The 72,089-nt window shown below is 39.3% G+C and overlaps 3 protein-coding genes, 1 long non-coding RNA gene and 1 other non-coding gene across 5 annotated transcripts in view; 3 read left to right on the top strand and 2 right to left on the bottom strand.

The window, feature by feature from the left end:
• The window catches only part of LOC140231764 (uncharacterized), an 18,983-nt gene extending 16,477 nt beyond the window's left edge, over positions 1 to 2,506 (bottom strand). Inside the window, exon 1 of the mRNA XM_072311915.1 lies at positions 1,882 to 2,506. Coding sequence (XP_072168016.1) covers positions 1,882 to 2,506 — 625 coding nt within the window. The remainder of the gene's footprint in view (positions 1 to 1,881) is intronic.
• A 10,948-nt stretch (positions 2,507 to 13,454) lies between these two features.
• Positions 13,455 to 13,528, top strand: Trnat-agu (transfer RNA threonine (anticodon AGU)). The gene has a single exon. It is a non-coding gene; the product is annotated as a tRNA-Thr (tRNA).
• Positions 13,529 to 23,010: 9,482 nt separating this feature from the next.
• On the bottom strand, positions 23,011 to 35,216 carry LOC140232292 (uncharacterized). Its single transcript, XM_072312420.1, is given in 8 exon segments — positions 23,011 to 23,297; positions 24,935 to 25,436; positions 26,963 to 27,237; positions 29,784 to 30,068; positions 31,161 to 31,493; positions 32,597 to 32,869; positions 33,780 to 33,998; positions 35,105 to 35,216. Coding segments are annotated over 8 exon segments (2,286 nt in total).
• A 23,283-nt stretch (positions 35,217 to 58,499) lies between these two features.
• LOC140231644 (uncharacterized) lies at positions 58,500 to 66,402 on the top strand. Its single transcript, XM_072311794.1, has 4 exons — positions 58,500 to 58,730; positions 58,794 to 58,943; positions 59,620 to 59,920; positions 66,176 to 66,402. The coding sequence occupies exons 1-4, from the start codon at positions 58,500 to 58,502 to the stop codon at positions 66,400 to 66,402; spliced, it is 909 nt and encodes a 302-aa protein (XP_072167895.1).
• A 1,149-nt stretch (positions 66,403 to 67,551) lies between these two features.
• On the top strand, positions 67,552 to 70,942 carry LOC140231874 (uncharacterized). Its single transcript, XR_011901458.1, has 3 exons — positions 67,552 to 67,698; positions 70,030 to 70,127; positions 70,567 to 70,942. It is a non-coding gene; the product is annotated as an uncharacterized lncRNA (long non-coding RNA).
• The last annotated feature ends 1,147 nt before the right edge of the window (positions 70,943 to 72,089 follow it).

Raw genomic sequence — 72,089 nt, 5'->3', positions numbered from 1 at the left:
TACATTGAACCATAATTCAATCAGCATTTTGTTCCATTATCCTAAATACATGTAGCTTCAAATCGATTCTTTGCTTCAGTCTGTCAGCAGTCCACTGTACACCTAAATTTCAGTTATGTTCGCATATACAGATAGCATTCTTTATTGTATTAAGAAAGATTGTATTTCATTTTTGTTAAATATTTTTAATACAATGAATTGAATTTAATTGAATTGTGAAAAAAAAATAACAGGTATATTCTGAATGTGGCTGGTACAACGTTATTGATTGTATATCAGTCTAACTGGTATACGAGCTTTCAAGGTATGTGATAAGAAAAACCCGTTTTGTCTGCTCAGTGGTCATTACTGAAAATTGGTTCCAGTAACATAGTAATGACATAAAATTAAGTAATGTACGATTAATACTTCAGCGTTTGACGACATCTATTACAGGACAATCCTATATATGACTACAATTCTTTTTACAAAAAATACATAAATTGCAAAACAAAACAAACTGATAAAAACAATTGAGGATTTAGATGATAGATTATCTTGGAGCCAACATGTTCATCAAACAACCATAGAGATCTTACACATGACAATTTTCATAAAATGTTGCGACACATTCTCATCTGTCATTTAAATTATTACATCATAATACGGGGATTTACTTCCGATAAAAATATTGATCGAACACACAAATTACAAATAGGAAATACCAGGAATAAGTCGTACAACTAATACATCATTAATACCCCCAGTTAACCACTGTATTTAGAAACATCAATATTACCTACTTGTGATTATGATTTAAAGGGAAGATAAACCCCAAGAGCAATGTGGATTGAGTGAAAGCAGCAACATTAGTAGAACACATCAGTGAAAGTTTGAGGAAAATCGGACAATCGATGCAAAAGTTATGAATTTTTAACGTTTTGGTTGTGGAACCGCTGGATGAGGAGACTACTAGAGGTTATGACGTATGAGTGGACTACAATACCAAGAAAACATAAAGAAAATTCTACAAAAATCCATTTTTCATAAAAATTACAAATTCCATCAACTTGATATTGATATATGTTAAGGGTAGCAATTATTCCCCCTGCTTTCTGAAAGAGGTTGGTCCATTGCTCTTTCATAATTCTAGAAAAGTGAATTTTTGTTGAATTTCCTTTATATTTTCTTTGTATTGTTGTCCACTAATACGTCATATCCTGCAGTAGTCTCCTCATCCAGCGGTTCCAACACCAAAACTTTAAAAATTCATAACTTTTGCATCGATTGTCCGATTTTCCTCAAACTTTCACTGATGCGTTCTACTACTGATGCTGCTTTCACTCAATCCACATTGCTCATTGGGTTTACCTTCCCTTTAAGATGCAGTGCTGTTTATGATTGAATTGAATAACAACCTATACTTAGCGATGCATTCGACGATTATTCTACTGTTAAATATAGCACAAGAAACACCCTTAACCATATCTCACTTACTAGCACATCTTGCAGGATATCATCTATATTTTACAGAGACAAAGTTTGTAAAATGTTTAAAAAATCTTTAAAAATTGGCATGACATTGACAAAAATAACACCTTTTTGATGCAAGACCGAATTTCCCCCTTTCCTCTTCTTTTTCAGTTATTATGAATTGAAATAATGATTCATTTTCGTGCAATGTCTACCATTTCTGCTTGTTTAATGTTTCGAAAATCATGATTTAATGCATTGTATTACATAAGATAATAGTACTTTGGTAGCGATCATTATCAACAGGATGTTAACATTATTTTGTGCTTATCATGATTCCACCTCTCTATATTATCATATTTGATATCAGGATTTTTATGCAAACTGGACATAAGTGATTGAATTGAATCCCTCATACGCTTTATTTACCTTTAGCAGGGCCTTCATCTGAGCAGTCAGTGGTAGTTACAAAGTTGGCCCTAATCATAGAGTCAGGTCCAGTCTGGATATCCGAGGAGGCAACCTCAGTCGAGGAGTTATTCTCAAAAGAGGAGTTAGCCCCAGTCGAGATGTTAGCCTCTGCCAAGGTGCTATTCCCAGTCGGGGAGTTAGCAACAGCTGAGGAGTCACCTTCAGTCGGGGAGTTAGCAACAGTTGAGGAGTCGCCTTCAGTCGGGGAGTTAGCAACAGCTGAGGAGTCACCTTCAGTCGGGGAGTTAGCAACAGTTGAGGAGTCGCCTTCAGTCGGGGAGTTAGCAACAGTTGAGGAGTCGCCTTCAGTCGGGGAGTTAGCAACAGTTGAGGAGTCGCCTTCAGTCGGGGAGTTAGCAACAGCTGAGGAGTCGCCTTCAGTCGGGGAGTGAGCAACAGCTGAGGAGTCACCTTCAGTCGGGGAGTTAGCAACAGCTGAGGAGTCACCTTCAGTCGGGGAGTTAGCAGCAGCTGAGGAGTCACCTTCAGTCGGGGAACTAGCAACACCTGAGATGGTAACTCCTGTCGAGGAGTTAATAGCCTCTGTCGAGGAGATGGGACGGCTGTCCTCCCGATTCGCCATTTTAGAAGCCTGGGTCTCGCTGCATGACACCATGTACAATATTGCTAAATCTACTTATCGAGTGAGAAAAATATCAGTTCTGTACATATCACTAAATATTATAAATATCTTGTATCTCTTAAACCCGTCGCACACTATGATCCGACAGGTCGTACGACCTTACGACCGGAAGTGTGACTTCACGAGTCTTGCCAGTTTCCAGTCGTAAGACTGGGTCGTAGCGCCAGTCGTAGAGATTTGACATGTTGAATTTCCACCACCGGTCGTGGATTTCAGCCATCAGCCAATCAGAAATGTCCTGAAGCCAGAACAGTCGTAAGCCTACTCGATCGTAAGCTCAGGTCGTATAGTATGCGTTGGCAGGTCGTACGACTGGGTCTTTTCTAGTCGTGGGTCGTATAGTGTGCGGCGGGCTCTAGGCTTCTGCATTAAGGAGAAATGTCTTTCAGTGCTGAACCGTTCTACGACGTAAAGTCGACGTAGATTCAAACAAAGACAACAATTCAAACAAATTCATCATAGAAGTTTATGCAAGGGGGGGTCGGGAGGGTCGTACGACCCCCCCCCCCCAAATTTTCAAAAGGTCCACTTTTTGTAAAAGACATTTTTGTTTTTTTGAGGGCTTTTTACTCTATATAGGCCTACAACAGGGAAAAAAAAGTGACCGGTGTTCCAGCAAATTGTCAAAAACCTCGTAAATTTCGTAACTTAGTTTTAATATGCCATAATTTACCTTATTTCTAAGCCGCACTGCCATGCTGAAAAAGTCACTTTTGTATGCTCCAAATAGCCCCATTTTAAGATATAAAATTCAGAAACTCCCTACCGTGGGAGGGGGGACACCCCCCTCCCACACCCTCCCCCCGCTCGGTCGCTCCGCTCCCTCGCAAAGGTAAAGGTCCAAAAATTTTTATTACGACCCCCCAGAAAAAATCCTGGATACACCCCTGAGTTTAAAAGGGCATTGTACCGGTTTTTTTAATTTTTTTTTTTTTAATATGTTCTTCTTTTAATTCTAAAAGACCCAGCGGTGCAAACAGAATCAAAATTTCATAACGATTAAGTCCGTAATTTAATGTTAAAAATGGAACTTTCTAGGTGAGAATTATGCTAATGAGCTGACGAGCCCGGATGTTATGATGTCACAGGTGCTCTCACTATTACTGACTACAAGCGCTCGCATACGCGTGCGTTAATTCGTATTGAGTAGCAGACGACGCTTAGGCCTAATTTAGCTAGCAGGCGGCGCTTGTGTACTGTTCTATCCATGTAGATATCTCAAATTTCACTACACCAAATCGCACCAAAATTACAGGATATACTTCAAAGCATATTTCAAAGTATTCTCTTATATTTGAACGAAATCAGTAATCGAGAAGTATCAATATTGACGTCAACTTTCAAGTCGTCACTAAAAAAAAAAAAAAACTCACTCTTCGCGAGAGATCTTGGCGAACGCAAGATGCACAATCTAGAACTGAAGTTAGCCGACTAGTACTGTGCGAACGGGGAATTTACGCGAGAACTAAACTCAAAAGTGTAATGATTTTTGCGACTTGTGTGATATAGGAACTACATTTTTTCATTCAACTTACCACAAATAATTTGTAAATTTATTTATTGCCCCCGATTACTTGAAAGATTTGTCTCATGATATTAAATGGCTAACTTCAGTCTGTGCGTGCGCAGCCGGTAGGTAGGGCCTGGCCGCAATCACTCATGTTAGTCGTAAAGCAGATTATTTTTAGCGACGCCGACAGGAAAGTCGACATCTACACTTACGCTTCCCGACATGTGATTTGTTTCCAATTAACGTGAGCTATTGGATATGAATCATAAAGTATTTCCTGTGAGTTTGGTGCCATTTGGCAAGGTGAATTTTGAGATATCTACATGGATACGGAAGTACGCTAGCACTATACCTACACCAGCGCTGGGATCGCGAAGCGGCGACACTGTGTTAGAATCTACGTGGTCAGGCCACTCTTCCGAGATATGGGTCCTAGTAGGCCTACTGAAACACTGTTAGATCTAACATTAGTCCTTGGTGTAAATTACACCACTATGAGATTTATCTCGACTACAAAATATCGGAAATCCATAAAGCAGATACCCTACCTGAAAAATTCAGCACAGGAACAACAGTGCCTGCAGGACAAGGGTCCACATCTAGATCTGGGGGGTGTTTCACAAAGATTTAAGTTTGACTTAACTCATGCGTAAATCCCCAAACCCTGCGTAAATCCCAAAGTCCTGCGTAAATTTACGCTGGACTTTAAATCCTGTTTCACAAAGCTTAAGTCATGCGTAAGTCCCACCAAGTCCTGCGTAACTCTACGCATGGCCTGAAGCCATGCGTAAAGTCAGACTTAAATTCCAAAATGGGAAGTTCAAAAGCATAATCAACTCCTAATATTCATTAATTTCTTCCACTTTATCTTATCCTGAGTGAGATGGCAGTATTTTTAACAAACTAGAGAATCACTAGTTTTGTTGAGGGTCTACTCCTACACTATTCACTGAACAATGGTCCAAATTAAAAATAGTCATAAAAATAGATCCCTACCTAATTAGAAAAACCCAACAAATTAGTTAGACCTATACTTGTTAGAAATATCATACCTCTTGTGTACAGGACGGGGCTGTGTCTATCTACACTAACTGGTTAGACCGATAAATTTGTCTCTTGTTTGGTAGCCTAATTGTATCTGTACAGTCTGAAATACGGTCGACTGCATTAGCGACCGTATAAATACAATTAACAAGAGGCTACCCAACAAGAGGCAGATTTATTGGTCTACAGTACCTCTACACAAGCGCGCCGGAACACTTCCGGTTTTGGGGGGGCAAAATCTCACCGGGGGCACATTGTGACGATGTGAGATCCTCGGCGCGGGAGCGAAGCGAGTGAGCGGGGGGGGGGGGGGGGGGGGGTGGGGAGGGGGGTGGAAAGGGGGATACCCCCCCCCCCCCACACACACACACACACTGTAGGGAGCTGTTGTAAAACGGGGTACAAAGTCGCGTTTATAGACCATAGAAAGGGGATGGCTAGTAACCGATCAGTGGGAATCAGTGGGAATGCTGAGGGATGATTGTTCCAATCCTTGTGGGATTCATTTAAGAGTACATTATATATCTACTGTTGTGTGAAAATTATTTGCTTCAGAACGGTCTCATATTCAAGAAATGTGCAGATTAATGCCCCGTCACTGACCAGGGACGCTTACCTGGAAGCATTAAACTGCACATTACTTGAATATGAGACCGTTCTGAAGCAAATAATTTTCACACAACAATAGATATATAATGTACTCTTAAATGAATCCCACCAGGATTGGAACAATCATCCCTCAGCATTCCCACTGATTCCCACTGATCAGTTACTAGCCATCCCCTTTAAAAGCAAATTTCTAAGGAATTAAACAAAGTGAAATATAATCAGTGCAAAGGACTATGATTATTACATACGGGAGTACATAATAATGTGATGCTGTGACATCCTCGGCGAGGGAGCGAAGCGACCGAGCGGGGGGAGGGTGTGGGAGGGGGGATCCCACGGTAGGGACTTTTTGTAAAAACAGACTATAAAAGTCGCGTTTATAGAGAATTTAAAGCAAATTTCTAGGGAATTAACATATTGAAAAAATCAGTTGGAAGGACTATGATCATAACGAACGGGAGTACATTAATAATGTGATGGTGCGAGATCCTCGGCGAGGGAGCGAAGCGAGCGAGTGGGGGGGGGGGGAGGGTGTGGGAGGGGGATACCCCCTCCCACGGTAGGGACTTTTTGTAAAAACAGAGTATAAAAGTTGCGTTTATAGAACATTTAAAAGCAAATTTCTAGGGATTTAACATATTGAAAAAAATCAGTTGGAAGGACCATGATCTTAACATACGGAGGTATATTATGTGATGGTGTGAGATCCTCGTCGAGGGAGCGAAGCGACCGAGCGGGGGAGGGTGTGGGAGGGGGATACCCCCTCCCAGGGTAGGGACTTTTTGTAAATACAGACTATAAAAGTTGCTTTTATAGAGCATTTTAAATTAAATTTCTGAGTAAAAGAATAGTAAAAGAAATCACTGCGAAGGACTATGATAATAACTTTTGAAAACTTTTCATTTTACTTTAAGTACGGGCAGAACGAGCGAGCCACTTTCACTTTGCAATTTATCTGAAATGTATTCATTAAAAGCTTAAACGTGATCGCATCGTTCGAACAATAAAACATATTCTTATACTGCTAGAAAGCAAAGAAGAAAATGAAAAATGTAAGGTTTACTAAAGGTATGTTTCAGTGGGCACACTCGAGGACACGAGGCTACCATCTATACACTAAATTTACTCATAAGTTACTATTAGTGTATAGATACAATAATGTATGTTGTTAGTGTTCGCCCCGTACGGGGCGAACATTTTTGCATTTTCAGTTATAAAATTACAACATTTAGACAAGAAATATGCCTTTATTGTTCATTTTGGTCTTTAAATCAGAGATTAATTATTTGTTACAGGGGGCACTTTGGGGGGGCAAAAACTCGTTTTGCCCCCCCAACATTTTGTTTGGGGGGGGGGGGGCAAGTGCCACCCCTGCCCCCCCGCTTCCGGCGCCCTTGCCTCTACACATGACTGCCAATGAAATTAGCCAAGTTCCATTTCTACGGTACCAGTAACATCTTAATGAATGCTTTTTTTTTTTTCCTGGAAGCAAAAAACAAAACAAAATAAGACATAACAACCCCCCCCCCCCAGCATTTTGTGTCAGTTAGAGGAAACGGTTAGCCAATAGACAGTCACCTTTGCCTCGCATCAAAGGCTACAGACACAGTATTAAACGTATACACGGAAAACGTTAGAGGTCTAGTAGTTTCTATGCCTAAACTTGATTGATGCAGTTCTCAAACACATTCCAAAATCCGAAAATGCATAAAGTCATCAATTACTTTCCAATTCAACTCAGGGCCCAGCAATTGGACTTTAAAATTCGACCAATTGATAGCCATAGCCATGATTTATTATGGTTCTAACTAACCTTATACATGCAGTCTATGGCAATCATGCACTTTGTTTTCTTCAAAATCATGAAGATGTGGCACTGTGCCCCTATCTTGATTAATATCACAGTGCACAGACTCTACACTATTACTGTTAGGCATAGCCATGTTTAATTGATAGTCATACTAATACTAGAACTTTTATGTATACATAACTATACACAACCCAGTTATTCGCACATCGTATTAACAGCGTCTGGTCGGGCTAATGTAGACATTGTCTAATGTCGTAATTACATGATATAATGAGCAGACTCTACAAATTTCAATACAAGTATCGGTACAACACACACAGAGTTCATAATATTCAGTCCCTTCCTAACCTTCGATGAATCATCTCTTGCTCAAATTACATTTAATTTCAAGGACCTACCTAATGACTAACACTCGACAGATTAAGCTACACTCACTTCTGTAGTTACGACCAACCCTAGCTAGCTGGAAAAGAAAACTTCTCTTCGTGTGCAAGAAGAGGCTAGCCAGAATCCTCTTCTACCAAGGTCCACAGTTACCAATTGTGCAATGTGAATGGTTGTACAGAATTTAGAATGCAGAGATCATATCATCAGTGCCAGCTAGCTGCTGCGAGCTGCGCGAGCAACCCCATTCATCCTAACTTTCACACAGTCCAATACATGTGGGACTGGATTAAAGAGGCCTCATGCACAAAACATCTGTTACATCAAAATAATCATCAAACGAGCGGTATTCATGTACAAAAGAGAAATAATATGAGTCAGTAAATGAGCACTGTGAATAACGAATGATACAGTAATGTCATATGAATCGTAGTTGCAGAAAATCAAAGCAATTTCCCTTCCAGAAATTACTCAAAAATCATCAGCAGACAACAAATGGCTAATTTGCATATTTTTGGCTCGTACATTATTATTCAAATCGAATAAGTCAGTCTTAGCCTAAGATTGACTTTGTGAAACAGACTTAAAAAGTCGCACTTAGACTAAGATTGACTAGCGCTAAGTCTGACTTACTAAGTGCGACCTTTGTGAAACAGGCCCCTGGAGTCTGGACTTTCGTCTGGACTTTCTTCAAGTTCTGGCAGCAGGGGTATGTATACTATAACGTTACGCTTTGCCTTATTAGCGCTGGGGCCTGTTTCACAAAGGTCGCACTTCGTAAGTCATACTTAGCGCTAGTCAATCTTAGTCTAAGTGCGACTTTTTAAGTCTGTTTCACAAAGTCAACCTTAGGCTAAGACTGACTTATTCGATTTGAATAATAATGTACGAGCCAAAAATATGCAAATTAGCCATTTGTTGTCTGCTGATGATTTTTGAGTAATTTCTGGAAGGGAAATTGCTTTGATTTTCTGCAACTACGATTCATATGACATTACTGTATCATTCGTTATTCACAGTGCTCATTTACTGACTCATATTATTTCTCTTTTGTACATGAATAGCCGCTCGTTTGATGATTATTTTGATATAAGAGATGTTTTGTGCATGAGGCCTCTTTAATCCAGTCCCACATGTTTATATTGGACTGTGTGAAAGTTAGGATGAATGGGGTTGCTCGCGCAGCTCGCAGCAGCTAGCTGGCACTGAGATCTCTGCATTCTGTACAACCATTCACATTGCACAATTGGTGACTGTGGACCTTGGTAGAAGAGGATTCTGGCTAGCCTCTCCTCTTGTTGTACACGAAGAGAAGTTTTCTTTTCCAACTAGCTAGGGTTGGTCGTAACTACAAGAAGTGAGTGTAGGCCTATATAGCCTAATCTGTTAGTCATTAGGTAACAGTTAGGTCCTTGAAATTATGTAATTTTAGTAAGAGATGATTCATCGAAGGTTAGGAAGGGACTGAATATTATGAACTCTGTGTGTTATTGTGTGTTGTACCGGTACTTCTGTATTGTAATTTGTAGACTCTGCTCATTACTGTAATATCATGTCATTAGACAATGTCTACATTAGCCCGACCAGACGCTGTTACTACGCTGTGCGAATAACTAGGGCTCTAGGCTGTGTATAGTTATGTCTACATATAAACTCTTATCAGTTCTAGAATAGTATTAGTATGACTATCAATTATTGAATTAAACATGGCATGCCTAACAGTTAGTGTAGAGTCTGTGCACTGTGTTATTAATCAAGATAGGGGCACAGTGCCACATCTTCATGATTTTGAAGAAAACAAAGTGCATGATTGCCCTAGACTGCATGTATTAAACTTATAAAGGTTAGTTAGAACCATAATAAATCATGGCTAATGGCTATCAATTGGTCGAATTTTAAAGTCCAATCGCTGGGCCCTGAGTTGAATTGGGAAGTAATTGATGAATATTTATGTGTTTTCAGATTTTGGAATGTGTTTGAGAACTGCATCAATCAAGATTAGGCATAGAAACTACTAGACCTCTAAGTCTAATGTTTTCCGTGTATACGTTACTGTAGCCTTTGATGCGAGGCACTGCGAGGCAGAGGTGACTGTCTATTGGCTAACCGTTTCCTCTAACTGACACAAAATGCTGGGGGGGGGGTTGTTATGTCTTATTTTGTTTTGTTTTTTGCTTCCAGGAAAAAAAAAGAAGCATTCATTAAGATGTAACGTTAACTGGTGTACCGTAGAAATGGAAACTTGGCTAATTTCATTGGCAGTCATGTGTAGAGGTACAAATGTAGACCAATAATCTGCCTCTTGTCGGGTAGCCTCTTGTTAACTGTATTTATGCAGTCGCGAATGCAGTCGACCATATTACAGACTGTACAGATACAATTAGGCTACCGAACAAGAGACAAATTTATCGGTCTAACCAGTTAGTGTAGATAGACACAGCCCCGTCCTGTACACAAGAGTTATAATATTTCTAACAAGTATAGGTCTAACTAATTTGTTAGGTTTTTCTAATTTGTTGTGAATGCATGATATTTATAATGGATAGGCATGCATTAATATTCATGGGTAAGCAGCTAAGAAGATAACACAGGCAAGAAAGGATTGGTAGAAATATAATTAATTTCCAAAGTCCAGATACATGTAGATTATATAGCTCTTTATGAGCTAAAATTTTGGTTTAACTTGACAGTTCAAACTATCAGTACATTTGTAGGTAGGGATCTATTTTTCTGACTATTTTGAATTTGGACCATTGTTCAGTGAATAGGGTAGGAGTAGACCCTCTACGAAACTAGTGATTCTCTAGTTTGTTAAAAATACTGGCATCTCACTCAGGATAAGATAAAGTGGAAGAAATTAATGAATATTAGGAGTTGATTATGCTTTTGAACTTCCAATTTTGGAATTTAAGTCTGACTTTACGCATGGCTTCAGGCCATGCGTAGAGTTACGCAGGACTTGGTGGGACTTACGCATGACTTAAGCTTTGTGAAACAGGATTCAAAGTCCTGCGTAAATTTACGCAGGACTTAGGGATTTACGCAGGGTTTGGGGATTTACGCATGAGTTAAGTCAAACTTAAATCTTTGTGAAACACCCCCCTGTGCACATAGGGCCTACAGCTGCAATGTCGACGGTCAGTGAGTGTAGGGCCTACTCATCAAAACTTGGACTGCCACGTAGAACCTTAACTCCTTGACTGCTCAGTAGTCCTAGTCCTAGTTCTAGTATTTCAGAGTCTATGTGTACTGGGTACAGTTTTCATCTTACTAAGCGTAAATCGTGCGTGCCGTTGAAGAGAGTCTATCTACATTTGGATTTAGGCCTAGATTCACTCAGCCCTCATCTACGTTAGATAGTTTGAACTGGCGAACCATCGCTCGACATGATCATCAATGCGTAACGTTACTTACACACAGTCTTCTATGGGCAGCACGTTCGGATAACGATGCCAATTTCATTTTACATATCTGGAATTTCCCCACAAGTTTTATCGAAATAAAAAGCTGTTGAAGAGATTGCTTTTAAAGATTAATAGATATTGTTTAACATGTTTATTACAGCTCCATATTGCAATTATACTAAATAACAACTTTTGCAGTACTTCGTGTGAGATTTCATCAGTAAATTGACATCATGTAGTTCGTCTTGCCTATTAAAGTCGGAGTTGTTCACCAAGAGCACCCATGACGTAGGCTAAATTGTGTGGATCGTTCCACCATGTTTTTCAAAAATTCATTACAGGCTTATCCTGGGTTATAGAATCCTCTCTTTCCAGTAGTAGGCATCAAAAAATGTAGATTAGAAATATCAGACAATTAGAAAATGTCAGTACAGTTTTCTTTTAAAGGAATTCGATTAAAGAAAAAAGAGGATAATTATAATAAGACGGTCTTGAACTGTAATCTTAAAAACAGTATTCACAAAAGAGTGACAAGGGCAGCAATATACCTGATATTAGATGCCTCTACAGATCTTCAACGAGCTTGAAAACAAATCCTGTCTAAATTTTCTTTTGGTGGAAAATTCAGCAAAGAAAATTGGATTCTATCGGGACTCTTTTCTTTTGTGAACTTAGTCAAAGAAGAATTACAGTCATATTTTGCATTCTATAGTGTTCTTGGATTCACCAGTAATCACCTTTTTAAAGTGAAATTACTGAGCGTATTCGATAAAACTCTCATATTTCTTATAGGTTATACAAAAGGAAAACACCTATGACGCCATGATGTCATCATCTGATGACTGGATGACTGTTAAGGAAATCTACAGAAGTCACAGTTTCATAATATGATTATTTCTCATGCATAATTGACTTACTCATTTGTATATCATTTTTTAAAATTGAAAAACATAAATTTTTAATTTGTTTTTATTCGAAAATTCATAAAGTGAAAATTTCTATTATGTATTAAATTCGCATTTTGTTTATTTTGATGAAACTGTAGCTGATTTGGAATTTGCTTAGCACGCATATTGTAAATTATTATACAGTTGAACCTCTATTATCCGGCCTCCCTTTATCCGGATCTCTCTATTATCCGGACGCAATCTCGCCGTGATTTTTTAAATCTTTTTTTTAATAATTACGGGAGGAAAGGGGGATTCCCAACGGATACATTTCTTAATAATTATTTAGGTAAATCATCCCAAGAATTTATAAAAGAAAATGATTTCATTCTTGCAAACACGAACCTCTATTTTGGGGTCTGTTACTGTGTGTAACAATGAAAAGGTTGCAGTATACACATTACTACATGTGGTACTACAATGGGCTACATCAGTACATGTGTATGTATATATGTAGACTCTACATGTATAAAGCATTGAGTCTCCCGTATCCGGCCAAATCCCTTATCCGGACGAGCCCCGGTCCCGACTTGTCCGGATACGAGAGGTTCAACTGTATATATTATTTGTATCTCAGGACCTTGATGAAAATCATTACATTTGCTGATCATGTAATCCTGAATAAAGATGTTTTGATAAATAAATAAATAAATGAATGAATAAATAAATAAATAAATAAATAAATAAATAAATAAATAAACATCACCTGAAGAGGGATTCACAGTGAAGGACATCTACCAAGCATAGTGTTAGTGCATCAATATTATCGTGATGTTAAAACATCAAGTACACTGTATAGTTCGAAAGCTTCGGCCTCTCTCTTCGGGTTGAATGTTACATTGAACGGTGTGAAGCTCAACAGACCCTCTTGTATAACTGGTGTCTTCGGAGGGGTTTCGTGAAGCCAGACCTGTGGGGTGTCAGCGCAACACATTAAATTCCTCGAAAAGGCAGGCTGAAGCTTCGGACTATAAGGTAGGAGGCCTCATGTTTTGGTGTCGTCTCCGGGGCGGGTCAAGGAATTCTCTATAAAGGGGGGGGGGGGGGGATTCTTGTTCCACTTTCGGGTTTCATTGGCTGATCCATGCATAAAGACAAAAACCAAAAGCAAAACACACACTATAGCTTCTGACCACACGAGCAAAGAGAGTTAAGGGTTTGGGACGAACACCGATCTAGGGCTTTCAATAGCTCAGTCGGTAGAGCACCGGTCTAGTAATCCGGAGGTCTCGGGTTCGAATCCCGATGAAAACCCATTTTCTTTGCTCAAAGTTTTCGCTATTTATTATTACAATTGTTTCTGGTCAGTTTTTCCTTCCTTGTTTCAATATATATATATATATATATATATATATATATATATATATATATATAATGTTACATCATATTGCCGAAAACAAATTGAAGCATAACTATAAAAATGTCCAACTCGTGTCTCCAACAATGTCCACCAATATAAACCAATTAACCAATTTGAGTGTTCATGGATGAAGGGATTAAAACTGCTCATGGATTAAGACAGGTAATACTGGGTAATTTCAGTAAACTTCTCTACATTACTATACTATCACAATATGATTTAGATGAGCACATGTCTTGTCCATCGATTGTTAGTGTTCAAAACTTATCCATGATAATTATGTAGAGGAAACAGTGTAATCTTGCAATCAACCGCATCTGTAGTCTTGAAGGGTTCATTGCTGGCACACTTGTATCGTACCAACTCAAAGATATCCGGTAGAGCTGGTTTCACTGTATATACAGCAAGTTCAAACTGTGCCATTGACGAAACCCTGAAATCTTTCAGTCAAAAAAAAAAAAAAAAAAAAAAAGAAAGAAAGAAGAAGGGTAAAACCATCAATTGTTATCAATTTCTCACCTTTTATAAGAAGGAAATACATAAGAATTTCCGTTTTGGCGGCCATTTTGGCAGCCATCTTGAATATCTCGAGGTGCATCATCCAGATTCGGATTCAGCACCCTCGAATTAGGGTAAAACCATCAAAAAACCGTATTGGGTGGACGGTAAAACAAGGTTAGGCCTAAAAAGTGGCGTTGGTACCCAGACTATGATTCTCACGAATGTAAGCCCACTGTAAATACGGTGCATTATATGTTTTGTTGCAAAAAGCATGCGGATGCCAAGCTGGCCTTTTCTGTGTTCGCAGGACATTTCGCCACGTGTATACCACTGTACGTAGGCCGTATAGTAGGACTTCCGTCATACGCTACGCTGTCTGTGGTAGGCCAAAAGAGGTTCTATCATGAACCTCTTTGAGTAGGCCCTAATTGGTAGTAGCTTTATACTGAATATATGCTACCAAAGCCCGTGAACGACATCCGATTCCATAAATTCCGTCTTTCTAAGAATCTGGAACAGCTACTAGCATGTGATGTGCATGATTGACCTCCTGGGGGGGGGGGGGGTGTGATCGAGTGATCTCACAATCTTCATTCAACGTCCAGACAGGGTAATTTTATCATCACAGCTTATCACGTGATAACAACACAAGTGCAGCCTTCCTTCAGCTTTACGTGCCCATGTTTACTTTTACTTTTTATCTGACGTTATCTGACATTGTATTTCTTTCCCTTTTGTTTTTCTTGTGCGGAGCCATGTCACTAACAACCCTGACATGACAAGTAGTATATAATGGTACCTGCTTTTAGCCATGGGTTAATGACAAAGAATTTGCGGTAAAAATATGAAAATCTCGGAAAGGGAGTGGAGCTCACAAAAGAGAGTCTTGAGATATTATAATAAGACATGCAGTCACAATCATGATACAGAGTCCGCACCTTCGTACAGAGTGTACATGTATGTCACTACTCAATAAGTATACATAACGTACTAAATACTGTACTCACCAACCCACCGTGTCTCCTGAGCTGCGCACGGTATGCGCTGTACTGAGTACAAGTATACTATTCCACCCTAGCACACACACAAAAATCAAGCATCCGAATATCACGCATTGAAGTCCTGACTTTAGAGCAGCGATCAGGAATCACGATCAGGAAATATAGTGTATCACCACAGCATACGCCAATATGTTCGTGTTACTACAATGTACTGACACTTCCAAAGACGATGTGCACTGGCAATGCTCAGTCGTAATGTTGACTGTGGTGTAAGGTCAAGCAGTAGAGCGGGGATTCCCCAACTCGTACAACGCGTACTGTACCACGGTGTGTGAAAGTGGAAATTTTCGCGGTGTGGAAATTTTCACGCATTTTGCGCAACCAGAAGCTATAGCGCGAAAATAAAAGCAAGCGAATATTTTTGAATGCCATATGGTCCTGTAGTTCATGCCCTGATTCCGCAGAATCAAAGGAAACCAAAACCCAATGAGAAATGTTGATTGAGTGAAAGCAGCAACATTAGTAGAACACATCAGTGAAAGTTTGAGGAAAATCGGACAATCGATGCAAAATCTTTACAGTTTTGGTCTTGGAACCGCTGGATGAGGAGACTAGACTAAAGGTTATATGGCGTCATGTGTGGACAACAAAAGAAAATTTATTTAAGGGAATTACACAAAAATTCATTTTTCATGAAAATTACACATTCCATCAACTTGATACTGTATAATGGTAGCAATCATTCCCCCTGCTTTCTGAAAGTGGTTAGTCAAGTGCTCTTTCATTATGCTAGAAAAGTGATTTTTTGTGGAATCTTCCTTATATTTTTTTCATATATTGTTGTCCACAGCTATGGCACAACCTCCAGCAGTCTCCTCATCCAGCGTTTCCCACACCAAAACTCAAAAAATTCATAACTTTTGCATCGATTTGATGTGTTCTACTAAGGTTGTTGCTTTCACTCAATCCACATTTCTCTTTTAGTTCGGGTTTTCTTTGAAAACACACAAAATTCATCTTCCGTGGCCGAGCGCGAAAAAAATACTCGTGTGAAAATATCCACTTTTACAGAACAGGCCTATACAAACTTTGGGGGGGGGGGGGAAGACACAAGAGTGGTTAAAGTGTAAAAATTGACATCGCAAAATTTTGTAGCGTGATTGTTGCCTCGACTGCCTCCGACATGATGATATCTCGAGATGAGACATAAAGTGGGCGAATATTGGCTGTCATGCAGTCTTGGGTACATACGAGAAGCCTTTTAGATTATTGATTGGGTATACGTTCATCGCGCAATGAGCCCATAGGTGAGCATTACAAGACGTGAAATATGCATGTGAATGCTTGACGAAACATAGCTTACCATGAGCATTTAAGTGAAACACACAGTCACACTGTGTGTCACGCTGTGGTTATTCTGTTACATGTCCCAATATCACACACTAAATGTGAAATTGCAGCATTTTCTTATAAACCACACTGTCGACCGCGCGTTACTATTGTTCCATAAAGGCATCAGTCTTTATGTATAAAGTCCAAAGGTTTCTTTGTACATTTTACAGCTTAATAATTTGCATAGTACGAGGTATACATGAACCTCAGAGTCATGTCTCTGTGTACATGGTTGATTGTAGATGTCAGCTGATTCAGATCAGCACAAAGCAACTGAATAGTTTGCCTTCCTTGTAAGACCCCTGCAATCGAAGAACGGGACGTTAGAAATGGAATTGCAGCTGGGCAGGTGAACACGACATGCAAGAGATATAGCGGAACACATAACGAGGAACAGAAAATAATTTGAAGAGTTTGTTTGCAAAAACCGATAAGTCCATATTTGCCAAATGGAGATATTTGCGATTAAAGGTCAAGAAAAATAAAGAGAATAATAAGAAAATTTTGGCTTCTTTTGACCATAACTTCAAAAATATACCTTTGTATGTAGTGACCAATATATCAATTAAAAGGTATTATTTTGTACTTTATGACAGAGATCGTACTTCAAAATCTTCAAAAATGGACTTATCGGTTTTTGCAAACAAACCCTTCATTTCTAGTTTAGAATGTTCGTTTACACAAACTTTTGAATGGACTAGAATACTAAGTATGACTTTTTTTTTAACCTCATGTTCAAGAGAAAGCTGATTTCCTAATTTTATAGTCAATATAAGAATGTCACAAGTTGGGTACCTCATTCATTGAATTACGCATAGGGCTGTGGCCGATGGACAGGAAACCGCTATATAAAGAGAGGATCTTTTTGCTTTTCTCGGGGGGGGGGGGGGGGGGGATTACAGTGCACGTAAATCACAGATGTCCGCATTCGGCAGGTTTGACTGCATCATATGAAATAGGATATGTACATGTATATAATATGTATATGTATATGTATATGTATGTATATGTATATGTGTATGTATGATAATATATATATATATATATATATATATATATCATCAAAAACCGAACACACACATACACACACAAAGTCATGACACATGTTTTCACGTACAAAATTAATCAGCTTCATCCAATTCTGCATCAGAAAATATAACATCATTAAAATATCAAATCCTTAAATTCTGGTGACATTAGAACACATTCCACTTCTACAAACCCCTGAACGTCATATATAATTCATCATGCCGATATACCTCATTATGTTGTTACAATGAATGTAATCATAGTTATTATCACTCTCTTCACCTATTAATACTTCACGTAAAGGCCCGGTCCCACTGGCCGACGGACACAAAGCGTATGCAGAAAGGACACAGCGGACGAGCAAAATTTCGGGGATGGCTTCATCCGCTTTCATCCGCTCCAGAAATTGACAAAATTGGCGAAAATTGGCGGTAACAGAACGGAAATACAACGGACGTGGGTAGTATGTAGCGGGGATGTTAAACGGATGTTCATCGGAAGCCTAGCGGATGAAAGCGGATGGAAGGGGATGACGGCTCCGAAGGGGCTACCGGAGATAATTGCGAAACGGACGCATAGCAGAAAAAGCGGATGTAGAGTGGATGCAGAGCGGATGCAGAGCGGATGCAGAGGGGATGCTTTCGAAATGCTTTATATACGAGATGCATACGCTTTACATCCTTTCTATTAACGTGCTATTAACGATGTAAAGACGTTCCACGTGCCATATCTTTCCTCCCTCTTTCCGTTTTTAGCTGCAGCGGATGTGAGTTGCGAGGATGCCCAGAGGATGCAGAGAGGATGCAGCGGACGTTTAAGGGATGCCGCACGGACATACAACGTTTGTTGCTCGTATGTCGCGGATTTACATCGTACACAGCGGAAAGTTCATCCGTTCTAAAAGTTTTAAGCAGCTTAAAACTTTTTGCGCGGATGAAATCACAGTGGACGGATGCTCGATGGATAGAGCGGATGAAAAACGTATGCGATGGGTACACAACGGATTCGTAGCGTTTTCCAACGGATGGCAAGATTTTTTGTACGCTTTACATCCTCTTTGCATCCGTAAGTGCAGTGGGACCGGGCCTTAACTCCTTGATAACACGAAGAAATACATTATGTATGAAATCGCAATCAAAGAAATACTTTTAGAATATGCATCAGAGCCAACGTTTATTACCATCACCAATAAAAGTGAAAGAAATAATATGCATACTAATGCAAGGATGGTCAAAATACTTCAACAAAGGAGTAAATTTTATTACACAGAAAACCTGTCGGGGTGCTAAGACATACCAAGTTCTGCATTTTAAGGCTGTATCCGGTAGAAACAGGAGAACACAGTGCAATACAAGTTAAGTAAAGAGGGCAATGTACCGTATGTTCCCCCCCCCCAAAAAAAAAAAAATACAACGGGACCTTCCGCAATATCTTTAAAAATATTGAATCAATCTAAATACAAATTCAGGGTATGAAGCTATAACTCATTGCTCACATCATACAGAAAACCCCGTTAGATTTGCTTCAGTGGCCAAAGAGAAATGTATAGGGAATTTTATAGAGGATGTCGATAATCTATTCCCTCCAAGTTCTGTCTATTGTATTCACACACAAGATCATCGAAGTACTAAACTTGGAAGAATAAGACTCGTGATATGCTTTACATCAATCCACATTCGAATAGGGTTTTCTTCAAAATACATGTAGAGCTAAAATGTTATATCTTAAGACCCTGAAGTAGCATTCAGACAATTTAATCATATTAGGTGTTATCAATGCGAAAATCTGATTGTATTTCTTTTTTTATTTGACATAATGTACAACTAAAGAATATAAAGCATTGAACAGTTAGAGCGGTGAAATTATTGGAACGGCCGGGCGAGGAACACCTTGTAAAGAAGTGTTTATGATTCTGTTTCTTCCAGAATCTCTAGCAAGGAATTACCATGTACTCTGCGCTGCATGTACTATACAAACGAAATAATTACTGCAGATGTGCGTGACGTCATAATCACAATTTATCTTGGCAGAAAATAACTTTCCCGTTTTGGTGATAACATAAACTCTGTAATTACGTATACACGTGAAGTAAAATTAGAGGTTTCACAAAAGGTAAATCATTCATATATTTGTTTAAACCCTTCCTCGAAGAGGCAACTTTTATCCAAACCGAGCATAAAATTGTCTAATTAAGGGCTAATTGAATACTGTCGTCATATTCATCTTCAACAAAAACAAAAAAAAAAGTATTTACATAATTTGACATGAGAAAAACGCTAAACAAACCAAAATTAAAGCAAAAATGGAACTTGCATCAAATCGGTGACACCTGGAGTGCCAGCAATTTGCATAACCCCAAATGTCCCGACTGTTCTTTGTACAAGTAATGGCAGAGAGTGCGTACTCATGGAAAAAAAAAAATATTGGAGGCGTAGTTTATTCCATTTTTGTTCCATAAACAACTCAACTGCATATAAAACAAGGCTTTCCTCACAAAGGCCTTTAGCAGCTTGTGAAAATTGGATTAAAAAAAAAACCCAACGACGGCAACCAAATAAACACCACCTGGAAACTTCATGTAGGGAGCCTACATTTATCATTGTCCCTCAAGCCATTCCGACGAACATTATGCTCCTATGCTTAAACTTGATTGAGTAAACACAAAGTAATGAACAAAAACAAACCACAAAATATATTCTCCCACCTACTTTGCCACAATAATACTGCTGGCTTCTCATTTGGTTGATATAGCATTATCTTTAAGAAATATCATGTCGCTGAGAACTACCTACTGATTTTCAGATACAGGTAGGCCTATATTCTAATGACAATACATGCTACGGAATACTAGCCTATCCTTCGTTCAAGATGGGAATGCTTTGGGAGGGCATGTTTTTAGACTGCTTCAATTAGTTATTTTTAATAAATATTTTGCGACTCCACATGAGGACAACTTATTTGGTGTGTCATAAATAAGTTACCCTTCAAAGGCAATACATGCATACATACTCGCATAATGCTTTTCTTTTCCTCATTTCTGATAAAGCGCTGACTGGTTTGCAAGTGTGCAAAAAAAAAAAATGAATTGCCATCACACAATTGCACAATAACAGATTAGGACATCCCTCTACGTCACGGAATTCTTATCATATTATTTTCTTCCTTCACTCCTTTTCTTTCTTAACCGCATACGAACACATCCTCCTGTGATGCTTTGATTTGTAGCCATACATGTAAACGATAGAGTAGACATACATAAAACTAGAAGTATCATTAAAGGTGATTAATATATCCCGCTCCGCAGCCCAGATTCCTATGAAAAAGAATTGAACCAGGGTTTCATAAAAGGCTATGTGTCTGTTTATATGTGTGCGTGTGTAAGTGTGTAGTATACCTTGTGAGTACCTTGTCAGTTTGACTGCTTCACAACTGAGGAAATACATAGTTCACTTCACAAGATTTTCAAGAAAATGTGTCGTTACCATGGCAAATACCTTGTCAGGTACAAATCCAAAAAGTGTCTTGCATATCTACCCCATAGATCATTATTAGGCCCTACATACCATATCTGAAATAAATTGCTTAAACACTGTGGAAGTAGTTCGCTCCACAAGGTTTGAGGGAAATTGTGGTTACCTTGGCAACGCTTTTTCCGACAAACACACACACACACACACACACACAAATGTCTTGCACATCTACACCTCAATGTCATTATGTACACCAAATTTGAGTTCATTGCTTCAAAATTGTGAAAGTAGTTAACTCCACAAGATTTTCAAGGAAATATACCGTTCCCATGGAAACACCTTGTCAGGTACAACACAAAGTGTGTCTTGCATAACTACACCTATAGATCATCGTACATACCAAATTTGAAATAAATTGCTTAAATACTGTGGAAGTAGTTCACTCCATAAAGTTTTGGGGAAATTGCGGTTACCATGGCAAAGCTTTCAAACATAAAAAGCATGCATGCCCTGCATATCTACACGGTGTTCAAAGTACCGATTTGCTGCAACAGACTTACAACAGAGATAAAACGGTCTCAGAATATAGTTATTATTCGATAGTTGCGCACCACAATTTTCATCTGACACACATCGGATTGACTCGACACTCCTCGGGCTGACTCGACACTTGGCCAACACTGACTCGATTTGCTATTTACAGCAAATGGCGTCAAATGACATCCGATGATGCATACCGGAATGGGATTCTATGAAATACGAGTCATTATGAGAGAGTCATTATTCAGTGAGGCCAGCAGAAAATAGAGTTCTTTGAGACCATGGTACAGCAATCTACTCGAGTTTGATTACTTTAAGCTGCACCTTTTTAGAAAATTGCTGTGAATACATTACGTGGTAGAAAAAAATGATTGGTACTAATTATTGACCACCAGAGTTGTGAGGCATTGATGTCAAGAAACAAGACAGTGTTCATCACTCGTCTCTGGTTTATATAACGCATTGGCAGATGAAGCCGTTGGTTTTTACTCCACTGGGAGTCATGATAAGTAAAGATGACTATCTTTTGAGTCTGGTCTATGGGAAAATTTCAAATTGACTAAGGCCCGTCTTAATTACAAGTTTCAATCATTAATCTGCACAGACTGAGTAGGTACTTTGTAGTTGATATGACTACAATCGGGTGAAAAACGAGTACTATTCATACAGACCATAAGATGAGAGGACTCAGTTAGCCAATGCTACAATACAGTTGTATATACTAGCTTATATCCACGGACAAATGTAATATTCACTGAAATGAGTCACTGGCTTTGATGTGTAGACTCTGTAAAAGAACAACACGTAACACTACACGGACAAATTTTTTGACATTTCATTGAGACGAGTCATTGGACTCAAAGATATGTGTGGGTAACGAGACAAGGCAAAAGAGAGAAATAAATGTTCACACAAAGAATGAACTTGCGCACAGACCGGTGGACCGTTTCATGAAGAAATGACATAAAAGTCTGCAACTGATTGACAAATTGCCCTACATTGACGCATATAAGCACTGGATATATAAAAGATGTGTATCATGACTCAGCATCATTACTGCAGGTATCTCTTTCTTAGCCTAAGATTCACTTTTCATGACATTGTCTCAATCCTGACATCACTCTACACATCACAATAATAAAGATGCCGTGGATGATAGAAAATCTACACATATAGTGTCAGTCAATATAATTATTGAGCTACATGTAAAAACTACTGGTGGAGTTGTTTCCTTTACCGGTCTTAATTGTCCTTTGAATGGTGTTGAACCCAATTACACAAACAAGGGAGAGTTGAAAATCACTGCACGAGTATAATGTATTCATACTTACGTAAGGGAAAAAGCAGAATAATCACTTTGAAGTTTCGAAAGAAAATGAAAAGTGAAAAGGCCCATGTTTAAGTACTTTCTAGAAACTGTACACACTGGGATGGTTTCCCAATTCAAAAGAGGGATATTTTCTGTCGCTGATACCAACTTTTCATACTGTCCAAGCGACCTTCCGGATGGTTTTGTCGCTGATGTGAACTCGCTCTCCTCAAGAATTTCACGAGGATCTCCAAGTCGTCCTTATCCATTGATTGCTCGCGATCTAACGAGCCGGTCATGATAACCGTATCCACGAGGCGAAAGGTCAGGGGTTGACGCTTTTCGAAGGCGTCCATTTGCGAGACACGTGACTCCGACGAGATGTTGCAGTCATGGACAATAACCGCCAACTTGTTTCGACCTGCAAAATACAGTCGAAGGATAAGAGACGGGATTGACTTCTGCTCAGCAGGTAATTGATAATGGTAGCCTTTTCTTTGTGCTCATCATTACGCCATCTATACAGGGCGTTTTTTAAAGATTTTATCAGCCACTTTTGAACGAGTTACATTTAGTTATATGGCAAACTACTTATGTGAGCAAAATTAAAAACAACAACAAGAACAACAAAAACCGCAGTGAACGCAAGAGGGGGAGATACAGTCAGGTTGTTGAACAAGGAAGTTCGTTGCACGGCTTCAAATTTCCCCCAAATTTTCAAGCACATTAAAGAAAGAAACAGAAAAAAATATCCAAGTAAAACCAAGTCATTGCAACCAAGACCTAGCAAATATGGTGCTTTACAATAAAAAAAAAAAAAAAAAAAAAAAATATATATATATATATATATCGTTCTTCGAGAAGAAAGCAGTAGTTATAAGTGAGTGAAATTGAGCATTGCCAATATTAAAGTGGCCAAGTTTGAGCATCATCCAGGGAGAGCAGTAATGTTTCTGCACTTGGTGTTCAGTCATGTCGTGACGTACATAATCAAACAAACGTTAAGTAATTTGTTTCCCTTGTGATACTGTTGCAACAATTAAAATATTGAAATAGACATTGAACATATCTTTGTTCAGTTTCAAGACAGTTATAGAAAGATTTATAATAAGTACACCTTTTGTAAACTATCACTTATTTTTACTTTGTTTTGGGGTATCTTGGCCATTTCAAAACCAATTTTCATCACATAAACTTTGAATTCCTGTTAAAATTGTATGCTCTTTAACATTATTTTTATTATTAACATGGTAAGTGGTATCTAAGTATCTAACAAAAAAGTTAAAAGCTGAATCTTCACCTCATCTAATACTATATCATCCCTTTAATATTATTATTTCGATGAAATATTTATATTTACTGGTGTCATCATCAATATAAGTAGTACATTGTAGCCGGTTAGTATCATCAAAGTACAGTGTAGTACTATCATGACCGGTTCACTTTTGTTATTGTTCATCCGTACAATCTTTTAATCGTGACTTTGTTGCACAAAATATTCATATTGTCATATCATATTCAGTAGGGCATGATACATTTATTTCAATATTGGGGTGGGGTGATTGGTGGATGAGGGCCAGAGGTCTGCTTCACTGGTGTCAAGGGACAACGTCCAGAGCAGAAGAGCGGTATAGTTCTGGACTCTGGAGACGCCTTGAAGCTGCTCGAGTTTAGTGGATTTGTGTAAGCCTTGTTTGAGTTCCTGGTGAATGGTTTTATTTCTGACATTGTTGTTTGCTTGTTCTGCTAGTTTTTTTTTTCTCCCAGCAAAATTTGAAATCAACAAAACTACACCCTACAACACTAGAAATTCCAGACTATGTGTCGTGGAGGTGGGGGGGGGGGGGGTTGTAAGAATGAAATTATGAAATGGAATTTGGTGGTATCAATTACCTATACCATTTAAAAGGCATTGACAGAAAAGAAGACATATATTCTTATTGACGGTAATATCATGGTCATTCACATGATCATAATCATTGTCAGTCTGTTTCACCAAATACATAAGTTACCTAATCTCTGTTGTTATTGGTCTTACTGATGCAGAAAGTTTCTTACCAATGATCTTGTTGCAGTAAGTCAGGTATTTTTCATATAATGCATTCGTCACGTTAGTAATGGCGAAACCACGGTTATTAGTCGAGTGGCACAGCACCATGACATCCACGGAGTCGCTGGCGGGGAAGCGGAATGCATCGAGATCGTTGTACGGGAGACGTCGCACGCGGACATCGTTGATGAGCCCGGGGGATTCGCGTCCCAGCTTCTCCAACGTCGACTTCAACGCCATGACTGTATTTGGTGCGGATGTGCAGAGAGATACTGAAACCCGGCGAGTGATGGAGCGCGAGGAGAGAGAAACTGGCTGGCGAGAAGTCCCGGCATACTGTGGTAAATTCTCGGACTTGGCCGGGGGTCGTGTCATGAGTTGCCTGTTGCCTGTGGAATATTCTGCTGTTGTATCAGAGGCACTTGAAGTTGAGGGAGCAGCAGTGCCCATCTCCGGCCGTTCAGACATATCGTCCGATGGCTGTGACGTTACAACATTTGTCTTTGGCATCTGATTCTCTGTCAGTGTGTGAGCTGGGAAAAATTCAGAAACACGGCACACACCGTGAAAAGAAATTCTGAGTTTGTCAAGATTCATCTATTAATCATGACGTCCTCATAGCAGATGCAAATATACGACTATAAAACAATCATTTCTGGGCTCTCAAAGCAGTCAGAATTCACATACTTTAGTTTCGTAGGTTGCATCCGATACCATGACTTTGGAATGAAATATCAAGGCAATGCATCTGGTACACAATGAGTAATTTGAGATTACAATGCAATTAACATTTTCAATTTCATACATTAATATCTCGTTCTGCAGGAAAGAGGCGGCTGCATTTCGTCTTATGGTCCCCTGTACCTAGTGAACAGATACCTGGTAACTCTGAGTATTGACAAGAATCTCGTACTGCTATATAGCTGGACGTCGTGTCACCTATCATGATGATGATGATGATGATGATGATGATGATGATGATGATGATGATTATTATTATTATAATTGTTATTATTATTATTATCATTGTCATCATTATCATTATCATCCTTATCAGCATTATCATCATTATCAGTAAAATTGTATCACAGTAATTATCATTCCTTTTTTCTTCTTCTTGATTAATCTATTGAATAATCTTATCATTACAATGATATCATTGACATCATCACTATTATGTCGTGATAATTTTATTTTTTATTATCTTATTCATTCAGCATTCTCAAAGCATATGGCAATGTAAGAATGGATGAATCGATACGCAATTATATCAAAAGAAGAAATAAAGAAGCCCTGTCCATGAGATACACAAAGAAATGTCAGAATAAAAAAAAACACAAAAAAGCATATCTTCGTGTACCTTTAAAATGATATGAGCCAGTTCAGTTTAATTGAGCTATAATAGGATGTAATAAAACATTGCTACAAACAGCATCAAAACAAAGTTTACTCAATCTCATTCATGTACATGCCATTTTGGTAATATCTCCATTTGCATGCTTTGAGCACCGACTGTTACAGAAAACGTCATCACAAATTTATGTAGATAGTACATCCCACCCACAGACCCCAGCATAGAAAAGATGAAAAGAGATTAAAGAGTGATGTAATGTATCTGTTTTTATCCAAAACAAAATAATAACTGCATGTCAAAACGCTGAATCCTCGATCAGTAAATTTTGATGAAAAAGAGCCCCGTTTGATAAAGCTATTCATAAAGTTACGCAAGACTCTACGAACGACTGGAATATGAAGTGCCAACATGTGTGTCCATTTCCCCCTCCCTTAGGTGTTAACAAAGTACGACGGTATGTCAATATTTCTTCTACTTTGAAGCAAAATACACTCTCAACTAAAAACATGTGTTAACATGTAAGAACACTCATTACCATCTGCAAATTTCAACTTTAGCTATTGAAATTAACAATGATTAGGAAACCCACTTGGCTCACAATATTTAAGTCGTTCGTAAAGTCATGCGTAACTTTACCAACAGCTTTATGAAAGAGGGCCCCGGTCTCTCAATAACTAGATACAAGTCATAACTTTAAGGATGTTCCTTCACTATGAATACCAGGCTCTATGGTCATCACAGGCTGTCCTTTTCGCGCCTTCTCGAGAACGGTCATCAGTCTCTCCGTGTCTTCTGCCTTCATAACAAATCCTTCGTCCAGTCGTCCACAAATTATCACCTCAGAAACGAGCTCGAAGGTGAGTGGATGGGCCGCCCGAAATGAATTGAATTTGACATCGAGTTCGGTGACGTCTTTAAAGTCGACGTCATAGATGATTAAAGCCAGTTGTTTCTTCCCTGCAATAAGAAACAAGAGGAGTCAAAGTTGATCATAATAAGTATATGATTGATGTCATCTTGCCTGTGTGTGTGTATATATATATATATATATCACGTGTATATATATACACTGGACAGCAAAAGAAAGTACCCACTTCTATCAAAGGCTGCACACAAATTTCACCACCTAGAAATAAACAATTTTTGTACACAGGTATGCTGCAATATCCATTAGTAATCACATACCCCATAGCAAGTGATTATCTTTATTACAAAGAAAACAAGGAAAAGTAGAAATTCCGCGGTGCGTAATATATGTCCCCGCCGGAAGTAGCATTTTGTAGCAAAATGTACAATATAGGTCAAAAATCAAGGTCAAAGGTCAAAGAAGTCAAAGGTCAAAATTCTGTGTAGAAGTTTGGAAGCCCTCACCTAGTGCCATCACATAAAGCAAACGGAATCGAAATCGGGGTAGAAATGGCGAAGGAGTAGCATTTTGTAGCCAATGTACAATATAAGTAAAAAATCAAGGTCAAAGGTCAATGAAGTCAAAGGTCAAAATTCTGTGCAGGAGCTTTGAAGCCCTCACCTAGTGCCATCACATTAAGCAAACGAGATCGAAATCGGGTTAGAAATGGCGAACGAGTAGCATTTTATAGCAAAATGTACAATACAGGTCAGAAATCAAGGTCAAAGGTGAAAGAAGTCAAAGGTCAAAATTCTGTGTAGAAGTTTTGAAGCCCTCACCTAGTGCCATCACATAAAGCAAACGGAATCGAAATCGGGTTAGAAATGGCGAAGGACTAGCATTTTGTAGCAAAATGTACAATACAGGTCAAAAATCAAGGTCAAAGGTCAAAGAAGTCAAAGGTCAAAATTCTGTGTAGAAGTTTTGAAGACCTCACCTAGAGCCATCACATAAAGTAAACGGAATCGAAATCGGGGTAGAAATGGCGAAGGAGTAGCATTTTGTAGCCAATGTACAATATACGTCAAAAATCAAGGTCAAAGGTCAAAGAAGTCAAAGGTCAAAATTCTGTGAAGAAGTTTGGAAGCTCTCACCTAGTGCCATCACATAAAGCAAACGGAATCGAAATCGGGTTAGAAATGGCGAAGGAGTAGCATTTTGTAGCAAAATGTACAATGTAGGTCAGAAATCAAGGTCACAGGTCAAAGAAGTCAAAGGTCAAAATTCTGTGTAGAAGTTTGGAAGCCCTCACCTAGTGCCATCACATAAAGCAAACGGAATCGAAATCGGGTTAGAAATGACGAAGGAGTAGCATTTTGTAGCAAAATGTACAATATAGGTCAAAGGTCAAGGTCAAAGGTCACAACTGAAATTCTGTGTAGAAATTTCAAAGCTCCCATGTAGTGCTATCATATAAAGCAAACAGAATCAAAATTGGCTCATAAATGACAGAGAAGTAGCAAATTGAACATTTTGATCACACACGGACGCACACACAGACGGTCGGACAGACAGACGGACGGACAGACAGACGGACGGACGCACAGACACACACACGTACGGAGCCCGTTTCATAGTCCCCTGCTCGAACTCGTTCGGCGGGGACAAAAATGACATGCACAGCATCTTGGTCACTGAATCAAAAGTCACAAAATGTAACAGAATGAGCCTTTACAAGCCTAACAAGACGTGGCATAATTTTCCTGATGGAAGCTTGCTTAGACCAGAGTAAAGTAATGTCCAGTCTAAAGAGCTAACTGATTTTATTCTGAGAATTAGCATAATCAGGAAGGATAGCATCCCTAAATACAGAATACGCTCATTAACATCATTTTGACAAAACAGGTGTTCACTTTGACATATTGGTTGTTTAAAAATGTTATCCATTCAGTGGTCATTTTTGCATGGTGGAGAGTGCTGTTGTGTGGGACTTTTGATTCAATGACCAAGACGCTGTGCATGTCAACTTCTTCTTTGTTATGAAGGCATTCACTTGCTTATGTGCATGTGATAAGTAAGGGGCATTGTAGCACACCTGTGTACAAAAATTGTATATTTCTATGGGGTGAATTTTTGTGTGCGGCCTTTGACAGAAGTGGGTACTTTCTTTTGCTGTCCAGTATATATATATATTCCCAACTCAAAATCTAACAATTCAATGAGGATACATAAAAAGGGAATGATAACTTAAGTCATATCTAATTAGAGGTATCTGGAATCCCAAAGAAATGTGTTAGAATAAACAGGGCTATGGACAGCTTTCCTGGAACAGATGATTTTTCAGAATATTTTTGACGGTTTTGATTAATCATGCGAAATGCCACATCCCTAAAAGTGGGTTTCCGGTGTGGTTTGTACTTGTAATTGTGGTTTACTCTTTAGAGTGATATTTCAAACAACTGAACAACTATAAAAAGTAGTTCTAGTCCAATTCAAAACCACCTAAAACTCCAACGGTACAGGCGGAATTTCATGGCATGTAAACATTATTAAGACCTAACATATCATAGTCGTATTACTGGAGCACATCAAACTACGTGAACCATCCACAATATACAGTACAACAAATTGAAGGGCGAACACAAAGTTTACTCACTATATATTCCACGGCAGTATTGCAGAAATTTGTCATAAATGTCCAACTGGCGGTCATGTCTCGAATGACAGAGCAGCAAGACATCAAACGGAGATCCGGGTGGTAACTTGAATGAATCAATGTTGTACGGCAGACGCTGAAACTGAATATCTCTTATGATTTTAGGGTAACATTCCTTAAGGTTATCCATCACTGTCATTAAGGTCTTCACATTCGCCTCATCAGCGCATGCACATACAAGCATGAGTACAGGCCGGGTCACAGTCCAGTATGCCGCGGTCGTCACTATTTTACAATACAAGGAAACGGGGAAAACAGGTCAGTGGTCATTTCATACCCAAATTATTATAACGTAATGTAAAGATTTGTGAGCGAGAAGAAAAGGTGGAAAACATAATAGCTAGGCATGAATTACTTTGTTGGTTTCCACATCATAATTCAGGAGAAGGGTTTATAAAACAACATCATCTCTATCATCCACCCGTCTATGTTATAAAAGGCTACTGCTTATCATGTAATCATGAAACGTTCGAATTGCGTTGGATCACTCTCGCGAAACGGTGTGTAGTAATGCTGCAAAGGGGATTCAACAACAATGGTTGCGAAATGATATTCATTACGAAGTGAAGGAGGAAAGGCCACATTATTTCAGATAGGGGTAGTAAAAGCAGGCAAAAGAAATAGTCAAGAAATGTACTTACATGAGAGTTAATGGAAATAACAAACGGCAAAACAAGCACAGGCAATATGGAAAAAAAAAACAGACTTGCAAATTCTGTACAACGAATGATCGAACTTTTTACCAAATCAAAGTCCGAATACAGGAGTCAGCTTCATCAAAATTTAGTGGAATCAAGAAGTTACCAGTCCTACACATTGAAATCCACTGAAATAGATTGAGCTACAACCAAGACATTGTAAGCATAAGCATGATTGCAAAATGTTCTCCTGGCTACCCTGGTCTTTGACCCTGAAAAAAAAAAAAGACGGATCCATGAGTTCAGCTTCATTAATATCCCTAGGTGGCTACCCATACACCTCCACCAGTATCTACAACATACACGTACTTCTAGCTTGAAAAGCACACACACACAGGGCTTATCAAAATGGATCACTGATGACGCTGTCCCCATAAACAAACGGTGGCTAGATTTTCCATTTACACACACACAGTTCAGTTCGTTGCTTGGACAAAAAGATTAAAACGAGTATTGTAATCATCTGTATCATGATTTTTATTATGTTTCAGGCTAATTATAATCAGAGCTATATGAATGACGATGCATGAATACGTAATAAATCAATGATATTTATGGGTATGATTACAAGCCATGAGTATAACAACCTATGAAAGTGTATTGACATAATTATACATACTCTCATTGGCGATGTCATCATCGTCTTTTGGTGGTCTCCCGCAGGACATGAGGTTAGGCAACTTTGTCCTGAGCTCTTGCAAGGCCCCAACTCGTCGTTCTTGCTTCATTTCCCGCGGGCACTGTCCAGCTTCCCGAATGAACTTTAGAAGAAACTCCTTGTCCTCCTGTCTTATCTCCGGCTCCTTTTGGGCGAGATTCCCGCACGTGATAGCCAAGCTGGTAGTGTGAAATGTTTTTGGCTGTAAATTCTGAAATGCTTCCTGACGGGAGGAACTGGCGGGATCGTCGATCGTACTGAAGTCATACACTATCACGGCCATCTTCCCTCTACCTGAGCGCAAAGCAACAAGGATAAACGTAAAATGCATATTCATTTTCAAGACACAAATGCTCACAATATTATGATGGCAGGATGCCCCAAATTTTAAGTACACTATCACGAGGGATACTACGGATATTTCCTTAGAATTGCACCCACACTCTTCTCCTTCCCAACCAGCCAATAGCACATATTATTTGCGTACATGCACATTGCAAAATAAAAGACCACATAAATCGTTCTCCGAAGGCAAGTTTAAACGTATCAATAAATAACGTATTACAGGTCGTACAAACTTTTAAAGTTATTCTTCGTCTTCAGAAATCAACCACTGGAAATGGCGTAAGGAGCAAGAGGTATTAGTTTTCCTTCTCCTATATCATAAATGACATGTGGTCTCTGCTGTTGTGGCATTTTCATCTTAGACGGGAAGAAAAATAATAGATTGTATGCCAAACGTTACATTTCACTTATAATTTTGATACTAAAAAAATGAGGCTACACATAAGTTTGCAAATAGAGCATATTGTGATAGGTCTCGAGAGTTGCGGAAATATACTTATGGAGATCATGTATAAAATTAATAATTGGATCCTGTGTAGTGAACACAATGATAGCAATAACTGAAAAGATGGAAATAATCTCACCACATGAAAATTAGCACTGTGAATAAGCAACTGCCAAAGTGCATCTCATCCACATCTTTTCGTAGGACAATTCGAAATGCACATTTTAATGTAAAATAAAAGCTTGACAGAAACACTAAAATGGATATGCAGATATGTGAACCGGTGTCAGTAACAAATCGAATATTTATTTATTCATTTATTTATTTTGGGCGGGGGGGGGGGGGGGGAGTGGGCCCTCCACCTTGTGATAAAAGTCATGTTGCATTTCACTGCAACATTTCATTCTGTGCCTTGCTTCCTTTTAATCTATTGTTACTTGAAAGGTTCACTACAAAAAATGAAAAAAAAATCAGAATGGGATACATGATTGAAACGGGATACTGGTACATCTAAAGATCTTATCCTAATTTTAATGATAAGAACATTTTGGACGTAACAAGGGTTCTTAAAATCAAATAAAATTTTCCACCTCGACATCAAACATACCTATCACTTTGGAACAATAATCTAGGTATTTGTCGTACTGGGCGTCTGCGACGTCTGTAATGGCGAATCTGCGATTGAAGATGGAGTGGCACAGAATCATCACATCCACAGGGTCGCTGTCTTTGAATTTGTACTCGTCGATATCGTTGTACGGCAACGGATGGAACTTCACCTTGGCGATAAGCTCGGATTTTGCCCTCTGCCAGCGACGCAGGAGATAAAGTAGTCCCTGAACAGACGACTCCGGTGACGATGTACACACAGAAATGGAGACTGACCATGACCAGGTATGAATGAATGAATGAATGAAAAATATTCTTTTATGACACTATTAAATACACAAGTAAAGGATTAAAAAGCGATGATCTTTGAAATTACAAAGGGATAATTTGTCGTTACTGACATTAAGATTGTCCCAAAATATTTCGGACTCAATCGTTTCTGACAGAGTATATCCAGTCTGACATCTATCATAGTGAAGTAAAATTATGATCACAATTTATCTTCAGAAACTAAATGCATTTCCGATATTTTTGTTTCGTATATTTTTTTTACTCATCAATTTGATCTAAGTGTGTCATTTCCGCAAGGCTCAGAGAATGTGAATTTTCACAGCAAAAATTAACCTGTCATGACATAAACCCTAAAACTTCGTTAGAAAAGTAAAATGTTGATATATAACTATATTAAGTAATGCAAAGGAAACGGCATAGCTAATATGATATTATTGACACTACACAGACTCCAATATTACAACTGACTTCAGAATCGCTTTGGAATGGTATGAATCAATCATAAAAGCCTAATCGACACTTCTGTGGTCACAGAGAATGTTCGTATAAGCACTAGTAGAAGGCATCTATCTTGCACTGCGGGGCAGGAATACATGTGCCCGGTACATTATAAATACGTGATAGTTAGTATCATCGCTGCATCGAAGTTAGAGCGAAATGTGTGGTCAACTCCTGTGACCAACTCGTAGACCAAACTTGTAAAAAATGAACTCGGGAATGTTTCATTCCTGCCTAATACCGATGATGAACTACTCTAAACCAGACTAAAATATCTAATTTACAGAATATCGCTACAATCGGCAGAAAACCCCTAGAAAATACAGTCTTACAATCCATGAAATCTATAGGTGCTCATGGGGTCACGTGAAACCTGCTGACTACAAACTCACCTGGTCTCCTAACCATCCTGTCTGGCTGCATACCCTGTGTCTGTTCATAATGTTTGGCATGCTCTACCACACCCTGTGAGCTAGGCTTTGGTTCTCCCGCACTCGCCAGTGGACTGGAATGAAGCTCCTCTTGAGCACCAGCCCAGTCTGTATCGCTCTTACGTTTTTTACGTTCTTTAGTAGTTTCATCCATTTCCCCAAATTCATCTTGCTCACGATCTGTAGAACACGATACATGAATGAACATAATGTGACTGAACAAATGAATATAAATAATGAATGTATAAAATGAATTGATAAACAGGTCATCATAGAGGCAAATAAAGGAGCAAACAGAGGAAACATCTAGTATAAAGCATGACTGGAATTTATGCATGTCTCATTTTATTTTCCCCGTGGTGGTACATGTATCTTCAACGATTAATTTTGCTCCATCTTGTTTTTAAAAACAAACGCTTTGCGCTCCATGTCTATGCCCCATAAAAGAAGTATTTCGAGTATCTTTTTTTTCAAAAGCATTTTTTTAAAATAAATCGAAAAGATCACTGTCATCTTCCTTGCAAGCCTGCAGCTGATTCATTTTTATGACAATCTTTTCAGCTAGATTGTGGGATATATAAATAATGATAATGATAATGATAATAATAATAATAATAATAATAATGTCTCATTTAACCAGGGTAGCCTCTTCAGCGTTACCACTGCTCTACCAGAGGGCCCTGCCATTTTTATTACCCTATAGCGTTGCCAGGTACCCATTTATACTCCTTGGACGAGATGGACATGGTGGGTAAAAGCATCTTGTCCATCTTCGTAAGCACTGGGCGGGATTCGAACTCGAGTCCTCCGATCGGGAGTCGGGAGTCTTATCCACTATGCCACAGCGCCCCCACACAAAATAAATATAAATTATACACAGTGTAAGTTGCTATTGAAATCGTTTTTAAGGCGTTTTAGATTAACTCCGTCGATAAATTATTCCAGCCATACTTGTCCACGTACTTGTCCACGTACAGTATGTTGTCTTTATGTTTTGTCATCTGTTATGTTTGTATGTTCAGGGCCCCCAGGAAGAACAGTACTTGCCTACTGATGGGACCACCCTGTTGAAAGAAGAATTAATAAAATAAATACATACATACATGCATAAATAAATCAGCCATGAAATGAATAACACTATACAGCGCTCCCTCTCCGATCGTGATCATCTCTGCCAATCCTGTCGACAGCTATAGCTCTTTCAGTAACACAACGATTCGATCAGAGGGTGGATTTTACAACGTACATGAGATTCAGTGAAATCTGCCATGCAGCTACAAACTCACCCGTTTCCATATCCATCATATTTTGCTGCACACTGCGTGTGACGTTATCCACATTGGAATGATCTGACTTCCCGAGACCAAGATTTGGGGCCGAACTTGTAGGTTGTGACATGTCTTGCTATTAGGACCTTCAAAATGAACACATTAAAACGAATGAATAAACCCAGATGTTTGAAAGCGCGCTAAGATCTCTCCTTCGTTATGCAAAAACAATAATCGTCAAAGCAGTTGTATTACCGGTGCTACACACATTCTTCCTGATGTAGGGCTTTAAAAAGTAGACTTTAAAAAAGGGACGTATGTGATTACGTAACACTTAAGGTTGGGTTTCTATCTAGTCATTCGACTACCGACGAGTTCTTTTGTTACCTTTTGTGTCTACTACAGTTTACTTAAATCAAGGTATTATTTTGGTAGGCGCTGCCTTTGATAGCGTACCTTGACACTTTCGATAAGTAGCCGTAACTGCGAAATCAAGTGGGACTGAAATTAGCGGACTTCCACTGCAACTATGACAATGGTTCAATACCTTAGAGACAGGAAGCAACCAATAAATGTCAAGGTAAGAGCAAGGAGGTATCACCTGTGAGAGAAATATAGTAATCAACGTATCGATTGTGGACATCTGCAGCAAGACAAGAGAAGACAAGAAAATGGATGGTCAACCAGAGGTCAACTTCATCCGGAGTGCCTAAAAAGAGTTTTACAGTGATACTTTTATCAATTCTAGTGGTACGGAGGTTTCTACAGTAAAATGGAATGAAATATTACGTACTGCACACGTGCGCCGACGATACCACGTACATTATATATGTCAGTGGCAAAACCTTACATTAAATTATTGTTCACACTAAAGCATTTGAACGCAATAAGCAAATGAATCCAAATAATCATATTCAGTTCGGTGCATAACAAAAAAAAAAAGAGAACATGGTGATTGTAACGGAAGCTCGAGGAATTTACATTATACCTGTTTACAACTTGAGGGTACGACGTATTAAGCAATTGAAAGAAGCAAAAGGTTATGAAATGCCTTGGTGAAATTAGGCGATAGAAAACATCTGCTTCGGCATGATCACGTTGAGTAGGCCCTATGTGTTTGCTGCTTCTGTCGTCTTACGAATATTACAGTCCACATATTGAAAACGGAAGCATGAAATTATTGTATCCAAGTCTCCTGCAGGTGCATGTAGATGATCGTGCACGTCGTGAGTGATCGTTTAAAGTACCGGTACCTTTTCAGTATGGACTATTATGGTTATTGGAGTGTTATAGAGACATCTATATACCGCATCACATATATATCACATTGACATTGTATAATTGTGCAGTATAAATATCATTTTGAATTTTTGTTACATGCAATGTTAAATTTACTGAAAAGAGCTGCTATAGAAGTGCAATTGTTGTATCTTTCTTATTTTCAAAATCAAACTGGTAGCCAAAGCGTACAATATATTAGATATGATTTTACATGTATGATAAATGTGTCGTAAGATTTTACCACAATAACGACGCGAGAGAGTGTGCAGCCTACCACCTTTAAACACGTAGGCCGTACTTGTCAGAGCTGTGTAGCCTACATGTAGGCCCCATTAGTAGAGGCTACTATGTAATCCCGTGAGATTTTTGTGCCAAAATAGATTTTTTTTTGGCTAACTTTGTCAATTTGGGGGTGCTGAATCCGAAAAACTTTGGTTCCATTTTTTTCGACCACGTCTTCAGCCACCATTTTGAATTTCGAAATGGCCGCCATAGAAAACTGTATTTTTACCTATATCTCATAGAGTGAGCATTGTAGAAACTTCAAAGTTGGTGTAAATTGCATGATTGTGATGTCAGACACTCTGATATAACTATTTCTGATATTGTGGATTGTTTTGATACAATTTTTAGGCTGCCATCTTGAATTTCAAAATGGCTGCCATAGCAAACTGCATTTTGACCCATATCTCATGAAGTGAGCATTGTAGAAGCTTCAAATTTGGTGCAAAATGCATAGTTGTGATGTCAGACAGTCTGATGTATCTTTTTCTGATATTGTGGATTGTTTTGAGACAGTTCGTAGGGTGCCATCTTGAAATTCAAAATGGCCGCCATAACGGTTTTACCCATATCTCAGGTTGCAATTATTGTAGAAGTATCAAATTTTCAAGAATGCACATGCTTGTGGTGTCCTGCGTTCTGGTACAGCTGTATCCTAATTGTGAATTATTAAAAAGACCACCATGTTGAAATTCAAGATGGCCGCCATAGAAAACACACTGTGGTAAGCGCCTTAGATGAATTTGCCGAAATGATTGTCCTAGTGAGACCGAATCCATTTCCAGGTCACGCAGAATGACAGCCATCTCTTAATTCAAAATGGCTGCCATAAATTCAAAATGTAAGGACGACGTTCCAATGAATGACGTCATCAAGCCATGCTGAGGGGTAAAAACTGTGTATGGGGGGGGGGGGGGGGCAGGGGGTCCCACACCACTGTCCCATACGTGTGGGCAAGCGCGAAAGCGTTGCATCTCATATAGCCAGGCGGGTATATGCGATTCGCGTACTGCGCGCTAAAGCAATGTTTTTGCCTTTCAGGTAAAACATTATTTCGCGTTGTGGAACCTCGATGATCATATTTAATCCTAGTCAATCAATATTTGTATAAAAGCAAGCATCAATACAATTGAAGGTGATCCTCAAAAACTTGATGCTGCCTCGAGAGAATGAAGAAAAACTAGGAAAAGTCTCGCAATACCATGAAATGCCATGGTCACCCTATCAGGCATTATACACAAGCTTGTTTGTTGGCCACAAACTGAAACAAGGTTTGCCAGATATATTTCTGGTATAACACAAAATGAATAAGGAATGAGTACGCTTTTTCCTGATTGCCCTTGAGTGGATCATCCTCAATTATTAAGACTTTGAAGATGCTTACTGCTGTACAGCCAATGATTCTAAAACTACAAAGGAGCAATATTAGCTCAGTTCTGTGGCGTTTTGCATGAATCGCAGAATTCCTCCACAATTTAGAAGGCCATCACACGAGTGTAATCTCATTGTCACTGCATTGAAACTCATGAATATGGTTTTTGGCAATCAGATATCAGAAACATTCAAGGGGGATATTCTGGAAAGAGATGAAAAGGGCAGTTATCATGTTCAAGAATTTGTATCTGAAAGAGTATATATGTATATATATATATATATATATATTTGGGATAGTAATACTATGAGAAAGGCCAGACATTCAGCTCGTGCAATTAAAATACACCAAGAAAGATTGGATCCAAAGTCATTAAGCTTAAGAGGATCACCAACTTCTCATAACATTTCTACTGTTTCTACAGTCTGATAGACCTGTCACTATCCAGTCATTGCTGAACAATACAATTATTGGAAGGTATAAGTTCTAAGTAATTTCACAATCACTCTTCATCTCATACATGGCCTTCTCCTCATTCTCAGTATAAAAGGTTCATTTTTTATACACATGCCTAAGAAACCCACAAAACTGAGCCAAATAATCAGCCTGAAAGTTGAAATACTTAGCAGTCAATTCCATCTGACAAAGAGACCACATCACGAAAAGAAAAGAAACAAAGGGTTCATCAAAGATGCCATGGAAGCTGTCACCCTTCACTCACAGCGAGGATGCAGATATCCTCATTCCATTGCGTGTATTTAATGCCTCTTCAAGAGCAACAGGGAACATCAGAAATATTGATGATTATTACGTAGGCACTGACATTTCAATTCTCTTGGTGGATCTTGCAAGTTTGCTTTACATACTGCGTCGCATGTTTAGTCTGCTCCATCACTGGAAAAGGAAATGATAAAAGACTCAGTACAATTGACATTATCAAGAGATTATGTTCTGCAGTTTGTTGCGAAAGAAAAAAATATAGGCCGCTTTTTCATGCCTTTTATGGTGCCGGCTGAAGTTGAAAATTTGAGGATGTCTGAAAGAGCAGATGGACCAAGAAGTATCTAAACCTTGAATCATGCAGAATGTGCAATGACACAGTCCATGCCTTCCAGAAGTGGGGCATGGATGACTTCAACCAGAACAATCTCCCGCTTTACCCTCGTGGAGTCTTGATACAACAGATCCAGAGAGCGAACCTCGTAAACTCTCACACCCTATTGTGCCTCTACTACAGGGGAATATGATGTAATACATTGTAGTTATTTCCAGAGGGTATGCATAAACTGCTCAATTAAATGCTCTGAGCTTCCTATACGCCAACTGTAGCCACAGAATTCATTATCATGCTTATAATAGCAAGAAATGTAACAGTCAGTGTTTCAGGAAGAATTTAGAACCATTTTTTAAACAAATGCGGAGAATGAGCCCAGAAGACATCAAGTGACTATTTCATGAATTTTTAGAGAATAGGACAAGTATCGTAAACTCTACAACCAAGAGTGTAAAATGGAGCATTTAGTCATTAGGACACAGTTTTTAGGAGATACTTTTAAAAGTCACTTGTTTGGACACCATCTTCACATGATTTCCCATATTCACAAATTGTACCCAAACGCAATACTTTTAAAGGAATGTTTCACATGGAAACCATTTTGCATTTCAACATGGTAGTGTTAATTCCTGCAGGTCAGGAGGCGCTCTCGCCTACGCAATTTACTAAAGTGATTGACTTATACATGGGTGCTCCAGCATGCTTGAACTTGCACTTTATAGATCTTGCAGCACCAACTATGATTGAAATTCATCTTGAATTTCAAGAGTGGCCAATACGAATAATCCATTACAGAATGTATAGGCCCTATGTGTGTGTTTTTTTTAAAGAATTGATATTGCATGCCACCATTAACATTGATATGCCCAAAAGTTGCTTGAAACCAGAAATATTAGCTGAAAAGCAGCCATTTTGAATGTTAAGATGGCAGCCTCGAAAGTGATATCTAATTTCAAGGAGGGAAAAAGTGCATCTGAATGTTTAACATCATGAGCCCGGTTTATGCCCGAAATGTGAACTTTCTGTATTGCTTACAACATGAGATATGGGTCAAAATATACATTCTGGTATGGCGGCCATTTTGAATTCCAAAATGGCCACCTATAATCTCAAAATGAACCATCGTTTCAGAAAAAGATGTTTCAGAATATCTGATAGCATACGAATGCTCTTTGCCCCAAAATTAGAACCTTACACAATACATACAATATGAGATACAGGCCCAATTACATTTGTTATTGTCGCCATTTTGAATTTCAAGATGGCTGCAAACGAAAATGATCCATTATTTAAAAACAAAATGCATATTAGCATGTCTGACATCATAAGCATATTTTTTGCCCCAACTTTATACTTTCCATAATGCTTACAACCTGAGATATGAGTAGAATTATATTTAGTTATGGCGGCCATTTTGAATTTCAAGATGGCTGCCTAAAACTTGTATCAAAGCAATCTACAGTATCAGAAAATGGTGTATCAGAATGTCTGACGGGACCCAATATTTCGACATAGCAGACTGTACTATTATGTAATTACTGATAACTGCATGCTGTGCGTGCGGAACCACGTAAAGTTTTAATAACAGCTCGGCCCTACACGACTGTGTATAGGGCATATTTACGGGTAGCCCTATGACAAGGATGCCTGCTAGTGTAAAAGAATTCGCAGGGGAAATTGATCTTCCTTACAAAGACTGAGGGTGGAAAATAAGAGCGTCGACATCGCACAGGTACATGTGTTTGCTCATGGCACAATATCATGCTCTTCGTGAAAGATATTGTGAGTGTGAAAGTACTCACCAATGCGTCTATTGTATGAATGGTATATAGGCTTCCACCTTACTCAGCGAACTGGTATCCAAACTTCAAGACGCCGTGTCTTGCAGTATAAAGCGCTATGACTGCTGCAAGCAGGAAATGCAGTGAAAGATCACCGTGGCGAAGATAAATGCATACCAAGACGAGTGCAGCTCCACACAATCAAGGAACCATTGTGCGGCGAACGTTTCTGTATACAACGTACAATCGCTGAGGCGTGCAACCAGACAGAGGCGCGAGGGTTCACAGTGTGGGGATTCCCCGCACTACAGGTCAACTCGCGTTATCATGAATAGATTGCGAAATTTGTCGACCATTTTGGAAGAGTTCATGTGATCCTGGCTGCGACTGGCTACCGCATGAGCGACATATCGTTATAAGGAAGAGGAGACATAAACTGAGGTAGATATTATTAGCTCTTATCCTGTTACAATATATAGATCCATTATGATTGTGACTTCCACCGCCCTGGATAAACCATGAAGCCACAACACATGCACCTGTCGGGTAACATCGAGCCTCGATTATGCTTGTAATATATGGCATATATGTCTAGCTCTAGTGAAGCTACGCGTTGTTTATGACATCTGTTACAGTCAAATTATTCATACTGCATGTCTATAACAAGGTCGAAAATAATTATTCGTGCTACGGGCTTACACCATTCCCAAAACAGCAACGGATTTGTTAACAAGTTGATCACGTTTAAATGCATATGAATTAATGCACGAAGTCGTTCATAATCGATATATCGATGTTCCTCTTCTACAGTGTAATTCTACTGGAAGGACGTACGTGGAGCAGTAGGCCTATTAGAATGATGTTGACATGGCAGGCCTACATAAATGACACTTCAGATTTCAATGTGTTCAAAACCAATTGACTCGATCGCACAAAATTTCTTAAGATACAATTAGTCTCGCGTCCACCTGTCCTTCGCATTCCAAAATACACCAAAATGTGTATCGCTGTTTTGGTGACCAAGAAATTTATCTTTATCACATGACATAATAAGGTCTGTGCTTGTGTGATATGTGAAATATGTATTGAATAGTAGTCCCTACATGTGTATTCTTGTGTTTTTGTGTGACTCTACACTATACATACATGCAATTTCTGATGTTAGTTATAGAGTGGTAGGTGCCTATTAAACTGCAATTTCGCATGTGGCATGATACATGTGCACCGTCTTTTCATGGAATGATCCTTGAAATACCTTCATTTTCTCCACGTAATGAACAAACTGTCATGCATCTTTCAGAAAGTATGTTTGCATCTGTTGGGCAATTCAAGAATAAGCGGGCGTGATCATTACATGTTAAAGGTACTAGCCCACATTTGCAAACCCACGAAAATCAAAACTGCATGAAACAGGTCCAATATGACTTCAAGTACAAGTTATAACAGTAACATACCTCACCTGTTGCTCTTTGTCTATACCATTCGATAAAAGAGAGAAAATCATCGTTTTAAAATCAATTTTCAAACCGGGTCAACCCGACCCAAAATCGAATTACGAGCGCGGGCTAGCTACGCACATTAACTTACACATGTATCGCATGCATGTAGTACGTGCGTGGACCGGAGCTAGCGAGCGTTTTTATACGCATGCATACGGTACATTTTCATTTATTTTTATGAAAGTAATGGACTAATTGGAACGAAATTTTGCACAGGTGTTACTACAATCATACCTAAACTCCATGCTAACTATGAGACCAATTGCTGCAGGTTTACAAATGTGGGCTAATACCTTTAACAGTAGTCAAATCTTTATATATATAGGCCCTAATGAAAGCTAATAAAGGAAACCAAAACCCAAAGAGAAATGTGGATTAAGTGAAAGCGGCAACTATAGTAGAGCACATCAGTGAAAGTTTGAGGAAAATTGGACAATTAAAAAAATATGAATGTTAAAAGTTTTAGTGTTGGAACCACTGGATAAGGAGACTTCTTGAGTTTTTAAATGACGTCATATGTGGACAACAATATGAAGAAAATATAAAGATGTTAACATGCTTTCACTTTTCTAGCGTACGAAAAGTAGACTTGATATTAACCGCTTTCAGAAAGCAGGAGGAATACAACCTGTGTAATTACTACCCTTAACTTATGTCAGTATCAACTTGATGGAATGTGTCATTTTCATGGAAATGAATTTTTCTGGAATTCCCTTTTTCTTTATACACATTGTATTGTTGTCCAGACAGGACGTCATAAACTATAGTCGTCTCCTTATCCAGTCATTACAACACCAAAACTTGAAAAAAGTAATAACTTTTGCATCGATTGTCCGATTTTCCTCAAACTTTCAGTGATGTCGTCTATCAATGTTGCTGCTTGACTCAATCCATTAGCTCTCTGGACTAAATTTTCATGTTTGACCCCTTGGAAATGCATCATTGACTATCTAAATAGCCTATAAGCATATTGTAGTCAACCTAATTTGATTTTAAACAAATTGAAGCTGAATGAAATCTAGCAACAACTTCTTCAGCAATGTCTTCTTTTCCTCTATGTGTCCTTCGGGTATTAAACGTCTCGATTCTTGACCTTCTATGGGCATCATACTTACCTGGACTGTTGACTGACTTTGGACCATGATCGCGCTATTAACTTCTTAGAAGAAAATGATATTCCATATTCGTATGGCCATCTCATATCAATTTTGAGACGGTATAACGCCACCCTCATCAAATGTTCACACTACATTTTAAGTGAAAATTATATATGCGAATGGTCAACCCTTCGTCGTCAGGACACAATTGGCGTGATTGGAGAGGAAAAATGTTCAGAATGTTAGACTTCGCCATTTTTTCCCCGAACATTCACCATCGTTCGCAAATCACACAGCGATCCAAGAGTCTAATTTGAATAAGTGGATGATTTATTTATCACAAACGTTCATGTGGAAAGATGCCTACACACTACAGAGAAAATCTGACAAAGAAAACGTTTAGCAATGTTTTTTTTTTTGCAGAAAATAAATGTATATATATATATGTATATATATATATATATATAATATGTATATATATATATATATATGATATATATATATATATATATATATAATATGTATATATATATATATATATATATATATATATATATATATATATATATATATATATATATAGTATTTAAGTACTTTGTGTCAGCATAGGTCGAAATATATTTTTGAGAGTTTCCATAAGTTATAGTAGCAACGGACTTGTTTAAAGAGTTGGTACAGTTTTGATTGAGATGGGGATTCAGGCTTTCACTTCTTGCGAGATAATATTCACAAATTTAAAGAACATTTTATGCTAAGATGAATTCAAAGTTGATTTGTTGTTTTTAAATTGCTGAGATATCCAAACTCAATGCAAAACAAAGTTTTCCTTATAAAAGGTGTGACCCTCCTTTTACTAGGACCACTTTGTTCAGTCGATATCTCAACCATTTCAAAACCAATTTTCCTGAAATAAAAATCTAATTCCTCCTTTTTGCCCTGTAGTATTTCGCATAAGTGGCTTTATTATCTCGTACAAAGTTAAAACCTGAATCCTCATCTCAACCAAAACTGTAACATCTTTTAAACTCTATGAAAAAAATCAACAAACAACTGTAATTGATCATCTTCATATATCTAAGATTATCGATATGCCAATTTTACAGGAAAGCGGTGAACATTTTTGGATTTAATAAGAATATCAGTACACAATATTTCAATAAATATGTTGAAAATCAACTGACTACCACGAATGTTTAATGAGGAAATTAAAAAGTTCCACGTGTTGTACATTTTGAAATTCACCAAAATGATTTAAGCTATATCACTGGTGCATGAGTGCACGAGAAATCTATCTGCAATCAACTGACATGTATAATTATCATTGGTTTATTGTGTGATATAATTATGAAACAAAATCATGTTGCACGTACGGTCATTCGTTAATTAGTGTTTATAGGTGTAATTCTTAGTACTTTTGTGGTGCGTGCTTCTCTTACGTGGTTTGACATTCTGCGCCCTCATGCGGTGAGTGGTATCACTGTTCGAAACATGTTCGTTAAATGATGCACAGGATAGAGTGTGTTAGTGAAGGTGCGGCGCGCTCGAGAGTATTGACAATGGTGCGACCATTGCAATGTTTGCAACCGTTGTCAATAATCGAGAGTGCGCCGCACCTTCACTAACGCCACGAAATAATCCTGTGCATCATTTGTTTTATAAAATGGGTCGAAAACTAACAGCATTATTCACGTACCTTTGTGTGTCAATACCAACGGCGTAAATCCATACTGAGGAGTGGGGGGGGGGGATGGTCACCATCACCACGACTACAAGCCCATAACCGGACCGGCGCAGCCTTTTTTTTGGGGGGGGGGGGTGGGGGGTGGGGGGGAGAAGCTTTGTGCCTCCCCCCCCCCCACACACACACTTTACAGGGATCGGATGCCCCACTCTTTTGCATGAAATATAAAGTGGGAGAAAAGTGGCAGCAACAACATAAAGACTTTTTGTTCTTGTTGCTTTTTTTTTTTTTTTTTTTTGCTTGTCAGACGACTTTCGGCGGAAAATCAGACCTTAAAAGTATGAAAACATTTTTTTTTTTGAAATATCTGTGAGAGGGAGGGGGGGGGGAGTATCCCTCTCCCACACGAGGAAGATTTTGCATTTTCAGACCTGAAATTCAGCGATCTGGTGCTCACTTGTGGTGAAAATTTTGTTTTCTTTTCTTTAAACAAACAATAAGAAAATGAAATATTCACAGTATATTATTGAATGACAAAATCGTGGTATTTCAGCTCTTGCTGTGCGACATCACTGTGAAGGCCTAATAAATAATGGGGCCTATATCATCGGCGTAGACAGGATTTGATCTTAGGAGGAGCGGTTATGACATGTGAGGGAACGAATCAAGCGTGGGGGGAGGGTATGGTAGGGGGGTTTCCCCCTCCTACGGTGAAATCTCTTTGCGTTGAAAATTTTGACATTTTTCAGTCCAAAAACTGCCGTTTGTAGCTATATTCTTCGCTTTGGAAATTAAGGGGGGGCACACCAGGCGCAACTGATGTCAATCACTGGCAGCAACATCAGGAGAATGGCATAGCGATTAAATGCGAGCGAGCGGAGCGAGCGAGCATGAAAATTTCAACATTTTACAGTCTTGATAAAAACTGCCGTTTGTAGCTATGCTTTTTCGCTTTGGAAATTACGGGGGGCCACATCAGGCGCAACTGCTGGCAATTACTGGCAGCAACATCAGGAGAATGGCATAGCAGTTAAATGCGAGCGAGCGGGGCGAGCGAGCTTGAAAATTTTGACATTTTACAGTCCAAAGACTGCCGTTTGTGGCTGTATTTTTTTCGCTTTGGAAATTATGGGGGCACACCGGGCGCAACTGCCGGCAATCGGGCAGCAACATCAGAATGGCATAACGATTAAATGCGAGCGAGAGAAGCGAGTGAGTTTGAAAATATTGATATTTTACAGTCCCACATGTCCTTTGTGGCTGTACTAGTATTTTTTCGCTTTGGAAATTAAGGGGGGGGGGGGGCGCACCGGGCGAAAACTGCTGGCAATTACTGGCAGCAACATCAGGAGAATGGCATAATGATTATAATGCGAGCGAGCGAAGCGAATGAGCTTGAAAATTTTGACATTTTCCAGTCCCAAAAACTGTCGTTTGTGGCTGTATTTTTTCGCTTTGGAAATTAAGGGGGCGCACCGGGCAAAAACTGTTGGCAATTACTGGCAGCAACATCAGGAGAATGGCATAATGATTAAATGCGAGCGAGCGAAGCGAGCGGGCTTCAAAATTTTGACATTTGACAGTCCAAAAACTGCCGTTTGTAGCTATATTTTTTCACTTTGGAAATTAAGGGGGGCGCACCTGCTCACAATCACTGGCAGCAACATCAGGAGAATGGCATAGCGATTAAATGCGAGCGAGCGGAGCGAGCGAGCTTGAAAATTTTGACATTTTACAGTCTAAAAACTGCCATTTGTAGCTATACTTTTTCGCTGTGGAAATGTAGGGGGCACACCGAGTGCAACTGCCGGCAATTACTGGCAGCAACATCAAGAGAATAGCATATCGGTTAAATGCGAGCGAGCGGAGCGAGCGAGCTTGAAAATTTTGACATTTTACAGTCCAAAGACTGCCGTTTGTGGCTGTATTTTTTCGCTTTGGACATGATGTTGGAAATTAAGGGGGCACACCGGGCGCAACTGCCGGCAATTACTGGCAGCAACATCAGGAGAATGGCATACTGATTAAATGCTAGCGAGCGAAGCGAGTGAGCTTGAAAATTTTGACATTTTCCAGTCCTAAGAACTGTCGTTTGTAGCTATATTTTCGCTTTGGAAATTAAGGGGGCGCACCGGGTGCACCTGCTGTCAATCACTGGCAGCAACATCAGGAGAATGGCATAGCGGTTAATGCGAGCGAGCGGAGCGAGCGAGCTTGAAAATTTTAACATTTTACACTCCAAAAACTGCCGTTTGTAGCTATATTTTTTGCTTTTGTTTGTCCCACTTTTATTTGAGAACCATTCCCCTCCCCCATCGACGCCTCTATACATATTAGGTTGCTTTTGTTAAGTGAAAGATCCGCTGCACACTCTGATAAATTAGGGAATACACGTCTATGTCAAAAGTGTACAAAGTTTATCCCTTATCCTGTATAGCGGACCTTTTGCATGTTCATGATTGAATACAACGATCTGGTGCATAGTTCTGGCGATATTTGGACAATTTTCCATTAAGAAAGTTCGAGATTTGTCCTCATCTCGGGAATTGCTTGGGGGATAAATGATTTGTCTGTCTAAACACTTCCTTTGGGGCGGGGCAAATTGTGCCCCTTTGCCCCCCATAGATTCGACGTCCCTGATCTTCCCTTGGTATGCCCATAGATGTATCCTGACTGAGTCATCAGTCACTGTCGTTTCTCAGGAATGATTCAGGAAATGGAGGGGATTCAATTATGGCGATAAAGTTGTTGTTATTGTTTGTTTGTATGTTTTCGTACATATTTTGCAGATGGTCCCCAGTTACTTGCGTCATAGTATGTTTACATGTAGACCTATACTATTTGACGTTGTCAACGCCTGAGCCATACCTGTCGATGTTACTTTCTTCGCGAGCGAGCGAAGCGAGCGAGCGCTTGAGAAAATTATACATTTTCCTACAAGATAGAATACTGTTCAGCTCTGTTACCTGTCTGAAGGCCGGCGTACAAACGTCATGCAATATGCCAAAATGATACAATCACATTTCTGCTTCCTCCATTTTTTCCCCTCAAAATTCAGGGGGGGGGGGATGATTGTACAGGCCATCCCCCCTCCTCCATTTCAGGGGGGGGGGATATATCCCCCCATCCCCCCCCCCCCGGGATTTACGCCCATGGTCAATACCAGTCAGCTACATGTAGCACTCGCTCAAAAGTCAAGATGTCCGAAGATGTTCGTCCCAAACATTTACGCACGTCGCACTCGGAAATCCCGCACATAAGTACTGTACGTACGTAAGAGTATACGTACGCCACGTGTTATGCACAAGAAAGGCCGCCGGTGTAGCGGCAGATAGCGTTCCGCGGCGTTTTTTGTTCTAAAACAGTATCCGCCGGCAGTTATCGTTTCAATCGGCAGTTATCGTTCCGACATGGGCTGAAATCTGCCGCGATTAGTTACGGCAGATACTGTACAGCGGCGGATTTTGTACGTACAGGCTTCTACGTTGTAATAGCGTTGCTTAACCTGCCGCGTGCACGTGATCTTCGTCAGGGACTGTCAAAAGAGTTCCGCGCTGCGCGGATTAGGTTCCAAGTGGCTACTGTATTGCTACCAATTGTTGCGAGAGCTTTACGGCAGCCATTTTAGTAAGCAAAATGCTGCATGAATCGTCACGAGATGGAGTGAATTCTGCCTCCCTATGAATACACAACAGGGACTTATGCCTCTCTTTGAATACGCTACAGGGACTCACGGTTGACATTTTTATAATCTGTTGACATTCACTAATAAAAACATAGTGAATCATAAAATCGGGCTTTGATGCACAGTAAATTAATGTAAGCATGTAAAACATAGCGGTCAATCATTGTGCGTTTGGTTCTATGACGTATAACGCTATAAGAAATATGATGGAACCTACACGTAGATCCCAAATTCTGAACGGTGTAAAGCCTGGAGCACGGATGCAACGTAGGACCAAAATAAAGAAAAACAAAAATGAAAGGCAAAAATACATGGGACACTAACAGAATCTTGTCAATACAAATCATCTTATAATTCGAAATAAGACGATTTGAACATGTTGCTGCATGCCAATCTTGTTCTCATGTATCCTTTAAAAGAAAATTCAAAGCTGCTTTCCCTAGTATCTTAAGGCATATGTAACTCATCCATCATTTTGACGTGAACTACAATTATTGATCTTTGTGCATATCAAAAATAAAACCACGATAAATCAATAAAATGTGTTGCCCTCCTGACCTTTCACAATTCTGAGCCAATATCCTGTCATTTACATCTGGGGGGCGTTTCATCAACGAGTTCGTCGGAGGTTTTCACCGACAAATTTGCTATCAGCCAATCAGACGCAAGGATTTACACTGACAACTGTGAAAAGCTAATGAAATCCTTGCGTCTGATTGGCTGATAGCAAATTTGTCGGTGAAAACTCCGACGAACTCGTTGATGAAATGCCCCCCCCCCCCCCCTGGAGTACATAATCCTCTAAACGTGTCAGTGAAAATTTTCAAATTTAGCAATATCTTCATAGCCTTATACTTCACACCCGTATATCAGTATCACGTGTATGAAGCTCCATCGCTCTACCATGGAGGTACAATCATCATTGCCCAAACCGCGGAAGAGAACTCTTACTTCCAGAAAACAGACAGCTACAGTGCCAAATGATTTGTACACGCGTACACACACACACACACACACACACAGGGATACGGCGCAGAACTAGACGTATTCGACGAAAATCGAGGCTTTTCCTGCTTGCGTAATGAATATTTATAAGATAATTTCTCGCATGGCTACGAAAAAAAAAAGATACGTGCGGACCACAGCTAGCTGCTCCACATCAACCACGGAATACCGGTCTGGAGTGTAAGTGGAGGCAGCGAAACAGCAGCAGCGAGGGGCGGAAGCAGCAAATATAGAGGTATTGTACGTTAAACTCGAAATGGAAGCAGCGAACAAGCAGGGGCGCATTGGCAGAAGCAGCGAAAAAAAGAAACCACAGTGAGAAGCAACGATATTAACGAGTGTTGTTCTGCGCTTCAGAACAGTATCCGCCAGTGTTAGGACACGATCTGCCGGCGGATACTGTTTTAGAACAAAAAACGCCGCGGAACGCTATCTGCCGCTACACCCCGGCTGTTGTGGCAGCCCGCGGCCGGTGTAGCGGCAGATAGCGTTCCGCGGCGTTTTTTGTTCTAAAACAGTATCCGCCGGCAGACTGGCGGATACTGTTCTGAAGCGCAGGTATCGTTAATATCGTTGCTTCTCATTGTGGTTTCTTCTTTTCGCTGCTTCTGCCAATGCGCCCCTGCTTGTTCGCTGCTTCCATTTCGAGTTTCACGTACAGTACCTCTATATTTGCTGCTTCCGCCCCTCGCTGCTGCTGTTTCGCTGCCTCCACTTACACTCCAGACCGGTATTCCGTGGTTACAGCAGCTAGCTCTGGTCCGCACGTATCTTTTTTTTTTTCGTAGCCATGCGAGAAATTATCTTATAAATATTCATTACGCAAGCAGGAAAAGCCTCGATTTTCGTCGAATACGTCTAGTTCTGCGCCGTATCCCTGTGTGTGTGTGTGTGTGTGTGTGTGTGTGTGTGTATGTGTACGCGTGTACAAATCATTTGGCACTGTAGCTGTCTGCACCAACCGCGATCTGTTTTGTGGAAGTAAGAGTTCTCTTCCGCGGTTTGGGCAATGATGATTGTACCTCCATGGTAGAGCGATGGAGCTTCATACACGTGATACTGATATACGGGTGTGAAGTATAAGGCTATGAAGATATTGCTAAATTTGAAAATTTTCACTGACACGTTTAATAGAGGAATATAAATGTACTCCGGGGGGGGGGGGGGCATTTCATCAACGAGTTCGTCGGAGTTTTCACCGACAAATTTACTATCAGCCAATCAGACGCAAGGATTTCATTAGCTTTTAACAGTTGTCAGTGTAAATCCTTGCGTCTGATTGGCTGATTGTCGGTGAAGACCTCCGACGAACTCGTTGATGAAACGCCCCCCAGATGTAAATGACAGGATATTGGCTCAGAATTGTGAAAGGTCAGGAGGGCAACACATTTTATTGATTTATCGTGGTTTTATTTTTGATATGCACAAAGATCAAAATATGTAGTTAACGTCAAAATGATGGATGAGTTACATATGCCTTAAGATACTAGGGAAAGCAGCTTTGAATTTTCTTTTAAAGGATACATGAGAACAAGATTGGCATGCAGCAACATGTTCAAATCGTCTTTGTTCGAATTATAAGATGATTTGTATTGACAAGATTCTGTTAGTGTCCCATGTATTTTTGCCTTTCATTTTTGTTTTTCTTTATTTTGGTCCTACGTTGCATCCGTGCTCCAGGCTTTACACCGTTCAGAATTTGGGATCTACGTGTAGGTTCCATCATATTTCTTATAGCGTTAAAATACGTCATAGAACCAAACGCACAATGATTGACCGCTATGTTTTACATGCTTACATTAATTTACTGTGCATCAAAGCCCGATTTTATGATTCACTATGTTTTTATTAGTGATGTCCATTTCTTCATTGAGAAATATGAAAATAAATTGAATTGATGCAACTATACAATGTGTAAAATTCAAATGCACGTCTAATAGGTTACCCTTCACTAACAATCGATTTCTGGAGTTTAGTGAATGAAGATTTAATGAAGAGTAGAATAGAGTTCCTTTATTCATTTGTGTGCTCTTTCTTTACTAGAAAAAGACAGTCGCTGTACATTATACCAACAGAATATTTCATCTAACCTTCTAGCTTATCAAATGGATAGATTGCTTTGCGTGGCGATAAAAGGTGCAATAAACAAAAGTGAGATTCACTACAATAAATGTTGTAGTCTTTAAATCGGGGATGAGAGTATTCCTTTTATTTTTTAATGATAATAATACAACAGTTATCACACTGGTGAGCGGCAGCGTGGTTAAACAACCAGTGCGTTTACAATGTAATTTTGCTAAACACAGCAATTGTTATAGCTCCAGGGTTTTATATCTTCATTTTTAGGAGATATTCATTATGTGAAAATATGCTCATTAATATACACTTATTCATTACTGTAAATGTTTTTGTTGAGACCGTCATACTCCCGATCGGGCGTCGGCAGAGTTTAATAACATCTTACAAATCTTATACAACACTTCATAGTGGAACTGAGGATTAACAACTGGACTCACTTTCATGTGCACGTAATGATTTTGGCATTTCATCACTATTTTTTTTCCCAGTTCGCCTTGAGCACATTAGTCATGTGGCATTGGCACATTAAGTAGGCCCTACCCTGCATTAAAACGATAAGTCTATAAACATTCCATACCGGTACGGTATACTGGACCTGTATTGTGGTATATATGATTTGAATGTAAATTATGTTTTCAATCTACAATCTACAATTCAATAATATTACCAAAAAAAAAAAACCCGATATGAAAAGTATCTTCTGAGTTTATACTGATGTTCTGTGTGAAAGCATTGGTTTTAAATTTTGTGTTATATGTATTTATTTTGACTATGGCAATTTGTTTTTTCATTTCAGATTTGTTTCTTCATACTATTAGTTACGTACAGTCTTACAAGCCATGTAAAAGCTTTCTTATGTACATTTCATTTTTCATCATCCTTGTAGTATTGTGAATTTTGTGCTGATTTGTATAGTGCATGGTACATGACATTGTGTCCACGTTGTTTTGATTTGTAAGTTATGTGTTTTTTATCCTGATTGAATGATGGAAATAGATAGAATGAAATGAAATGAAATTTTTGTGATTAAGCACCAGTGAGAGATAGGCCCATCATGCATTCAACAATATTGTCTGTAGTATAGTGATCGTCCGTACCCAATAGTTGCAGTTCTGTCGTACCGGTATTACAGTTAGCAGTCTTTTCACATTAACTACATAATGCTTTTTTTTCATGGTTATTGTATAGCATATTGTTTGTCGAGCCCCACTATTTTTTCTTTTTATGATTGTTATTCCTCTCAATAAGCTGTGAGCTGCGAACCCTTATATTGGTGATTGTACCCAATAGTTGAAGTTCTGTGTTAGTACTTGGTAGCTTTTGATAATGTCTTTATGTCCTTGATTGTTTCCAGATTGTATAGCACATTATTTGTCAGGTCCCATTACATTTTCTTCTTATTACTAGCACCCCTCTCAACAATCTGCATGCTGTGAACCTTTATATTGCTTTGGCCATGAGGTTGTCATGTCTAGTGCTCAGCATTTCTATGCATGATAGGCTTATTGATATACTTAGTGTCACGCCTTGTGGACTATGGTTGACAATAGCATATCCTATAAAAAAAAAGATCATCTATATATTTGTATCCGCTCATATGCTCCCCCCCCCCCATGGAGGTGGAGAGCATCTCATTCCATGTATAATTATCGTATAGTGCTATAATCATTGTATATTCTTCTCATTCCACTTAATTTTACGCACCTCATTTTCTATTACAAAGGAAGTGATGTCTTTCTGTTCTTGTCGAAAAATGAAATAAAAATTCAATTGAATTTTATTGAATTGGATTCCTGCCATATCAAGACACTCTTTTTTTTTTCTATAAAAATTGCCGGGGTAGAGATAAGATAACAACATTGATCCACAATATCTATGCAGTCCAAAGGGTTCACTTGCAGAGACCATCTTGTGGGAGGTGCCCAAAGTAACCCCATGCATCCTAAAGGCAATGAAAAGCATGCAGTATACAACCGCGAAAAATGTTCTATGGTTACATGCCTCTGAAAAGCTCTTCCGCCTGTGTAGCACATACGCTTTTATTTTGGTAAATTGCAATTAAGGTGACTGTTCATATAGGAGACGTTGCTATACAATAATCTTTTTTGTCAAGCCCTTGGGAAGGGCCTAGATCACCCCTGCCCTGACCGTTGTGGTCCCAAAACAGATTAACAAAACTATACATGTACATTATATGCCAAAGCAAACTCACTTGTACATGCATGTAAAGTCGTTTTGCCGAGTGGTAGATAAAGACACTTTACTTTTCATGATTTTTAAATGGGGGAGATACTGCTTTACAATCACCGTATAGTCAAAGGGGTGCACATTCAAATTCAACCGAGGGTGATTTGTTCAAAATCATTAAAACCCCCAGGGCAATATAGGAAACACGCACTAGCATATAGCACAAAAATGTTTCAATTTACCATGCCTTCACATTGTCGTTACGGTTGAACAGCAATTGTCCTTTTGTTTGGAAGAAAGGCAATAATAATCACAAGAAGAAAAAATGATCTACATTAACTATGTCAAAGGGGTGAACATTCAAAAGCAATTCTTTGGGAAGTGTCCAAAATTACGCCGCCGATGAAGCCCCGTAATTACACCACACGGATACTATGAACGCAAATACCGACGTTCTTTCGTGCATGCATGGTTTTAGAAGTAGTTCCAGCAATACAGCTTCTCACTTTTATATCAATGAATGTCGTGGAAATGATAGAAGCATTGCTTCAAAATATCTATTTAGTGGGTGGATGCACAGTAAATGCCAATCCTGTGGGATGTGCCCCAAATTCCCCCCCCCCCCCCCAACCTGGATCCGCCACCTTCAGTGCAGAGGCATGAAAATACACCTCATGAAATATTGCAAATTTAGATTAAATTTGGGTGCTTCTGTTTACTTTCAGTGGTTTTCACCATCAATTAATTACATAGTACTAGACTCTACCATTACAGATCTATTGTAATGAATACAAAATTATGTAGAGTCTACAGAACTAAGGTCTACACCAAAACTAGTATTATGTTATACAGACAATATCATTCCATCAAACTAATCTTGTAATCTGTTACTTTCACACTCAGCAAAGTAACTATACAAATAACAATCTATTCATAGATGTTCTCTTTAAATACTAGTAGATTCAACTCAATTCAACAAAGCACATCAACAAGTTCTGATTTCATGTCATACCTAAATCCTAACACATTTTAAACATGTGAGACTGAAGTTCACTGAACATGAACTTGTAGTGGACAAGCTTCAATAAATTAAGTTTTTTTGGTACTTTGCTTTCAGGCAAATATAAATGTATATTGCAGAATAGTTTTAAAAACAATAATATAACACAAAATGCAATCAGATACATACCAGAGGTTTGATTTATGGCAGATTTCTTTGACTAACCCCGGTCTGATCCAAACAATAAAGCTTCTCACCAAAACTTTTGTCCTATCACAAGCAAGCTTGCTTATTTCTCCACAATAGAGGGCGCGCATCATCCATCTGGAAATTCTTGACCAATTCTCGACAGGTGTCAATGTCAACTTTGGATGGCCGTAACTTTCTTGTTATTTTAGCAATATCTACGAAATTTTCATATTTCATTACATACATATTTGGTATAATTTTGAAGAATGTTCAAACAAATTGAATTTGTTTTGGTATGATTTAGAGATAGATTAGTATTATGGTAAAAATGCATTTTTGCTAGAAAAATATGAAAAAAAAATGAATTCTGGCCTCAGAATTAATATGAAGATTAGTATAACCCCCTACATAATTGGTATTATCATATAGATAATTTCCTTTTCTTTAATTTGAGACCAAAGCCATGATAATTGAACAATTTCATCAAAGGTTACATGTATTTTTATGAGATACTGACATTTTCACCATGCGTTACCATGAAAACGGATTGTTGACCACTATGGGACACGCTTTGACCTGTTAACATAGCATTTTTGAAATCTACGCACAAAATTGGTCTAGATGAAGTAGATTTAAAAAGTATATGTATAGGGTGCATGGTAACCCCCCTTTCCGACTCAACTAAGTCCATTGGCCATTATCCCACATGATGACACGTCTTACAGATGAAAAGACTATAACTTCTTGCGAAATTAGAGTACACTATGCCACTGAATTGAAAATTGATGCTCTAAAAGGTTTCCTCCATTAATTACAATCTTGGTACGACAAACAATGTATATATAATGGACCTACTGTTGAAAAGATTATGAGTTCTAAATCATCTTTGACTTGCACAAATCTCAAATGAGTAGTGGATTTCAATTTATCATTGAATCTGTTTTTTTTTAACTGCCCATCTGTTTTTATTAAAGAAAAGAAGATGGCCCTGAAACATCAACCTTTTTCTATTTGTCTATTAAATGAAGATGAAATCGTTCAGTGTGTATAAGATTGCCAAATATTAATTTCGACATCAAAAGAGAAGTTTTAGAAAAAGAAAAGACAGATTCTAAATAAAAGGTGTGGATTGGACACTCATGGCTATCCCAGATTTTTCTCTGCTCTTCTTACTGTTATCCTAACACAAAGTGGTCACAAAATGTTGATTTAGAAAGCCACTTGTAAAGTGAAGAATTCAAGTTTTACATATGGGGGAAGTATATTCAGCAATTTAGATCAATATTTCTATGTATTAGCTAACTGAACATTTGCATAAATATAATAAAAGATAGGAAGCGGCCATGCATGAGAGAAGATCTCCTCGTTTGGAGATTTTTGGGCAGTGAAATGTGAGGAGCAAACTCTAAGTCAAATACCGAGGAGAGTTTGTGCAAAGTCACATAAAGCTTCCAAATTTCTTCACATATTATTGAAAAATAGTAATTTGGGGGCTGTCCACAATTGTGCATTAGATATCTCGATTGATATAACTTTGGGACAATTTCACATGGCTGAAGAGCAAGTCTCAGATTTATTGAAACCTAAAGGGTGCCTTGTACAAAATTGTGATGAGATCTGTAGGGAGAGAGAAAAACACAAATGAGATAAGAACGCTTTTATGAACACAGGTGTATTTCTTTTATATAGCTTTATAACTGTAAAGATTAAAAATGAAAAAATAAAGAGCAATCTTTAATTCTATTCCATAAGGAGGCAGAAATGCTGCTTTTGAATAGCATTATGATCCCTCCCCCTCCCTCCCCCTCCCCTCGGCTCCCCCTCAAACGAGAAAATGAAAGGGAGGCAGAATTCACTCCAGTGCACATGGTGCAGGTATCATGCCTCGGTGAATGCAGCAAATGTCCGCAGATTATAAAAATGTCAACAGATTATAAAAATGTCAACCGTGAGTCCCTGTAGTGTATTCAAAGAGAGGCATAAGTCCCTGTTGTGTATTCATAAGGAGGCAGAATTCACTCCATCTCGTGACGATTCATGCAGCATTTTGCTTACTAAAATGGCTGCCGTAAAGCTCGCGCAACTATGTATTGGTAGCAATGCAGTAGCCACTTGGAACCTAATCCGCGCAGCGCGGAACTCTTTTGACAGTCCCTGACGAAGATCACGTGCACGCGGCAGGTTAAGCAACGCTATTACAACGTAGTAGCCTGTACGTACAAAATCCGCCGCTGTACAGTATCTGCCGTAACTAATCGCGGCAGATTTCAGCCCATGTCGGAACGATAACTGCCGATTGAAACGATAACTGCCGGCGGATACTGTTTTAGAACAAAAAACGCCGCGGAACGCTATCTGCCGCTACACCGGCCCGAACTAGAAGTTGTTTACAGGATTGACAGCGCGTATAGTAGCGCGTGACGCACTTGTAACAACTGATTGAGTGCGCACTGCTAGTGTAAACATTGTGACGTACGTCAGGCCAGGGAGGTGGAAGAGAGACTCTTCTTGGTGCATTTACTAAGAAATTAATGCACGCACACGTGACTCATTTCAGCGCTTCCAATTGGCTACATTCTTGAACCCATTTTATAATTTCCTACATGACTGTATGCAAATCTCATTCATATACTATTATGCCTGCTCAATGTATAGATATGTATATTTGTGCTTATCTCTCAAATTGTGTATCCGAGTTTCGCTCCTGTTTTTATAGAACGCTGTGAGTGTTAATTTTTGCATATCTTGTCTCTCACCTTAGCAGTCGGAAGTTTTTTATTTTCTTTTTATATGTTTTATTGATTTCAACTATTGGCATACAAACATAAATCATTTCTAATTATGGTATACAAATAACACAAACAAGAAATATAAATTTTGCGAGAAAAGAAAAAAAATTCTCAGCACCATAGTTCAAAATTAGCAACTTGTTGATTATCATAAGTACCGTGCAACTGAAATGCCTTATCACGACATCGATGATTGATCAAATATTTTGGTGTAAAATGTCTTGAGGTATTAAGAAAGATGATTCTAATGGTTTATGCATATTTGCGCATTGTTACGTCTATGAAAAGTTATCGTGCAGTGATTTTTGATGCATTACACAGTAAATGAGTAAAAAAAAATAGTAAATATTTCTTTAATGTTGTAAAACTTAGCTGAAATCACAGGGACTGATTCTGTCCGTCTTTCTTCTCTTAAAATTCATTCAGTAAAACATGTCGAAGTCCAATGAGAGGGAATCCACAAGCAGAACCATGGCAAGCGTGAGGAAAGGACTTTCGGTATTGAGACGAAAGGTAAGCCATTCACAGAGATACTACGATGCACCCCAAGAACCCTATCGCTCATCAAACAGTCATCGTGAACGGTCAAGAAACATCAGATGGGATTGTGTAGACTCTCAGGAGGAATCTTACAATGCCGAGGAATCGTTTTCGAGTGGTGATGTGCCCAATGCTAAAATAGATTGGGAAAGGACATCGTCAGATTTGGAGCGACTCCAGAGAGAGAGGGAGAAAAGTGATCGTGAACACCGTGACGAAGGAACACGAGCTTCCACGAGTGGTGCCAATCAGGAAGCTGGAAATCTGTCATCACCATCAGATAGTGGCTGGTGGAACTACATTAAATCTTTGATCGGATATCTGGTAAGGAAAACAGTATGTGGAATCTTGAAAAATAAAACGTGCGTTTATGAATGATCATGTATGACCATGGAATCTGGAGATGATTCGAGCAGACTCTAGAGTAATACAATAATTATGAATCTTCTCGTTTGGCTGGCCTCAACAGAGCTACAGAAGTCTTCCGTATAGTACGGGAAAACTCCCTCGAAAATACTCAACGGGCAAATTCCCTCCCAAACTATTCGATGAATTTTCATAATTTATTGTAAGTCAGTACTGACCTTTACATATTACAGAAAAATAAAAGAATTGGTGAAAAGGTCACTAGAATGATGTTCATTATTTTCATATTAAGTTGATATTTCATTTCCCTGTTATAGGTCAAGATTTACATACAATATAGATAATGGATAGAATTAACAATGATGGGCCTTACCGGTCGAAGCCCTATATTATACTCTGGTAACTCTGCGTTAAGAGATGGTTACAGAGGGGTGTGGATCGTTACTTATATTACTGCGTCATCATTGTACAAGGCAATACAACAAGTGAAACTATTGCGAAATCATGCATGAAAAGTATTTAAATATCTTAAAACAACAACGACTTTACGCTTGTGGTAAACACGATGCATAACATTGATTAGTTTTTAGTCCGAAGAATCATATTACATACTGGTATGTACATCTGTATTCGCATTTCACAACAGCCCGCAGTTCTCGGCTTCCCTTACCGTTCTATCTCGGTTGCTGTCATGACGCAATCCCATGAATCCTCCGTAGATGAGTTGATGAAGAGGCTGCGAGCTGCTCAAGGTGAACAGTCACTCCCGTTAGGAGATGTCAAGTTCCTGCAGCTACCAGAACATGGCCTGGACACATTCACTTTTCCCTCGCAAACAATCGACGTCATGATCCTCTGCTGTTCGATCAATTTCCGGCGGTTCTCTGTCACGGACGTGCAAGACGCTTTGTACGGCGTTTTTCTGGCGAATGCTAGAAGGACTTTCGGTAAGCAGATTATAGGCAGAAAAGTCTCACGCAGGGTTCAAGCCCTGTCACGACACTTCATTACACTGTAGGGTTTAAACATTACCCATAATGCTCCTCTTTACACATAGGCTTACATGGTGAATGAGAACTCCCGCACTGTGAATGTTATTGAAGTATCTTGACTTCAGTTTTAAAAGCGTCATATTCACCATTCTGGAATGTCCCCGAGGAATGGCATTAAAGGGGAAATCCTCTCCAAATATAAATTTGTCTAGTAAGAAAGAGTAAAATATTACGAGTTCAACGGTATAGATTAGATCGATATTGGGTGAAAAATAAGGAAGTTATGACATTTCAAAGTTTCGCTATTTTTGGGGGGTACAGTTCTTCAACAGTCGATATGAATAATTATGCAAATGGCAAAGTGAGCATGTAATTCCCTCACAACTTTCCATAATGTTTTATACTTGTAGTTTGTGCATGAAATTGTGAAATTTCCAGTTTTTCATGCAAACGCAATTATGCCCATCTATCTGAACACTCTTCTTAAGTTATGCAACCCGGGATAACGTCATGTTTCAGACTTCAATGAAAGAAACATTGAATTTTCGTCTTTTTTTTTTTTTGTTCACGATCAATGGAAAATTGTGAGGGTATGACATGGTTATTGAAATTCATGAAATCCTTCCGTCGAGATGTTTTCATTGCAACTGATTGACAAAACATATTGCCCTGCATCGACGTAAATAAGCACTGAATTTATAAGTGCTTTTGTAGTAGCCATGATTTTTAAAAAAAAATCATGGACATACGTACTCGGGCAGAAATCAAACCTACGACCTCCTGATCTCCGAACAGGCGTCATCTCCACTAGACCACCGAGCTTCCGCCCGGAACCAACACTTTGCTGGGTTGAGTGTCTTTTAATTTTCCAGTAATGCATCGCATGCCTTTCGGTGAAGTAGCATACAGTTTTAATAGTACGATATTTCTAATGAGTAATAAAAATAATAATAGGGGTAGAACCGAATAGAGGTTTGTCGATAACTGATGTAATCATAGTCAAATTAGGAACCATGACCTCTATGCAAAGATATGGAATTCAAGGCAGATATGTGAATCATTTCTAGTATGTCTGTGTCACGTTTCTGGAAGAATCTGTTTCAGACATTCCCATTTCCTCTGTTATGACCTCTACAATTCGTTACAAAGTCAAATCCAAGAAGAGAAGCCGGATAAGCCTTAGAGGCAAAGCTAAGTTTCTTACTGAAATTTGAGGGGGGGGGGGGGAGGAGATGACGCCCTGTGAAGGTTTAAGTGGCAACTTCCGGAAGAATTATCTTATACATGAACGTTCATTTTGCCGTGGCGCTTGCTAAGATTGTCTTATCATGCGTCTAGCTCCGTAAAGGCCGTGTCACACCTTTCCGGGCAAGCCTTGGGTGCAACTTGCAAAGAATAATTTTGACTACCGGAGGTCTCCGTAGATAGCCGCACATGACAGTACCTAGCACGTATCTCACCTGTAGTCGCCCGGAGGTGCGCACTCAAATCTTTTTACCTGCAACCATGTTTAGGCCCTGTCACACCTTTCCGGGCATGCTACGCGGGCTTGTTGTGTGTGGGGATTCTCGAGGATACCGGAAATTTCTCAGGACGCACAAGGATTTGGGCGAGTCAGTGCATGTTGTGTCTTTCTTACTGAGCGCTTTCTACTTAAATTCTACTTGCGGGTATACTGTGTAACCTGTGTACCAGTCGCGTGGGTGCTGACAACTCAGTGAAGGAATTCCTCTGAAGAAATGGCAGAAATCCCACAGAATGTCATTATCTTGGCTGCGTACGGGGACTGCGACGTACCTTCGTGAGAGTTGCCTGCGAGGTGCTGCCGCTTGTACGGACCTTCTACTGGCGTTGTGCGTGGACCTAGTCTCCAAGTATCCCCGCGACTCACCCGGAAAAAGTTTTGGTCATGCTCAAAACTTGGCTGCGTTTAAATGGGACTTGCGTGGGCACGTGACCTCCGGGCAACTACAGGCGAGATACGCGCTAGGTACTGTCAGGTGCGGACCAACTGCGGAGAGCTCCGGGTAGCAAAGTCAAGCCGCAAAACTTCCCCAGATACAGTATGACAATGCCTTGAGCATGCTCAAAAACTTGTTCCGAGTGAGTCGTGGGGGTTCGCTCGCAGAGGTACACGCACATAACACCAGTAGGAGACCCTTGCCGGCAGCACCTCGCAGGCAACTTCAACGTAGGTATTTTTCAGTACCCGTACGTCGCTCGTAAAAGAAAACGGATCGGTTTCAAGGCTCTCACGCAGCTCGCACGGAATACACGCACGTTGAATGTAAGCAGCACGAGTCTAGCAGGTAAGACACAAGTGCGAAATTCGCAAACATTCTTGTACGCACGCGGAAAATTCTCCTCCATGCTGGAAAACCCTCCTTGCAACAAGCCCTTGTATGTAGCTTGCCCGGAAATAGGTGTGACACGGCCTCAAAATTAGCGAGTTTTCGCAAGCACAACGCAGCCGGTGGTTGAGTGTGCCGTGCTCAACATTTGCTTCTGCGCATGATCAAATCCGACGGACGGTCCGTCCTGGGGAAAACGAGTAGGTACCTACAGTACTCGGCCAAATTGCGTTCTGTCCCAATGCTGGGCAGGATGAACCAGGCAGCCAGCCAGCAAGACAATGTCCCCAAACTTGTCCCCACGCCTCCGTCTACTACGAGTTCTTGTCACTCAAGAAATCACATATATTTTCTGTACATGCGCCCAGTCCCTTCACATTCCATGAGAAAAGCTTTCACCTACCAACCTTTTGTTTGTTTTGATTTATAGGAATTAAATTTCAGCTAATGATAAGGCATATGAAAAAGAAAGTAACGTATGTCCAGGATTATGTCAAAAGGTGTAAATCTGAGCCGAAGTTGTGAAAATATTTGAACTGCACCTTTACTGGAAAGTTGATTTTATCATCTTTCCGACACTTCCGACAAATGAAACTGATATCTTCAAGTGTTGTTCTTTATTCATTTAAATGTTATATTAATGTTTATTTCATCAATTTGTGTCGAATCTTTATTCGCACATCCCTGTGTCTGTACCTTTATGTACCGCTCATGTGTCATATTAAGAAGGGAACAGCGAAAAGTAATTACCATCATAAAGGCATATTATTTTCCATTGAGAGTGACGAGTCATGATGCAATACCACATAAATCAATTGTCTTCCTATCTGTGAGGCATCTCCAGTTTATCACATACTTCAAATATTTCTTAGTGGCTGCATCAAACATGAGATCAAAATGAATAACGCTGTTGTTACTCCATCTCTTGAACCTCCATGGGCCAACGAGATATCTTATTATAGTACAAATATGTGGCGTGTGCTTATTTTGATGAAATGGTAAATATCCCGGGTAAAATATAAATTGCATCATTTGCACTGAGTTATGGGCAACGGCGTAAATCCATACTGAGGAGTGGGGGGGGGGGGGATGGTCACCATCACCACGATTACAAGCCCATAACCGGACCGGCGCAGCCTTTTTTTTTTGGGGGGGGGGGGGTGGGGGGAGAAGCTTTGTGCCCCCTCCCCCCCCCCCCCACACACACACAGACTTTACAGGGATCGGATGCCCCACTCTTTTGCATGAAATATAAAGTGGGAGAAAAGTGGCAGCAACAACATAAAGACTTTTTGTTCTTGTTGCTTTTTTTTTTTTGCTTGTCAGACGACTTTCGGCGGAAAATCAGACCTTAAAAGTATGAAAACATTTTTTTTTTTTTTTTTTTTTTTGGGGGGGGGGGGGGGGGAAATATCTGTGAGAGGGAGCGGAACGACCGAACGGGGGAAGGGTGTGTATGGGGGGGGGGGGTATCCCTCTCCCACACGAGGAAGATTTTGCATTTTCAGACCTGAAATTCAGCGATCTGGTGCTCACTTGTGGTGAAAATTTTCTTTTCTTTTCTTTAAAAAAAATAAGAAAATGAAATATTCACAATATATTATTGAATGACAAAATCGTGGTATTTCAGCTCTTGCTGTGCGATATTACTGTGAAGGCCTACTAAATAATGGGGCCTATCATCGGCGTAGACAGGATTTGATCTTAGGAGGAGCGGTTATGTGAGGGAACGAATCAAGCGAGGGGGGAGGGTATGGTAGGGGGGTTTCCCCTCCTAGGGTGAAATCTCTTTGCGTTGAAAATTTTGACATTTTTCAGTCCAAAAACTGCCGTTTGTAGCTATATTCTTCGCTTCGGAAATTAAGGGGGGGGGGGACACCAGGCGCAACTGCTGTCAATCACTGGCAGCAACATCAGGAGAATGGCATAGCGATTAAATGCGAGCGAGCGGAGCGAGCGAGCATGAAAATTTTAACATTTTACAGTCTAAAAACTGCCGTTTGTAGCTATACTTTTTCGCTTTGGAAATGAAGGGGGGCCGCATCAGGCGCAACTGCTGGCAATTACTGGCAGCAACATCAGGAGAATGGCATAGCAGTTAAATGCGAGCGAGCGGGGCGAGCGAGCTTGAAAATTTTGACACTTTACAGTCCAAAGACTGCCGTTTGTGGCTGTATTTTTTCGCTTTGGAAATTAAGGGGGCGCACCGGGCAAAAACTGTTGGCAATCACTGGCAGCAACATCAGGAGAATGGCATAGCGATTAAATGCGAGCGAGCTTGAAAATTTTGACATTTTACAGTCTAAAAACTGCCGTTTGTAGCTATACTTTTTCGCTTTGGAAATTTAGGGGGCACACCGAGTGCAACTGCCGGCAATTACTGGCAGCAACATCAGGAGAATGGCATAGCGGTTAAATACGAGCGAGCGGAGCGAGCGAGCTTGAAAATTTTGACATTTTACAGTCCAAAGACTGCCGTTTGTGGCTGTATTTTTTCGCTTTGGAAATTAAGGGGGCACACCGGCCGCAACTACCGGCAATTACTGGCAGCAACATCAGGAGAATGGCTTACTGATTAAATGCTAGCGAGCGAAGCGAGTGAGCTTGAAAATTTTGACATTTTCCAGTCCTAAAGACTGTCGTTTGTAGCTATATTTTCGCTTTGGAAATTAAGGGGGGCGCACCGGGTGTACCTGCTGTCAATCACTGGCAGCAACATCAGGAGAATGGCATAGCGGTTAATGCGAGCGAGCGGAGCGAGCGAGCTTTAAATTTTAACTTTTTACACTCCAAAAACTGCCGTTTGTAGCTATGTTTTTCGCTTTTGTTTGTCCCACTTTTATTTGAGAACCATCCCTTCCCCATCGACGCCTCTATACATATTAGGTTGCTTTTGTTAAGTGAAAGATCTGCTGCACACTCTTTGATAAATAAGGGAATATACGTCTATGTCAAAAGTGTACAAAGTATCCCTTATCCTGTATAGCGGACCTTTTGCATGTTCATGATTGCAATACAACGATCTGGTGCATAGTTCTGGCGATATTTGGACAATTTTCCATTAAGAAAGTTCGAGATTTGTCCTCATCTCGGGAATTGCTTAGGTGATAAATGATTTGTCTGTTTAAACACTTCCTTTGGGGCGGGGCCAATGCCCCTTTGCCCCCCCCCCCCCCCATAGATTCGACGTCCCTGATCTTCCCTTGGTATGCCATATATGTATCCTGACTGAGTCATCAGTCACTGTCGTTTCTCAGGAATGATTCAGGAAATGGAGGGATTCAATAATTATGGCGATAAAGTTGTTGTTATTGTTTGTTTGTATGTTTTCGTACATATTTTGCAGATGGTCCCCAGTTACTCGCGTCATAGCATGTTACATAATAGATCTATACTATTTGACGTTGTCAACGCCTGAGCCATACCTTATACAGTGTATGTCGATGTTACTTTCTTCGCGAGCGAGCGAAGCGAGCGAGCGCTTGAGAAAATTATACATTTTCCTACAAGATAGAATACTGTTCAGCTCTGTTACCTGTCTGAAGGCCGGCGTACAAACGTCATGCAATATGCCAAAATTGATACAATCACATTTCTGCCATCCCCCCTCCTCCATTTCAGGGGGGGGGGGGGATATACCAATCCCCCCCCATCCCCCCAGGATTTACGCCCATGGTTATTTGTCAACTCCTACTGAAAGCAAGAGTTCTGTTTATCTGTTGCAATGAATGCGCGTGGAATATGGGAGGGAGAGGGGGTAACTCGTAATGTTTGGTTTAACATACAGTGTATACATTGTCTCTCCTTTTTCTTCCTCTTCTTCGATTTCTTATTCATCTCTCTGCTTTTCTTGTCATAGGTCGAGAGAAAATCGCTGTAATTGCTCACGACTTTCCTCCTGTGACATCAGAAGTACGACGACTCCAAATGACCAATTTCAAGACCCGCCAGCCGAGTACGTTCGAGGCGGCCTCGCTGGTTATGATGTGCGGTAACCTAGGTACACAACTTGAAATGGATGTTGCAGATTGGCTCCAACTCGAAGAGTTTATCATCAACGCATCTAAAAAGTTTCCGTTCCTCTGAGTCGATACGGCGTCTGATGCCATGGAAACGTCATAACTTACTTATTATTCTTATGCACTCTCTCCTGATACACGATTGAGACGGGTCTACTCACCAATGGTGGCCATTGAAGGGTATTCCTCGTTGCCAACTGCATTTACCAAAGATGGGCTGGTATCGTATGCTGTGAAAGCATATATTAAAGGTGTCATTATGGACAGAAGAGGTGTCGTGGCCGAATTGATAAGAGTGGATAAGAGCGCACGTCTCTGAATCACATGAACGTGATTGAGGTTCTTGGGTTCGAGCCCCACGAGCCCAACACATTTGCCCTTCAGCAATTATATATGGCACTTTATCCACATTGCTGCTCTCCACCCAAGAGTAGGGTACCTGTTAGGTTAAGAAAGCTTATGTTGGTTTATCAGCATGTGCGTACCTGTAAAATGGCTGCGGCTGTTGAACGGAGTGGAGCGGAGTGGAGAGTGAGCACTGTCAGTGCTGGCGGGAAATAATGTATCCAGACACCGGGGTAATTATAGCTGTAGTTATTGTATGCGCTTTTGAGCACTCTACAGAGTGGATTTAGAGCAAAATCAATTCGTATTATTATTATGATAATGATGATGATGATGATTATCATTATTAAGGCTTACAATAATCATGATAATATAGGGTTATAAATCAAATCATATGTAAATGTATGAAAATTATAATGACCATCATGACCTTACAAGTTTTTCATGCTTAGCGCAATACGTTGATCAAATTGTTCCATTTTGATTTAATGATTCATGAAATAAGTAGCTATTGATTAGGTGATGTCAATATAGAAGTATGTGAGGTTGATATTGATTCAATGGCTGTGTTGTTATAAATTTGCTTATTTCGTCGGCGTTTTCACGAACTGACGCTATTTCGATTTTGGTCAAAATTTTCAAAATCGAGATATTGGTACCAAATGAAAGTGCTTTCAAAACTCTACCGAATCCCAAAATTTTAGATCACAAATTAATTATTCTTAATTTTATCAAAGAAAGAAAAAAACGACGGTACTCGAAATATCGAGAAATTGAGAAAAAGGAGTTTCACGAACCGACGCACGAAAGATACGCCGGTTCGTAAAACCCCAATTGCTACGGTTGAAGAGCAATGCGGGTTTCACGAACTGTCGCAGTTGCGTTACTTTGAGCTTTGTTCAACTTACTGGCCTAGAATTAGGTTTTGGCCCTAATCCAGATCTCAGAGTGAGAACCAAACCTTCTGAAAGATGAATGACGGCCTAAGCCAGCCCACTGTCCACGAGTGAAGTGAATGGTAAGCTATAATCCTATTAAAATCATGCTCAAAATAACAGTTTCAGTTGGACTACCATAACCATTAATTGCGGTAGTGTGTAGTCCCATGTATTCAATCGCGTGATGCTTATGAAGCCTAGTCTGTAAACGCCATACAATTTCAAATTAGATCCCAAATCATATTATTTATTGTTTCTTTTCAACTTATGTCGTTACTTCTGAGACTACTGAGTACTGTAGTCGTAACGTCTGTGTGCAAGACATGCAGATTGCAAGATTTCAAAGTCTCGAAGACACTATTTAAAGCCTTGACTTTTGAGTTGAAAATGAAATCATGAGATTGACAAAGTAGGCGTAGGCCTAGGCCTACTAAACAAAAAAAAAAAAAAGTCTAACAGTAAAACTCAAAGGAAGAGTAAAGAATAAAGTTAGACATGTTAGACTTTTACTTTCAAGTCTAACTATTAAGTCTAAGTTAAGACTTTACTTGTAATACCGGTACCAGTTACTAAAACTAAGATCAGCTGAAGTCTAAGACCAAGTCAAATTAACACAGTTCAGAGCCATACCGGTACACGGTAGTCTAGCTCTAGATCTACATCTAGACTAGTGGTAATAGTAGGTAGAGTCCACCCATTTTTTCCCCCAATCTTTACTGGTCCATTCCTGAAAAAGTTACTGGTCAGTGTCCAACAGTGATTTTTCCTGGTCAGGGACCGTCGGACCAGTGCCAGTGTGCAGCGTTGGTGTAGATGTCATCTATGACAGTATGTGGTCTAGTGATACTACCTAAACACTACGAGTACTCTACAGGTTAGGTGGCTTTCCTGTACAGTGCAGTGTTAAAGTATACTTGTGAATTCAGCCCTAGTACCGTACTGTGTGTAGTGTATGTCTAACGTTAGTTCGAGTGGAGTACCTAAGCACAGCGGTGGGGCTTTTTTCCCCTAAAACTTGTGAATGTGGCCCAACCAAATGGCGTTTATATATTTACGCTTGATTGATAGTGATACAGTGGCGCTGTCGATTTCCACAGCAGCCATACATAATCTTTTGTCCTTTCTTCTTTCCTTATTTCCCTTTGTTCTTTCACACTTTTTATTCTTGGAATTGAAGGACTTCTAAGAAATGTCCCTCGACTGATTTAACCAGGACTCTTGAGTTCTGGTAAACCTAACCTAACCGAGTAACCGTTAACATTTGTTAGGCCTAACATAACAGTAACACTGACTTAGCCCTGTATTGACTTTGTCTTTGGCCGACTTACTGAGATGGCGAGTCTAACTCTTTAACGTTAGTCTAAACGTAGTCGTTCGATCTGTCAGTGTCAGTGTCACCGGCTTTTGTATATGGTGCCATCTCTAACGTACGTTAACAAGTTGATGTTAGTTATCTATGTCAACTTACTGAGTCAGTAATAGTGGTACTGTCATCCTGTTGGATATCGCCGCAATATCATCCGTGACGTGTTAATTTCGTGTCACAAAGACAAAAGTTGCCAAGATCTAATAGTATTAGATGTCTAGATCTAGATGTAGTCTAGATCTATAATATAAATTTTGTGAACCACTGGTAACTTAAAAGTGAAAGGTCTAGACTTCACTTAGTCTATAATTAGACCAGACATTCATGAGGCAAAGGCCTATTTAGTAGATCTATTCTTATTCTATTTTAACGTCAATTCCTACTAACTCGCCACGTGTTATTTCTAAGGCCAAGGACTTCCAGGTTAGTGATTTTTTTTTTTTCATAAATACCAAACAGCAGACGTGTTTCATTTGCATTCTTGTGCAGACTTCATGAAAATATGTGCAGTATCAAAGAAATATGATGCACATGACAATGCCAGTGTTTTAAAGGTGAATGGTTAATACCTTTAAAAGCTGAATGATAATGTAGAGTCTAGGTCTAATTAAGATGTTACAGTCTCTGATAAGAAACAGGTTTGATTGTCATAGACTGTTTCCCAAATGCAGGTACATGTAGTAATATTCAGCTATTTCAATGCAATGCCTTGTTTACAAATACATGTAGATTTATATTCATGTGAATGATGATTCAATTTCTACATGAGACATACCAAGTGCTAAACATAATATCTTGCATCAGTAAAATGTGTAAATGAAGAGACAATTTGAATATGCATCAAATACGAACAGCAGCAATTTTTGACATTCTTTGATCCTGCATAGGCCTACCATTTTGTTTTATGTTTAATATAAATAGAGCAAAATAATTTCAACTTCAGTTTTGTTGGCTGATTTTTTTTTCTTCTCAAAATTAAAGTTGTATCTTGTGCCATGATGTTTGATTTTAATCAAAAGTTCTTAATTTCTTTCTTTTCTTTCAGATGACTGGTGCCATGTAGTAGCGAAGAACTGGACTGTCTCAGAAAAGAAAAGGAAAAGTACAGGGTCGTGTATATCACCAACGGATGTGAATACAATGGTAATGTAGAGTCTAGGTCTTATTAAGATGTTAAAGTCTCTGATAATAAACAAGTTTGATTGTCGTAGACTCTTTCCCAGATGCAAGTAGTAATATTCAGCTTTTTCAAAGCAATGCCTTGTTTACAAGGACATGCAGATTTATTCATGTGAATAATAATTTAAATTCTACATGAGACTTACTAAGTGCTAGACATAAGATCTTGCATCATTAAAATATGTAAAAGGCGAGACAATTTGAATATGCATCAAAAACAGCAGTATTTTTTTGACATTCTTTGATCCTGTATACCGTTTTGTTTTATGTTTAAATAAATAGAGCAAAATAATTTCAACTACAGTTTAGTTGGCTGATTTCTTTTTCTCAAAATGAAAGTTGTATCTTGTATCATGATGTTTGATTTTAATCGAAAGTTCTTAATTTCTGTCTTTTCTTTCAGATGACTGATGCCATGCAGTAGCGAAGAGCTGGACTGTTTCAGAGAAGAAGAAAAAAGTACAGCATCGTGCTGATCATCAAGGAATGTGAATACAATGGCTTAGGAAAGAAGACAATCTACAGATAGGATAGAAGGGAGAAATTGGGATGAAGGGCGACAACATAAGGACGGTATATCTACAGTGAAATGTGATTGTAAAGTGGAAACATGAAAGGAGATCCTAAGATTGAAGGTGAAAACAATGCATTCCATTCTGTGATGTCATAATTACAATTTTGCTACACTTTAATAACACTACAGAGAGACATTTATATCAAGGAAAGCTTCATGTGGATGTGGAACGTTAGATTTTTTTAAGTGTTCATTGGTATGTATTTCATGATAAATCTTGAAGGTTTTGTGTGGTAATCATAACCTTGTGATAAATCTGGATAGATTTCTAAGTGCACATTGGCAATATTTAGATGATGCTGTAATCAGATTAAGTTCTATTCTCCTTTATTCTTTTATTTATTATTTTGTTGTCTTCAACCCACTTTGAATGTGTCACGTATGATTCTTATAAACATGGGAACATGCACTCCATGTAAATGATAGGACTTTTCACAAATTGACATAATTATTCAACCATCACTAGACTGTTCTGTTATAAGATGTTCTTTATCTAACTAAAATTGTAAATTATGATACGTGTATGTTCCCATGCAAACTCACAACAAAATACAGAAATTTGAGTTCTTTTAATAATAATTCATTATGTCTCTAAATTCACGATTAAAGAAAGTGATTGCAATAAGGATGTCAAACATCGTATATTAAAATAATAGATTATTCATTTGTCTCCATCCGTAGTAACGCACGCAACTGCAGTGTGCAGTTTGTAGGCTGCTGTGAAAAAAAAATCACAGGCAGCCCAAGCAGGATTCGAACCCACGACCTCTGGATTACTAGACCAGCGTCATAACCACTAGACCACCAGAGTGCCCTGGCGCTACCTTTACACATGAATAATTAAGTATAGAAGGGCTTGGGGGCGCTTCGAAGTTTACTGCTCTTATTAAATATGTACATGTCATTTGCAACTCAACTAAAGATGATTAAACACACTGAAATTCTTACTTTAAGTGATATTCATAATCTGTTTTTTTTTTCTTTAATAGCTTGGGATGTACACTTTATACACTGTATCGGTCTACATTTCGCCTACAATATGGAATTCTTTACTTCGAGACGTTTGTTTTTAACAAACAAAAAATTAAGAGTCCTTGAAAGGTGCTGTAAAACAGTGGTGTTTGTTTGTTTGTTTGTTTTTTGGTGGGGGGGGGGGAGGGGAGTCAAATTAGCCTTGGCCCCTCTCCGCCGTCTTTTTTTTTTTCCTTTAGCTGCATATTTTTTAGTCATCACATGAAAATTCGTCTGCATCCACCCCGTAGTTTTGCTGATGACCTTTCTTTTTAATTATTTTAGCCACACACAATTTTGGCTGAATTTCCCCAACCCTCTTGTGAATTTGCTAGTACATG

The sequence above is a fragment of the Diadema setosum genome, chromosome 8 (assembly GCF_964275005.1).
Source record: "Diadema setosum chromosome 8, eeDiaSeto1, whole genome shotgun sequence".
In the NCBI taxonomy this organism is placed as follows: Eukaryota; Metazoa; Echinodermata; class Echinoidea; order Diadematoida; family Diadematidae; genus Diadema; species Diadema setosum.
Note: the sequence above shows the minus strand (reverse complement) of the source record. Positions and strands in the feature narration are given on the sequence as shown.

Excerpts from the sequence above, each read along its gene's own strand:
- LOC140231644 (XM_072311794.1), top strand. The coding sequence starts at position 58,500 with ATGTCGAAGTCCAATGAGAGGGAATCCACAAGCAGAACCATGGCAAGC. Across the intron at positions 58,731-58,793 it reads AATCGTTTTCGAGTGGTGAT|AGGGAGAAAAGTGATCGTGA; the intron begins GTGCCCAATGCT and ends CTCCAGAGAGAG. Across the intron at positions 58,944-59,619 it reads GATATCTGGTAAGGAAAACA|CCCGCAGTTCTCGGCTTCCC; the intron begins GTATGTGGAATC and ends ATTTCACAACAG.